The sequence below is a fragment of the Populus trichocarpa genome, chromosome 8 (assembly GCF_000002775.5).
Source record: "Populus trichocarpa isolate Nisqually-1 chromosome 8, P.trichocarpa_v4.1, whole genome shotgun sequence".
NCBI classification, from domain to species: Eukaryota; Viridiplantae; Streptophyta; class Magnoliopsida; order Malpighiales; family Salicaceae; genus Populus; species Populus trichocarpa.
The window spans coordinates 4069784-4126468 of NC_037292.2; the positions used below are offsets into that span (position 1 = coordinate 4069784).

The window sequence follows — 56685 nt, forward strand, 5'->3', positions numbered from 1 at the left end:
GACAGCTTTTTTAAAATCTTTTACCATGTCACTTTTGCTGTTTCAGCCTCTTTGTTTTTCTTATTTCAAGGTAAAGAGATTATCAAGATGATAAATTCAGGGAATCGATCGAGCTTATTCACAAACTGCGTCGGTCGATTAGTGAGATGATTGGTGGTGTGAAAAAAGTCTACAAATTAATGCCGAACCACTTTAAGCTAAGATATGAGGATTGAAAGACAGCAATAAAGTGGGGTTATGTGCATTTAATTATCAATTAGAGACAAAAGTAAACAAGCACCAAAATAACCAAGGGGGATTTGGCCGGCAATATCAATCAGGATTTATCACTTAACAGGACTGCTTTTGTTGGTATTTTACTCGAGAGTTTTAGGAAGATTTGGCTACATCTAAACACCAATGAGGAAGCCTCCAATCATATCGGCACCAATTTAATTAGCACCATGCATCTCACCATACAAGAAAAACATCTTTAGAACATATGGCCGGTGCAGCCGAGATTATATCAACATCAGGCAAAAAAGTTATCTGGTGGGGCTGCTAAATTGTCTCTTCCACTAGCCATATATTAATTCTTACAATAGGATCTTTTACCTTTTGTTTACTAATCCTTTGCACTTCTGATTCTGTTCCCTTGCAATTTTCACTTCTCTTTACACTGGCGTCCTTTCTTTCTTTTGTTTTTTTTTCCCAGTCATGTTATAGTTTCTCTCGTCCTCTTCTGAAATCAACTGCAGCTTTTGGAACACTCTCTAGTAACATTCAAGCAATATAAAAGAAAGTGATGAGTCATGAGATTTAAGTTATTTTACAAAATTCATCAGGCCGCACCTTATCTAGGTTGCTAATCCCATAAGAGAAATCGTAAGCATGCACCCAACCTCTCTCAATGGTCAAGTCCTTTCTACCACTAGGCCGCACCTTGGCCAAATTAAGTCCTCTCCATGTTTGGTTATGCGTTCCTCGTACTGGTCTACATCCCTCCTCAATGGATTGGTTGCGCTTCGATTTTTGGTAGACTGCATGTGCAACCCTCCTGACAGACCGATCATGCATCTTTTCTCAAGCTTTATACTCTTGATCGTGAATTGTGACTGTCCAAAAGAATTGTTATACATGGCTAGGCGAGAAGCACGCGACAATATTGTCATACTTGCCTAACCTGTTAATTAGGGAACAAATGATGTATATATGTTATTAATGCTACTGCGTATCATAACACATGACATTCTCTAAATTTATCATATGATTACCTAGAAAACAAAATTATATTTTAAAAAATAGCTTTACGATAGTCTCTTTAATCTTTATTTTGTCCAAATCTGTGTGTTATCTCCTCTGCACTTGTCCCACTACAACATACCTATATATTTATACGTGAAATAACAGAATCCCTTACTATTTCAAAATCTTCCCTTCGTACAAGAACTCCAACTTCTCTGTAATTTCACTTCAATCTAAAATGGAGTACATTATTTTTAATAGATCTTCTTTTCACATCCTTTCTCCAAACAGTCGCTGTCTTGACATCAATTGGAACCAGACGTGCAACCTCTGACAAAATTAACCCACAACCTCATTCATGTGGACTGAGCGGAAAATAAATCGGAAAGTGCTCACCCTAACACGTCTGAAGAAGAAAGTACATTCTGTCACAAATTTACATCTCAACAGCGCGCACGAGCGACTCAGACCTCGTGTCTCGTGGATGACCCCGGCCAGAAAATATATTTGGGTGTACATTTTTTTTTCTTCTTCGTACCATTAAAACTTTTCTCATCAAAATTGTCTGTTAAATTTTGTTGAATGCATATCATATGTGATTGTTAAGTTGATAGAAGCATGTTCGCCAAATCTGCATAAAGCTCTTGAATTTATTTATAATCGGGTGTTTATATACAAATGTCTCCTGTATCAAACAATTAATTACTCGATGGAGGGGCAGATTTGTCTCCTCATATTGATTGACCGTTGTATACAGGATACACGTGTTACTTATCGGATAAGATTGACCATACATATTATCTTTTGTTAGGTTGCTCGAAAACCTGCAAGAACTTTTTGCACAGTTCAGTATTTTTATTAACCACACCGGCATTGGTGATTAAAAGGGTAGCAGTATACTTTTTTCAAAAAGCATGTCCTGCTCAAGAAATTAATGCTCTTTAAAGGCATGGAGCCTGCTTGATGAAAGTCAATACTCCACGGTTGTCAATGGACGTGTTATGTACCGGATCCATGTATCGTGCAGCGGCAGGGGCAGTGATTGAACACGAAATTAGAAAAACAAAACCAAATTTTGTATTGTCAAATCGAAGTTCACTGAAGCTATCTATGTTGGTAGGTACTCTTTCAAGAAACGCAGCTTTTATTGAAAGGTGTCATCGATATTGGATAAGATGATAAAATCATAAACCTGTAATATATTTATTCACAGAGCATCATAAGAGGTGGTTCCAGTGTTTAACGAACAACAAAAGATAAAAACATTCTATAAATCTATAATGTTTGTTTTTATGTTTTAAAAAAAATTTAAATGTTTTTTTTTTTTTTTACTTCAAATTAATATTTTTTTATATTTTCAGATTATTTTGATATGAGAATGTCAAAAACAATTTTTAAAAAATAAAAAAATATTATTTTAATGCATTTCCGAGTAAAAAAAATACTTTGAAAAACAACTGCAACCATACTCTCTCAAATACACTTATATCTTAGTCTCGAAGAGCATATTCTCTTTGGAGATTAGGAAAAACAAGATTGTAAATTAGTCTGGATGGATCTTGCAAAATAAATTCACGTGATACTTGTTACTTTATACATGAAATAATCTATATTTCCATTATCCCTGTTATTTTGTTATCAGGGATCAATATTTTTATTGATTTTCTTATTTCACCAAAAAGAAAAGCAGATGCCTTCATTGAATAAATTATCACAGCGAACATGACACACTTGAAGAGAAAAACATTGATTTTGAATTGTGAGCTTGGAATCAACCGAAGTGAATCAATAGATTGGTCCCCTTCGCAGAAGAATTAAATAGGTTTCAAGATTTCTTAAGATCGCGTGGTCCTTTTTCTCATATCATATAGCTAGGTGCAGCAGTTTATTTATCGCCACGTGATTTTAACATATGATGCCGTGGACATTGTGGTCCAATGATTTTAATAGTTGGAGAAATGGGTTTGCATATTGTTAAACTATTGTATCCATGCAAGCTAGTACAGTACCTCGTGTTTAATGACTGTTGGATGGTTAGAAATGCATTTTTGTTGAGCGATGCATGAGATCCAATTAAGGGTGATTATTACGACAATCGAATATACCTATATATAATGCATTTTAATTTATGGAATAAGTTTTTCTTTCTCTCCTGACATGGATAGAATGCTAGAGCCACGACGAGTATTATTAGCTGGCAAAATAAAAGAGTGGTTTTGCTACTATGGATGTCGATCGAACCAGCACCATAAAGTTGATAAACTATGGTAATTGATAACCTTGTTGTGGTCTGGTGGGTATTTTATACTCCATTAATTCTCGATAGAAATAACTTGAATTCGTAGAGTCTTTGCATTTGGTATGAAGCTTACTGTTACTAGACTAAGGATTAATTGGTTAGCTCTATCGATCCTCGTCTGCATTAATTAATTAGTGCCTCACTGTTCGATTAAGAAAACACATGTTGTGTAGCATTAGGAAGAAGGCAGTGAAACTTTCCTCTTTTCGCACGTAGTCTTTCCTTTAAGTACTTTTCTTCCACGGAGAAACAAGTTCTGCTCGGGGAAGCTTCAACCCATCAAACCATGAATGGATATTGCAAAGCTCGGTATGTTTATTTAAAAAAAAAAAAAAAAACCTTTTGCTTTAAGACAGTGACACGGTACTGTGATATGAACTCGTATCGATCAAAAATCCGTTAAAAATACATATTATGTTATTATATGTGAACAAATTTGGAAGGATATTTTCATAATATCATCATAAAATCAGAGTTCAGGATATTAATTTTCATGAACGAGACTAATCGTATATATATAAACATGTTATAACAAATCAAAGTCAAGGCTAGAACTTAAAATCTCAGGTTGAATTATTCGAATCGATATGTGATGACATTGTAAACCATTATATAAACAAAATATGCATCTCAGAGCAAAAAAAAGTAGTGGACGTTCATTGATTGCTTAATCATATACGTGGTTTACATTAATTCATCCTTACGCTTGATCAAGTAATACATTGTTTTATCGTAAGCTTGATGGAATGCATTAATTAATGATTGATATATACATCATATGCAATCCAAATATTAATATACATGGTTAAGAAGATTTGTTGTTCTAATAATTTTAGTGTTCAAATTCTTAAATCAACACTGACAATTTATTTTTCTTAAAATACTAAATTTATATGATGGATACGGTATTAAAGAGATCGTATAAAAAACATTTAATTTTAATCAAGTTACAAATCGATTTGAAACTAACGATGATTATAAATAAAGAGCGTGCATCTTAACTTTTTTAACAAATAAAATGTCGGCAGGGGAGTGCATAGCACACGCGAAAGCTAATCGATGGTGCTCTGCATGGAGAGTAATTAATTGAGCAAATCCTGCACTCTTAGAGATCTAGAAATATTCGATCTCGCCCACGCCTTTTTCTTTGACAATAATGCCTTTCAATTATCATATAAAAGGATTTAATTGACGCATCGGAGAGCTGAGAGCATGCACGGATTGTACCAACTTGGACTCGCTACAGATACTGCAATAAGTTTTGATATAGACGGACCAGCTAGCTAGCAGATAGTTATAATTATTGGTGTTGCTCATGCATCTCCCCTTTGGTCACTGAAAAATCTGGTTGATACGGTGACGATCTCTGCCGAGAAACCAAGTTGTGTATGATTTGGGCCATTACGAAGGGCTAATAATTATCCCCACCCTTCTGTGGACACGTCTGCCTCTGGCGATCTGCTGTCTTTTCTTCTGGGAATTAGAACGTATCAACTATACTCTTAGCAGGAAAAAACGAGTGTACATCCCCACTTGTTCATCTTCTATGCACATAGACATGGTCACATCAAACGTGGGGCGACATTAATTATTGATTTATCATGCACTCCAATTCCTAACCCAGTCATCATCAAATTGGTGTCTTTTCAAATCGGTTACGAATTTGTATTGTATATTTTCTAATGATAAGCACATGTGTATGTGAAAGAATCTAATCAAACAATTAATTGAAAACTAATTTTAGTTGGAACATCTACTGGATAAACAAAGGAAAAATTGCCTCGTATCTTCTCTTGGAATTTCAAGCAAATAATCAATTTCATGGAACACCAATTGATAATTAGTAACAGGTATGTGATCTGAGGAGCAAACCAAGTAACACGCCAGTTGATAATTATTTTCGAGTTGCAACTCGAAGATGGTGCTGGATAACTCAACAATGCATGATACTGGATAAACATCTTAATCAAATTCCATGACCTTAACACAAATCCAAATTCTGTCCAGATCCCACAAATCAGGGTCCTCATATGTCTCCAAACAGCTAACCTACCTATGAACCTACTAGTAAATACCTGAGCCATCGAATCCCTTTTGCGTTAATGGGATGGTGACAAGGTTTGATCCATTTAGAGAGAATGTTTGATTTAATGTCAATTAATTGTGGGAATTAAGAGAATGCTTAACTGACACAAAGGCAACGAGAGGAGGCACAATCGATCACACGATAGGATTCTCTCCTCGGTAACTTCAAATTGAACTGAATAAAAACTTGATGTGGGTACTTGCTATATCGGCATTATTTTATGGGTTGTCTAGTGGGTGGAAAGCTTTGATGCCCCTTATGGGGACCATGTGGATGAACATGGTATCATAACCTCATATTTAAAAAATCAAACCCTATAATTGCATCATACTCGTCATTATTTTTAGCCACGTGTCTGATGGATAAGCTTGCATTGCATTATCTTCTTAGAAGCTTCATTTGTGGGAGCTCACACCCATCTTGGCTAAATGGATGATGCGGCATGATCTTAATTAGTTTCTTTCCTGATGATCATTTCACTTAATAATGGCATAAAAAAGGAAGGGCTTCGGTGGTTTTTGGGGTATCAAAGAACAATTAGAGGTAGCCAACGGACTGAATCGAGTGGAAGAAGTGGGCAGCGCCTTAATTACAGTGACATTTTATCGGCTCTGAACCTTATAAATTAAACACCATGTACCTTTATTGAAAATTTCACAAATCGAAATATGCATGGCTCCATGATATCGAATTTAAATAATATATAGTGGCAGATCCAAAACAAAGATGCATATTAAAAAAAAAATCAATCTGGACTGTTTTTGTTTTTGTCAATTTGAATCATACTATATTTGGGAATTTTTTTTAAGTGAATTTTCGTTCAAGACGAAAATCTCTCTTGTTGTTTGTTTAATTAAGGGTATATATATATGTGTGTGTGTGTGTGTATTGAAGCATATATATATATATATATATTATTAAAGAAAAATCTAAATGTTCTACTGATATATTTATATAAAAATATATATATTTCAAGTTAGATTCAGATAAATTTCAAGTTAAATATAATAATATTCATATCTTAGATAACATTAAAAAAAAAAACATTCTCTCCTTTAAATACAATATTTAATTATCATGTTTGAATTAAAATATATATATATATATATTCTATATTTAAGTGGGACTGAACCAATAGTCCACGTGCTTAGAGGAAAATGCTTGTTGCAGAACGGAAAAGGAACTTGGGAAGGTATGGATGTTGCTGTCCCTCTCTCCACTGAAACCTCTTTGAAAAAAAATTAAGGGAAAAATGAGGGATGTTAAGTACTTTATGCGAGCAAAGGAAAAACAAATATATAGAAGTGACGGTTGCAGGAGCAAACAACTACCGTAGGGATTGCATTGATAAGGTTAAGGTTAGATGTATACGATCTTTGCTGGTCTTAGTTTTGTGTTCAATTCATCCCATGTAAGGAAATCTATAAATAAAATAAATTAATCAGGACATTGATTGATTGGAAATCGGAACAACAAGAAATTAATAATAAATATTGCCATCCTAAGTAGTCATTCAACTTTTTTCTTCCTAGTTTTCTAGCAGATAAGTCTGCACTGTGAAATGCTTAATGATTGCTTGTTACTGTGGATGAGTTCTGATAATGAAAATTGAACTTTTAAATCTGGGATTTGAAGATGTCGGGTTGAAAAAAAATAAAGAAGAAATAAAACTAAGAGTGGAACAAGATGGAAAAATTAATAAAATCTGAATCTCACGGAAGATGCAGGGATGAAAATAAGAAGAACAAAAAAAAGAGATACTTTTTCAAAAAAAATATTTTATATTTAATTTTTATCACATAAATAAAAATGGTGAAAATCAAATTCGTGACCATTTAATTATTAAAATTTTGATATTATAATAAAAAAATTTATTTTAATTTAATGGCTTAAGTTAGATAAAATTTTCAAAATATAATTCATATAACTTTTGTGATATAACCATCATCTGATTATATGTTTTTCTATTATTATTTTTTAATGGTAAAATTTAAATTAGTGACTATTTAATTATTAAAGTTTTAATATTATAATAATAAAAATTATTTTAATTTAATGGTTTAAGTTGTAGATAAAATTTTTAAAATATAATTCATATTATTTTTGTGATATAACCATCATCTGATTAGACGTTTCTCTATTATTATTTTTACTTGGAAAATGATATGTGAATGAACTTGTGTTACCTCTAATGCCACCCTTATCTCTAATGACTAAAGAAGGAGAGGCCACATCCACCCGCTCGATGTTGGATGAGATGATCTTAGTCAAGGTCAAATTCACTCTCCACCAATAGCGTTGGATCCCCTGGTAAGCATCGTCAATTTCTTTCCTCGGCCCGACTCTGTATATTTTTTCTGCAACTAAATTAACATGTACACTAATTGTCTTGCAGGGTTTCCATCTCTAATCTATCTACTATGACCTAGATATTAGACGGTCCAAAACCTAACAGAAAACTTGTCTTGCAAAGTTAATAATACCTCAACCCTCGACAACCTTTAAAAGGTTGTGTTTAGAGAGAGGTGTTAATCATCCTCGTTAACCACAAACTTTGAGTGCTGGGTGGCTCGTCCTGCGACGGAGACCCCGTCAGTTCTTTTTAACGTGACAGAAGACAGACTCATTGATTTACGTGAAATTAATTTGGTTAATTTAATTATATAATTATAAAAACATTAATAACATTAAAAAAATAGTGTTTATTAATGTTATAAAAATATATTCTTTAAATACTACTAAAAAAATCTCAACCATCTTATTTGATATTAAAAAAAAATAATATATATATATATATATATATAAGAAAAAACAAAATAATCTCATAAAAAAAATATCTGAAACTTAATTACGAGCAAATCAAATATTAAAAAACAAATTTAAAAAAAATATATTTTTAAAACAGGAGGGAAAAACATAACTTTAGTTAGTATGTTAAATTTACGACCCGTTTGTGAGATTGGTACAACCCTATACAGAAAAATACAAGAAAAACAATGGAGATCATCTCAAGCAAAGTAAGGGACCGTTTAGGAACACAGTTCAACCCATGTTTCTAAAAAAATGATTTTTTTCCTTAAAATTAATATTGTTTTTGGATCGTTCTGATACATTGATATCAAAAATAATTTTTAAAAAATAAAAAAATAATTATTTGAATGCATTTCTGAGTAAACAAAACTTTGAAAAGCAACCGCAACCATACTCTTAAACACACTCTAAATGGTGAAAGGCTAAACTAAAAAAATTAATTGCAAAAAAATTGAAAAAAAATATCAATTAGAGTTAACTTTATTGACCATCGATCCAAGATATGAGATTGAAATTATCATGGAAAAAAAAGGGGCAAGAATCATGAAGTTAAAGGTCAAATAATCTAACGTTCAAGAATTATTTTTTTAAAAAAAAAACATAGAAAAAAAAAAGTAAAATCTTCGTAACTTAGATTATTAAAACAGGTTACCCCATAAAAAAACCCATAAAAATCAATAAAAAATTTTCTCAATCATTCAAAATAAAAAAAAAATACGTTTTTTCTCTGTCATTCAAGTCAATGGTAAGAACTACGGTTTTTTCTCACGATAGAGGATCCTGTTAGACGTCTTTAATTTTCTTAATAACGAGGTTCTTTTATTGGGTTAAAATTACAAGTACATCAACTTTCCACAATTTCCTTTCAAAAACTGGACAATTTGGTCAGTGTGGGCCCGAAATAATTCCATCTCCATTCCCGAGTACTCTTTCTTTTCCATTATTTTCAAGAACAAGAGAAAATACGATGCTGGAGAATTCTGAGGGAAAATTACTTTTCTTGAGGAGAATTCCAAATAAAAGTTGTCAAAGCAGATTTCTAAGATTGGTTTTATGATTAGGGACGCTGATCATGTAGTTGATGGTGGATATAATTTTTTTAATGAAAAAACCGTAAAGAGAGTTTGAGATATTTGATCATTGAATATTTGTAAAATTAATATTAAAATAATTTAAATTTGAGTTAGAAAAAATTGATTTTCTTAGTTATTGTTGTTTTTATTTAGTTTAGAAAAATATTCTCCTGTTTTTATTTAGTTTTGAGAAAATTAAATATTTGTGATTAATAATCTTATTTTTTTAGTTTAATTATTTTTTAAAATAACTCAATAATTATTGACGGAGGAAGATCAAAAACTAATATAAATAAAGTTGTTGAGTTTATATTTCATGTATTATACTTCTATGTAAAGCCATACTGGGCTCCTTCTTATATGTGTTTCTGTCTGTTTCAAAATATCTTGGAATCCCTCTCCATTTTCTTATCCCCTACCTTTCCCTCTTCCAAAAGACACAGCGCTCGTAGCAGAGCTCAACCTAATCTCAGCAGACGCAAAAGAAAGAAAGTTTTCATTTTTACTTAGGATTTGTTTTGGTGACAGACAGACAGATAGAAAAAGAAAAAATGATGCCTCTTCTCTAAATCCTACTTGAAAGGAAAGAGAGAATAAAAGCTGTCAGATACGGAAATATCCACCATTTATTTCATTTCCACAGGCCTCTTAATTCTTATCAGATGCCCTCCCCTCGGGTGCTCTCTTTTCCTTCCATTAATGCTCTAAACTATCTTCTCCTCTCTCTCTGAAATTAACCCTCGTCATATACATATACACATACGACCAGCTACTCGTGTGAGTAAACAATACCACTAGATGTTACAGCACTAAGATATCTATCACAAAGCTCAATATCTCATGGCGGTTTCTGTTTGTCTTGTTCTCTTTATTGTTCTCCCAGCGATAGTCTTTATCGTTCACAGGAGTTCCCGGTTCCGGAGGCTCCGGCTGCCGCCGGGGAGTTTGGGTCTGCCCTTTGTTGGAGAGACTCTACAGCTGATATCTGCATACAAGACTGAGAACCCTGAACCGTTTATAGATGAGCGGGTGAACCGGTTCGGTTCGTTGTTTAAAACCCATATTTTTGGTGAACCGACCGTTTTTTCTGTTGACCCGGAAACGAACAGGTTCATTTTGCAAAATGAAGGGAAGCTGTTTGAGTGTAGTTACCCCGGTTCGATAAGCAACCTGCTGGGAAAACATTCTTTGTTGCTAATGACGGGTAATCTTCACAAAAAAATGCATTCCTTAACCATGAGTTTCGCTAACTCTTCAATCATCAGAGACCATCTCTTGGTCGATATAGACCGGTTGATCCGTCTCAATTTAGATTCTTGGTCCGACCGGGTTCTTCTCATGGAGGAGGCCAAGAAGGTAGCTTCTGTTATTTTATCTTCCTTCTAATTAAGAAACTCAGGACGCCTGTTCCTGATGATGCCACTGAGTTGACTCGGTTTTGGGTCGTTCCAGTTTACTTGAATGATATTGTTATTATGGGTCTGTCTTGTGATTCACGTTACAGGGAATTAAACTGGTGGGTGACAAACATTCCAAGCATGTTAGCAGCTTAGCATACAAAATCAAACCAGACTAGTAGTAAAAGTCACACTCACATACGCACGAATTACTTTTATTCCCTTAATTAATCATGCTTCTTGCTATTATTAATTTATTTTTGCTGTTATATACTTGGTTTTTCTGCAGTTAGAAGGTTCCATCTAACTAATTGCACACCATTAATTAATTAGCAAGCACTATACTAATTTTATCTGGGCCACGCCGTCTAATATTTTCCTTCTTCTCTTTGATCCGTTTGTCTCTTTTTATTGTCTTGGGCATATGTTCTTTGCAGACTACATTTGAGTTGACAATGAAGCAGCTAATGAGCTTTGATCCATGTGAATGGACCGAGAGTCTGAGAAGAGAGTACGTGCTTGTTATTGAAGGCTTTTTCAGCGTGCCTCTACCCATCCTTTCCCCCACATACCGCAGAGCTATCAAAGTAAATATTCTCCTGCTTTTTTTTACCCCTCCACACTTTTTTCCATTTTAATCACATTTGTATAATCAATGGAAAATGTCAAATTCTTTTTTTTAAAAAAATGGCTTAGGACGAATGTAAAGTAACCAAGATCATTGTTCGTTTTTTTCCCCTAAATTTGTATTGATCTTTTTTTCTGCCCTTGGATTTTTGAAAGGAACGGATCAAGGTTCGCCTTTTCTTTTTATTCATGAAAAAAAAGGTTCTCACTGATGTTACATATTAATCCTGACGTACTTATCTGTTGAAACTTTGTAGGCTAGGACTAAGGTGGCAGAGGCTTTGAGTTTGGTAGTGAAGCAAAGGAGGATAGAGAGTGAGTCAGGAGAGAAAAAGAAAGACATGCTTGGAGCTCTTTTAGCTTCAGATGATCATGGAGGCTTCTCGGACGAGGAGATAGTAGATTTCTTGGTGGCTCTGCTTGTTGCAGGCTATGAAACTACATCTACAAGCATGACTCTTGCTGTTAAGTTCCTCACCGAGACACCTCTGGCTCTGGCTCAGATCAAGGTAAGTATTGTTGAATCACGTCTTCCATTATTTTTTCCCCCTTGTCATTAATCCTACCTAAGCTTAAACCTATTTTCCTCTCTTTGGGGGGGTTCTGGGAGGTTGGAAGGCAAAAAAGTGAAGTACCATTTTTCTAGTGGACCCAGATTCCTATAATCATCTTGTTGGCCTCCATAGAAACCTTCTTCTTTTCTTTTTTTCTCCTTACATCATGTCAATTCTCAACCGTTCACATTGAGTGGTAGGATAAAGAGAGAACAAAAAAGATGAAACGGGTTGTTTGTTTCCTTCTCTCGCACGTGATCTATGCGAAAACTGTATGTAATAGGACCAAAAACCTTTGCCACGCGAGTTCATACAAAAGGTCTCCTCTTCTAGGGGGTGGTAAATGTAATTCATCGTGCATGTTGTCTTTTTTAAGAGATCGGGGAAGTCAGAGAGTAATTCCATTGCTTCAATGCGATGAATAAGAGAACATCGATCATTTTTGAATAAAATGATACAGAGTATTGGCATTAAAATATAATATAATAGTATTATAGGAATTAATATATGAGCAATATTAGCATTGTAACAACCCTTCGAAATAATAATGATTATATGGGTAGTAAATAAGCAGTGGAAATGTTGTTCACACAGGAAAAAGAACGAGGATTTTGAGATATATCAAAACTCTAATTATAAAATTATCAATAAATTCAACGACTACATCATCAACAGTAATTATAATGTGCCGCCATACTTATCTTGAAAAACAAGTGAGCCACCACCTTCATCTTTAAATGACGAGTATAACACACTGTAGTTGTAGTCATTATTGGTAATTTTTTGTTGTTGGGTTCGTCTGATAGAATCAGTAATGATATAATTGAAATTTAAGTGCGCCTCCCAGATGTTTTTTTTTTCTATTTTTTCTTGTTGTAATAATTGAGTCTATTTTATAATTTCCATGAAATGCTCCATTTTTTAATGGCGATAAGTTTGAGTGTCTTCTGTCTCCATTCACTACTGTGTAATTTCTCTCATTTTTTCTGAAAAATGTTATTTTATTAAAAAAAATTACAAAAGTACTAATTTAAAATATATATATCAAATGTGTACCACCATTTTTTTCCACAGTAAAGTGACTGTATTAGGTTTCTATGATGTCGACCATTTTTTTCCACAGTAAAGTGACTGTATTAGGTTTCTATGATGTCGGTCAAAAGTAGATGCAAAAGTACATGAACGTCGTAAAGGTCAAAGTAGAACCCAAAATTCGTCGAAGCGGACAAAATGATACCTTCTAAAAACCTGACTGCTACCCTGAATTCCCTGTTCTTTTGACCAATTTGTCTTTCCCTAAATGACCTATAAGTCTAAAACACCCTTCATCAAATGATTCTCTTCTGGGTGGGTTTTTTTTTCCGGTAGCTAAATATGCCCCTGTACCCCGGCGAGTCGTATTGGGATCATCGGAAACACTCGTCTCTGATTTCGATGAAGAAGATCATCCAACGGCGGTGACCGATGTAATGAAGTTTTTTACCCCTAGTCTTGCAAGCGTGTGAATCTGACCCTTTTTGTATATTCCTAGGATTGCTTTGTTCCTTTGTGGCTGCGGTGTGATGGTTAAATCACAGCCGCTGGGATGCATTTGAATCAGTGTGGCGTGGGTCCGTGAGGGAACCGCATGGTCATTGTCACCAGTTATCAAATTGGGCTTAGAAAATACTTTTTGAGTAGTTTGGATAAGACTTGCCCGTAGCTTAAGATGCCCACAAAAGCCCGCGGGCCACGCTTAAATAATTCTTTATTTCATTATTATTATTGTATTTGAACTGGCAGGAGGAGCATGAACAGATTAGAGGAAAGAAGGGCGAGGAGGGAGCTCTTGAGTGGAGTGATTACAAGTCAATGACCTTCACTCAGTGTGTAAGATACATTTACATGACTAATTAGACTCATTAACAGGACTGTAGGAACTTGATCTTGATTTAGCCTTGCTTAACTCTATTTTTTTGCGTTTATGCTATATTTTTTTCAGGTTGTTAATGAGACTTTGAGAATAGCAAACATAATAGGTGGGATATTTAGACGAACAATGACAGATATAAATGTTAAAGGTGGGAAGATTGTTCGTGGCATATTTATCTTTATAGTATATTTTACCAGCTAACAATATATTTATCCTTAATCTATACAGGTTATACAATTCCTAAAGGATGGAAGGTTTTTGCATCCTTTCGTGGTGTACATTTAGACCATGAATACTTCAAAGATGCTCGAACTTTCAATCCGTGGAGATGGCAGGTAAATCTCTTTGCTGGCTCATGTATTTTCTCTTTTTGATTACTTCAACAAGTGACGAGCGAGTGTTTTCAAAAAATAAATATTCATGAGCAGGACGACTCGGGGGCAACATGCCCAGCAAATGTGTTCACTCCTTTTGGAGGAGGGCAACGGTTATGCCCAGGATATGAACTTGCTAGAGTAGAACTCTCTGTTTTCCTTCACCACCTGGTCACCCGTTTCAGGTATCTCCTGCAATCTTTTTCCATCTTCCCCGTGCATGTAAGCCTATAGATATAATCTGTAGTGCTAACTTTTGTCTGTGAACTTGTATTTTCCAACAGTTGGACCCCAGCTGAACAAGACAAGCTGGTTTTCTTTCCAACTACGCGGACACAAAAGCGATATCCCATCAATGTGCAGCGTCGAAATCGTGTCTAAGCCATGTAAAAGTATTAGAGCGAAAGAGAAGTGATGTAGAAGAGCTGGAGTCCTTTTAATGATGGATCCAATAAAAGCTCAAGTAACAAGATAGAAGCTTATTTTGAGTTCCGCTATAATGGATACCATCAGTAGAGGTCTTGGGCTAGAGACGATTACTCAACTCCTACAGTACCGCCTCTCCTCCCGTGCAAATTGACGACTATACCCTTGAATAAAAACATTCTACTCACGCCACCCACCCCAAGCCGTAACCCCCACTATATACTGTCAGTCTGTCAGTAATAAATAATTTTCTTCGTTGTATGCAGCAACCAGCTAGTGTTTAAATCTACTATATTAACTAAGGCGATCTTTCCCTGGAAATATTCAAAGTGGCGTCAGAGTGAGCTTGTTTTTCCAATTTAATAAAGAAGCATCATGCTCTAGAATCGGCCGTTTCTTTCTTCTGGACTGACGTTGTGATGAATCTAAAATCTTAAAAAGCTAAAAAGAGTTAAGACGTCTGGTGCGCGATTTTAAAGCTAGATGCCATGTGATCTACATTTCAATGCTACTGTTCACTGGTTAGCAATGCTTGCAAGTTGCAGCTCAAGATACCATCGGACTCGGGCCTTTTTTTAGGGTTTGGTGGTGGTGTGGGTTTTAGAGGGAAAAGAGAGTAGAGACTAGAGAGGGTATAGCTGTCAATCAAGAAAAAATGAGTGAGTGGAGGTGCAATTATAGCGTGAGAGTGCGACTAGCACCTCCTCCGGAGGGCATATCCCGTAAGTGCTAAGTGGAAGCCGGCAACCATCGTTCTCTCTTCTCATGAAAGATTGGGTTATCGGCTCTCTGGGCAGGTGGGACCTGAATCATCACATCACATGCAAACCTCTCCCTCCATGCTTCAGCCCCAAAAATGTAACTTACCTGCTGCAATTACTAATTTTGCAGCTGGTCTAGCCAAAAGTTGTAATCATTAGATAGTAGATACAACTTTGCCCACAAAAATATAGACTCCACCTTCACCTGGAGCCTAAGAGTAAAATAAATAAAAATAGGAACTGGATTATTCAACCATATAGACAGTATTTGAATTTGCTCGTCATGGATTCGGTCACAGTACAAAATAAACTAAAAGCCTACTAAATATTATGATCGAGCAATTTATGCGTTTTGTAGGTGCAGCATCTTCTCCTCGAGCCCCTCGAGTCCTGATTTCTCTTTATGTTGGACCCAGATCATGAACTCAATCATTTCTTCACCGGACGGCCGAAAAAATGCTATGGGCGTCTAATTTTATTCGAGGACAAGAAGCAAACAATACGATTGCTTTAGGCTGAATATGCGGCGCCCATCTTGAAAATCCCATGATTTTTAGCATAACAGATACGCAAAATTTAAATTCAAAGACACAGGTACAAAGTTCCCTCTGCATTGCCATCCACACGTCAGTTTGATCAGTCTCTAATCATAACCACCAGAATACAGAACTTTGATGGACATTTACTGATTGTTGTGTCTTATAAGCTTAACAACTACGGTAGAAAGAACTGGCCATGCAGACATCCTAAAGTGACGTGCAAATGGTATAATTGTCATGAAACATCACTAAAATCAAGATGTGATGATTCTTCTCAAAAACAGAAAACAAGTCAAGTTGAAATTACTTTTCCGACATGCATCATAGCTCCAATCGTATGGATATCCTAAACACTTATCACGATCAGCCATGTGAAGAAGTAAACATTGATAATACAAATGAGGCTCTGACCTGAATGTGCTTTACTGCAGAATGCAAAAGTTCTTGACCAAAGCATTGGCCACTAAGGGTGGGGGTGCTGAAAAAGATCACCAACTTTAGGTGGGCTTCATATTTGAGGCTGAGAAACCCATCATCTACTGCTTTCCTGATTTTTTAACACGGATTCAACAAGCTTAACTTTCTTTGTATTCTCACTATTGAGAAGCGAGAGTTTCGCAATTGAGGATTTCAGCTGCAATATTTGGGCATCTAGAGCATAATTCCTCCCCCCTATTTTCATTTGCTGATTTGCTACATCACCTTTCGAAGATTGGGTGAACCTTCTCAGCCTTGCTCTTAAGGTATCAATGGAAGTACGCAAAGCATCCAATCCAACTCCTGTAAAATGGTCTGCAAAATAATTAAACAATACAGAAAAGTTTGTAAGGTGATGGCCACACTCGTTACAACCACCAAAAGACAAAAGTGAATTGACTTCAAAATACTACAAGTACTGTTGTGTGATAAAGGTAAAAGAAAAGGATATGACCACAGAAAGGAAATCAAAGTTCTGCACATGAAACGGTAATGGATGGGCCAAAATAAGAAATGTCTCTCAGAAATTTGCATAGTTTTATTAAAATAGTTGCTGCGAGCATAAAATTGATTACCAAGCTCAGACTTAAATTCACGTTCTGCTTTAGACAAAGGCTTCTTATGAGCCCCAGGCAAGTTCTTCAAGCAATGCAAGCGCTGTTCCAGAAGATTGTGTTGGTGCATTGCATTATTAATCCTGTCCTCCAATCCTGACTGCTTCCTCCTCACTTTTGAAAGTTTCTCCTGTGCTTCACCTAATCGAGCATGCTGATCATCAATGATTCTCTTCAACCGGGGGCCATGATGCTCCAGTTCAAAGTAGACCTACAGTCATGAAGGATAGCATCTCCGTACAACTGATTAAAAACCCAGTGCTGATCTGACAGTAGTATCTTAATAAAACTTAAATGTCTAGCCAATCTACCTCTAAGTATTTCAAATATAAGCAAACTGAAAAGTCTATCTTAATAGCCAAATGCCTAAAAAATAATCATTATAATAACAATTGCACTCCTGAAACTTAAATGATAAACCTCCATAACATGCCAGCAGAGAGCATCGCCAGATCTCCAGTGCCCGTGGTCCTCATCGACAGCAATTCAGAACGCAAAATCATAAGGATATCCTAAAAGTAGTTTTCCTTCTGAAACAAAATTCTACCGTTCACCTATGGGTCAACTCCTAATACTTTTTGGTTGGCAAACAAGCCTTAACTATGCACTCATCTTATTCAACTATAACTTGCCTAGTGGTTCAGAATTGATGGTTATACGTGAAAATAAATTCCATTTTACAAACTAGAATGAGCAGGGAGTCTAGTGAGAAGAGGCAGCAACAAAAGTGACCAAAATGAGTGAAAGGCAGCAGCAGCCAGTATATTCCGTGGGGGATTCTCACCTTATGTGCATACTCGACATAGTTTTCATGGAAAAGGTTTAGGTACTGGTGAAGAGTTGACCGGCCTTCAATAGAATCAGCAGCAACAGATCGAAGATTTGGTGAACCCTGAGGAACAAGAACCACCTTAGGACCAATAAGTAGTTCTTTGCTTATGATGTCTGGAGGATTTCTATTTGTCCATTCTTCCACAGTTTCAGATTTCTTCTCCATGTCAACATGTACAGGTAACAATAAATTTAATGTTCTCATTTCTAGCACAACACATTCTTGATTGGAAGTAATCACTGCAATCCACGAGTACCCAAATGAATCTGACAATGCTATAAAGCCACAAAGAGGAGAAGGTGTGGAGTTCTCCACCTGGCATGTGCTAAGGACAGGATGCACAGAGGGGGTCCGGACCATCTCATCCTTGCCACCAGACTGACTAGTAAATGGAAGAAAATGCAGAACAATTGAGTCTATCCCTCCATCATGAACAGAATATATTCTTTCAGGCATAACGGGGTCAACAAACATTGAAATATATGACCCACTTTCTGTTTTCCTTGGTAAGGCCAAATCCACAATTGCAAGTCTCAACAAAGGTGGTGGATGACCTAACCAGACAGTATTATCATGTGGTTGATCAAGCTTCACAACAGGAAGCTCACCTGAGATAGACTCACAAAGCATTGCAAGACCGATAATATGGTCTTGGGAATTAACACGAAGACGAGGTGGGCTACCAACCATCCAGACTGGCTGGATTTCATCAGCTAGGGCGTCTATTTGCATCTGCCCACCACTCCAGGCAGTCACCAGAATTGAGTCTTTGCTGGCTAAATCATAGAGAAAACTGATTGCACGACCTTCGCATTCTGCAACACTGACTGCTGGGTCTTCATCTTCCCCACCATGATGTACTTTGCGTAGAGGGCCCTGGAACATCAAAACAAACTTGTTAGATTCTCAAAGATGTTAAGATAACACTGCAAGATCTGAGCAACATCTTCACAGAAAAATCATAACATGTCCAACCAGAACCAATCAAAATACTCCTCGAAGTAGCCATATACAGAGATGAATTCTCACATGAAAAGAAAAAAATAGTGTCTGGATGTTTAACATTAATTGAGAAAGCATTCTGGGGAAACACTAGCAACTCAGAAAACTTCCCGGTCATTTTTATAACTTTGCCTGTTAGTTGGCTGTCTGGAAGAAGCAAGTTCAACCCAAATAATCTTACCCTTACTCGTCTCAATAGTTTGCAAGAGTACTTCAGATGTTCTGAGCATGAGATGTGAAATGTAAGAAATAGAATGAATATTACCTGCAAACAAAGTGATGCATCAAATACAGCATAAGGATGAGCTTTTAGTGTTGATAACCCCCCCTCCTTTGATTCATGGGCTAACTCGGGAAATGTTGCTTCCAACCAAGAGATTGCCCGATTTGAGTTATTTACAGCAACTGGATTTGCTGATTTCAGTCCAAATGTTTCAGCATCACTATATATCTCCAACACAGATTCCCATTTGTGGACACTGCTCCAAAATAAAGCACTTAATTTTAGCAAACATCAAATTCAAAAATCATCTAGGACATAAGGGAGAAGTTTGGTATATGCACTTTGATGTATAATAGACAATTTATTGATGCCATGTCCATATAATAGCAAAAGTACAAATAAGAAAAGAAAGAAAAAAAAATTCAAAACCATTGATCAAGGAATGCAAGCATAAGAAAGCATCAAGATGGTAACATAAATACTTGTGGTCCAACTTTTCGAGTATCATGATTTTGTAAAATGTCGAGAATACAGTGCCCATCTATCATGAAATCCAAAGAAAGCTACAAGCTAGTTATAAGATATCGGACAAAATATACCTTCCAAATGGAACAATTGGGCAAAGAATGTAAACTGAACCATCACTAAATAATAGGAAAACCTGCAGGATGGGAAAAAAAACGAGGAATGAACAAAAGATGAAACTACTACATGGCATAAAATACAAGTCTTCAAACCTAGACATGAAAAACATGCAGCACCGTGAAAGATGACGATACCACACAAAAGTCGCTATTTACCAGTGCAATCAAAACATATCAAGTTGAAAGCATCATAGAAAAGCATTAAGACTGCAGCCGATATTATAATTAGGCACATGCATTAAACACCAAACCCGAAACTGAACTTACACTAAATCTGTCCCACAAGTGATCGCCCCCAAAAGAAAAATCAACAGGACAGATTGATGCAGCATTCCTGGATCTACCTGGTTCAACAGGCTGTAGATAATATTCCTGCTCTGGCTTCAGGACATCTGAAGACAAGTCAAACAATCTGGCCAAAAAAATGAAAGAAGTTAAAAACAACACAACAAAGTTCTAGTCAAACATAACAGCAAGCATGATTGGCAATAATTTCCATACTACTACATCAATCGAAAATAGTTTAACCTAACCATGAAATTCAGCACGTGTTTACACTTTCACAAATAATACTTTAATCCTAGAATGAAACAATCAACGTTATACAATTCCAAACAGAAATTCATGTACCGGAAAACTGAATCAGAAGAAAGAATTCCTAAATGCGCATCACTGTAAGGATGCCACGAAACTCTTCGCGTCCGTATTACATTGCTCTCATTAAAATAAATTTGTGAACCAATGGACACGGTCCTGCGCAGCAACAAAATTATAGTCATTAACAAAACAACCTGAAATTAATCTAATTAAAAATAAATAAATCAGAAAATCTACCTGCAAACAATGGCGTTATCTTTACCAAAAGAGCGTCCATAGAGATACATAACACATAAACCATTGGTGCCGGAGAGAACCATCGCAGAGCCATTTCTATTTATAGAAATTTTATTAACCTCAAAATTAATCTCCGCATCAGTTTGCAGTACCTAATTGTGCAAGGAAAAAGTAATCAGGGACTTTTGAGATTTGATAAGCTATCGCAGTTAAAATTAAGCTAACTATTGAAGTGTAATTACCTTAGAAAGAGAGGCAGCAAGGACAGAGGAAGGTTCGGGATCTCCGAGCCGAATAGAAATTCGATGGAGGCAACGGAGGTTTGAATCCCAATAGTAAAATCTAGAAGCGCAGTCCCAAGCTAGTAGATTAGATGGTGATCGAGGTGCGGTGTCTTCGTCGGAAGAAGCGAAGAGTGGGTGGTTTTGGAGTGGAACCCATTGGATATCTTCTTTGGGAGTTAGGGATTTTCGAGAAGAAGAGTTTGGGTTTGATTCTGTTAAGTCGAAGTTGAATCTCATTTTGGTTTGCTTGTTTTCACGTCCCCTTGCTTTGCTGGTGAGGACTGAGGAGGATGATATTCGGAGCGGGAGGAATCAACCCTGTCTCTATCTAGTTTGGGAAGATAAAACGTCAAACGATGCCGCTTCATGCAGGAAGAGACTTTTATTTTTATTTTTATTTTTTTTTAAGTTTAGTTTAAATTTCCCCGGCGAAGAGTCGGAGACTGTAGCATTCTAAACATAAGAGATGGGCCTAGCTCAGAAATGTGGTCCGGTACATATAGTAAGAAAGAGCCTGGTGTTTTTACATTTCAAGTTTTTAAAAGAAATTAATTTTTTTTATTTAAAATTATTTTTTATATATTTTCAAATTATTTTAATATATTAATGTTAAAAATAAATTTTAAAAAATAAAAAATATATATTATTTTAATATATTTCCAAACAAAAAACACTTTAAAACTATATTTTCAAACACCATTTAAAAAAACCAATGAAAACTCAGCTGAAATGAGCTCTTTATTATAGATGGCAGCTCTAACCGGAAAATCAAAATTAACTGTGATGTTCATTCAAGTGTGAACTGAAATACGATACATCATTTGTATTTCCAAATGATATCTCATCTCAGATAAATAAAAAAAAATGGGTCTTAAGAAGGAGGTATCTCCTTTGCATGATGATTTGTAGCATATTGTTTTTTATGTTTCCATGTGATTTGATTAAACAATGATGGCTTTGAGGTGTATTTTTTTTATATTTTCTGATCATTTTCATGTATTAATATTAAAAATAAATTTTTAAAAATTAAAAAATATATTTTTTTAATACATTTCCAAATAAAAAACACTTTAAAAAACAACTACTACAACACCTCCAACAAATCTCTTCTAGCTAAATCCCTTCACCTTTCCCTTGTTATACCAAAAACTGCACATTTGTTACATGAAAATAATAAGACGTGGTAGGTCTATTCTCTGGTCACGTAACCTCTATGGTGATTCAAAACCAGTAGTATATACGTTGAACCCATGACATATACAGTGATCTATAGCATATCTAAATGGTTGTTTACTAATCCTAGCCGCCATGTTAGTTTTGTTTCTTCAATGATCTCCAAGTTGCAGGTTTTCTCGAATAAACCTGTCCACAAAAGGCCAGAGACTGAGTTAGTTGCTCGAGTTCGACGAATTGATCAAGGAAAAGAAGTCAAAGTTTGGTGCTTATATTGGTGATGATGGAAATCGGTTAAAAAGCAGACAAAAGGAGAATTTAAATATTACCTGCAACCTGACGCTGAAGAGTTTGGTTAGCCAAAGAGAACAAAAGTATCTTGCTTTCAAATGTTAGTGTTCGTCACTTCACTCTTTCTTCCAGCAAAATCTTATGATACCTAGGAAACACCACGTTCTTGCAAGCTGAAACCTGCAGCACATGCATGGCACAAACCACATTTAGAACCATTTTAATCCAGCACCAGCTACTACTTTTTTGTCAAAGCATTTTTATTCATTCAACATAGAAAAAATTGTGCTAATTTTTGTGGTCTTTGGCTGTTTGGCTACGCGGGGAACTTGGATTAGGGCGTGTGGCTTGAGCGTATCTTGACGCCAAACATTGGATGCTGCTGGCTTTTATTTGCCTAAGCTGTGTTCTTGTCAATATTGTCAAGCCTTGCAGTTCAAATGACTGAAATTACAACAACTTGAAATAGTTTGAGACTCAAGTAATAATTAAAAAACGGGGCCTTAGATCTACTTTTTTATACTAGGGAAAAAAATATTGACCTGCCGAGAAGCAGCCTATGAAGGAACAGAACTTGCCACGTTATTATTTTTGAAAGATTATACTGAATATAAAGGGATGAATTTGTATGGGCTAAGAAGATTCGTACTGAATCGGAAATTGATAATTCGTATGAGATAATAAGATTCGTATGAGGGGGTGAATTTCGGTGATGAATACAATTTCTAAAGAGAAAGGGAACGAACACCTATCAATGGAGTAAAGTGGTTTCATATCCTGATTTAACAAATGTGGGCACCATTGTAGATTCGAGAAAAAAAATCATATATAGTCAAAAAAAAATTCTCCATCTCCAAGGGCGGCTGCATGACCAGTTTCTCTTGATACGAGGTGCAGTGTTTGTTTTTTGACCAGGAATATGGAGGGTGGATCCAACATCCAAGTGAAGAACATGGCTCGAGAACACATTAAAACATATAAAAAAGATATCAACATTATGATCACATGCTACCTGAAAATTCATTTAGATTTGCTCGTGCTTTTCCCCATGTCATTTTTAACTCACTTACACTAGTCGGCTCTAATGCACATGGGGGCCTCGGGAAAGGGTTTTCGAGAGGGATCCAATGAATCTATTGACCAAATCATGGCAGAATTAGTCAACGAAGAGACGGTTAGCTTATGCTAGAGAGCTTTTCAAATTAACGACCACTCGCTATCTCTCACAGCCGCCGCGTCAGGTGATTTTCTCAGAATGAACAAAATAAGTTCCTTTCCATATTGATAATAACCTTAATAGTTAAGCATGTTATTTCTCCTCTGTTTATGTCTAAAATTAGCCTACGACCTCCCCCCCCACCCCCCGCACCGGTAAGAAGGACCAATTCAAATAATTTTTTTGACCTTTCAGAAGATGAAATACTCGACCCTTCTACAGATGAATTAGGTGCTGGCAAATTGACCAAGTTTATTAAATCACAGAGAAAGTGCGATGCGACAACCCACGACTCTGATCGTTGATGCGACAACCCACGACTCTGATCGTCCTACGTTATGTACAGTTGTAAGCATAATTCGTTTTTGTAATCTTTTAATACTTCCATTTAATTAACAGCTGGAGTAGCCTGGCTATTACGCTTACATTTATAATTTTGCAATATGAGCATCATCAACATCGTCATGATCCAGTGAGAGAGACAAAGAAGGGAGGTGAAGACTTACAGCTTCAATGTCAATTTTGTACACCAAAAGCTTTCTTCTTTCTCTGCAACTTGTTCTATACGCCACAGCAATATGACCGATCGCTAAAAGCAGAGAGCAGATAAACAAGGCGATTTCCATGGCTATAACATGCTCTCCTCGATCCATACTTGAAACTCTGAACACACGTGGTGCCTTAAACGAAACGTAAATTAGTGATGACACAGAACACATCGTTGTAATTCCCAAGTATGGTCCTCTTGAAAGCCTTGGTCCATCACACAAACTATAAACACCTATAACAACAGTAAAAAAAATTACTAATTTTCCCATAAAAACAGGAAAGATTTATAGAACAAAGAATAAAATTGATTGGTTAATGATACTTACAAATGATGACAGCTGATCTTATAATGGATATGAGAGGTATGTCAACGAGGGAGTAACGAAAATCATAGTTATTGAAAAGGGAAGAGAGAGTTTCTGATGATAAAGAAGAAGGAGAAAGCGAGGCGGAGAGGAGAGAAAAGGGAAGGAGAGTATCAGCTATAACAAGAAGAATAGGAGCAGAGAAAAGGAGGAAAGATATCAACATGGTGATCAAGAAGAACAGAGTCTTTACTCCTCTCACAACTCTTCTTGATTTCTCTTCTTTTGCAAAACCCATCTCTTCTTTTCTGAGTTTTTGTTGCTTCTGCTTCCAACTTGTGAAGGGTCTACCAGGTTATGTATGTACACAGAAGAATTTAAAAGGGTTGTGGAGACTTGAGAAAGCCTTGAGAGGGAAGGGACTTAAAAGGAGATGATTGAGTTTACATGGATTTAAAAGAATATTAGAAGGAAGAAATTGAAATGAAAAGAAAAAAATTGCCATCGAAGGAAGGTGCTGCTGCGGGCCAAAAGGTTCAATATTTTTTACTTGACTTGTCCACTGGGGACAAGGATGACAAAGCCTTTGGAACTTTGCACGCGGTAGTTAGCAGTCAGGTAAAGAATTCTGGAGGGCAAAAAATAAAAATTAACAGAAATAACCATATTGTATTAGAAGACAATTAACGACGGTTTTTAATGTTTGTTTACTTATTGCATACAGTAAAAGTTTATGTTCTGTTTTTATCATGGTTGCCGTAAGTGTGTTTGTATATTTGATAATTATTATTTTTTAAAATATTTTTTATTTGAAAATATATTAAAATAAAAATATTTTACTTTATAAAAATTATTTTTGACATCAGCATATCAAAATAAACTGAAAATATCAAAAAAATATTAATTTGAACCAAATAAAAAAATATTATTTTTAAAAAAAGTGCTTTTAAAGCGTTAAAACAAACGAGAACCGAAAAATATTGAGTGCTCAATTCAAAATACTAAGTTATTAGATCAATTTACGAGTTATTAAAGTAATTCTGATTTATTCTGATTTATCATTATTGTTAAAATAATATTATTATTATTTTCAAGATACTAACTTAATTAAGTTAACTGTTACAAGTAAAGTTAATCGGGTTCAACTAAAAACTCAACCTGGATCATGCTTCAGCTCCAAGTTTTGCAGGTCAGTCCAACTGAACAGGTAAAATTTAATAATTATGATTTTTACTCGGTTTTGTTCGTAGTATATTGATTTAGTGATCCAGTCAAGAGCAAATAATAATGGGTTTGTTACAAGTCAAGAATGTAAAAAACCAAGAACAATATAATCATAGAGACTTCTAAAATATTCAATTTTTATTCATCAAATTTATATATATATATATATATATAAAAAAAAAAAAATTTAAATAGTGAAGCTAGAAAAACCTAATAATATTAAATGAAAAAAATAAAAATTCTAACTAGAACGGAAAAAATAAGAATAATTAAAGAAAACATATATAAAAAATTAATTTAAATAGTGAAGCTAGAAAAACCTAATAATATTAAATGAAAAAATAAAAATAAAAAAAATAAAAATTCTAACTAAAACGGGAAAAATAAGAATAATTAAAGAAGGTATTTAATTTTTTGAAAACGCTCCTCGATCATCTCCCAATGAAAATGCAGAATTCGTTTTCTAATTATCAAAACCTAATTTTCCTTAAAAAATTATTGTAGCTTTATATATGTTGATAATGTTTATTAAAATGTTATTTTTGCCACTTTACTCAAAAAAAAACCTTTGCAAGGCTTTTAAGGGCATTCAAACCTTTTTCACATGACTTATTTATTATTTTTAAATTGATCGAAAATAAATAGATATTTTTCTATCTTAATTGCATGGTAAAGTGATCATGATACTTTTGAAGCAAAAATAAATATGATATTAAAAGATATTTTTATATTTTCACAATTATTTTTTTGTTATTACAATTTGGAGGGCAATTTAGTATTTGACTATATATAAAAAATAATAAACAATTAAAACGCACAGTTTAACAACAAAAATTCTTTTAAAATAAAAAAAAATTAAGTATGAAATCAGGAGATATTTTTCACAATGTTTGTATATATATATATATAGAAAATGAGTTCAAAACTTTTTTGTATTTAACTAAAAAAAAAAAAACATGCAAGGTGCATGTAATGCCTCCTAGCATTCAAAAATATAATTATGTCCTGTTTTTAGAAGCTTTGTTTCCTCTTTTTGTTGATGCAATGCATGTCTCTAATGACGGTCTTATCTATTATCAGTGGGTTTTTTTTATTCTCTCTCTTATACCCTAAAAATTATAGCTTGACCCTTTTAATTGTTAGTGTTTAAACTTCATACCCTATTATTTTGATTTTTTATTTTTTGTCATGATCTTTATGTAAAAGTTTTATTTATTTTTAAACCCTAATTTATCAAATATTACATTCTCAAATTTGGTCATAATCCTTTTGATTTTTATTTATTTTTACCTTGGTTTTTTTGTAACAGTTTTATTAGATTTTAATTTTACTCTTCAATTCAAATTAATAATATTATATTTTATAATCTGGTTCTTATTGTTTTGATTTCTAATTTTTTTATATAGGACTTTTTGTAAAAGTTATTATTCTTTTAAATTTCACTCATTTATTACAATATTATTTTTATTTTTATGTCAATTTCGAGCCCCATTTTTTTAATTTTTTTTATTCATTTACTAAATTGGTTTTTTTTTCCGATTTCACCCTTAAATTAAATATAAAATTTATTTTATATTTTAATTTTAATCCTCATTCTTTTAATTTTATGTTTTAAATTTTTTTTTTATATATTTTTTTTCAATTTCATCATTCAATATATGATTGATTAAGAATTAGATTTTATGGTTTTTTTAGGTTGGGTGCTCCGGGTCATCAATTTGAAAAGTAAACACAATTTTTTTTAAAAAAAAAAACTTTACAATTCTCTTTAGTTTTTTTTTATTAAGTTATTTCAGTCATATGATTTGAGTATAGGTTTGATGGGATATTTCGAGTTGTACAATTCTAATTAACATAGTTACAGGTTTTTCATGATTAATTTTTTATATATTTTTTTACTTTATTTCAAAACCCTGATATTATTTTTTACATAAAAAATAATCCAGTATCGCGATGAAGCACGATAAGAGAGGCTAGTTTATTTATTGTACATGATCTGAATATGAATAGATGGGGAAAATTCTATCAATCCCAAAATGCCATCTCAATCGATTAAGAAACTATATATTACTAGTGCAGGGGTGCGTCTGAGTAATGGTCATGAGAGTAACAATCCATTATCTAGATCTGGTCTTTCCATGTTATTCCTTCTTCTTCGTTTTGGCTCCTGACAAATAATACCTGTTATTTTATGGTGATAATCAATTTGAGGAAATGAATCAAATAACATAAAAAAAAAAGTGATTTTTGAGTGGCAAGGCATACGTGATCCACTCTGGTTATTATTAATAATTTCTCGTTATATTCTCGGAATATTCATGTTATTAATTTTTTTTTGATAATATCAGATGTGCTGTCCTTAAACAACACCTCCAAGATTTCATTTATTTTTTTTAATTTTATTTTCTTTTCCTTTTATATCTTTTCTTTAAAATTTAGGCCAATCTATTTTTTTTAATTAACATGAGTATCCAGGTCAGCTTGCGCGTACCTCGACTAATCCAACAAATCTCAAATTTAATAGCCATGTAAGTCTCCGGTGACTATCATATTAGTGATCACATGACTCGCACTTGAGACCGCATGAGAGCAAACTCTTTAATCTCAAGTTTTGGGTACCTATTACTAGATGATTAATCTATTTTAAATTTTTATTTAAAATAGCGCACTTCTCAACTGTTACTTTTAAAAAAACCATAGTTGTCACTTGCAATTTTTACCGGACCTTACTATTTTTCACAGTTTTGTTAGCCGGTGCTTAGCTTGTAAAAAAAAATCGAACCATGTTAGAAAGGGAAAACACCCTATTTTTCTTAAGAGAAGTAAAAAACTTTCCTCGTCTTCTTTATTTATTTTTGGTAGTAAACAACTTCATTTTTTTTTATTCTGCACCAATATATAAAATGTTCAGCGAAAAGCTCGAATTGCAGTTAATTCATTGATTATTAATTGTCCAGTAGAAAAGTGGCATTAAAAATAGGGAATTACATAAAATCCAATCACGCTGATGCTTCTTTGCACGGTTTTATGATCATGCTGCAAAGCTTATGGTTTGGTTACCGACTCACTCGATCATCTCTGCTTCGGTTTATTCGTCCATGCCACGTGTTTTTCTAAAGGCCAGCTTCGTTTATGATTAGCTGGCTTGTCCATTTTTTTTTCCAATCCACCGGAGGGGAGATACGTAAACTGTTAAATCAAACTTACTCACGTGGCCTGCTTTTGCATTCTAATCCGAAGGGTAATATTGTACTCTTCTTTCCCGAAATAGATTTTTTTCACCTGCAAGTTTGTGATATCTTGAGTTGCCAACAAATACCGTAGCAGCTTTTGAGGTTTATCTTTAAGAGGATATTTCAATGGTGAATGTTTATAATTTTTTATTGTGGAGATCTTAGCTGTTCAATCCTGTGATGGATGGAAGAGAGATTTCAGAGATAGAGAGGATCACTCTCCATTATACTATAAAAAATATTTTATTTTTATTTTTGATATTAATATATTAAAATAATTTAAAAACATTTAAAAAATAATCCAATGTCTTTTTATGAAAAAAAAACCTTTAAAAATCACGTTAAAATAGATTGACTCTCGTGTGATGTGAATGACGTTAAAAGCATGCAAGGGCAAAACTTGAATTAGCAAGTTCGCTAAATTATTTTTTAATTTAATTTTTTAAAAATTAATATTTTTTTAAAAAAACCCCAGTTTAAAACACGAGCCAAACATCCCGTAACGATAAATATCATATAAAAAATAACTTCATAAAAAAACAACACAATCGAATCGGACTCATTGTCATCTCTGATGTCTGTGCCTTGCAATGCTTATCAATATCCAAATCTCAATTGAAAAGAAAAGAAAAGAAAAGATCACACTGAACTTTTCCATGCTATTTTCTATCTGTAACCTTAGCTTATGCAATTCTTTTAGGAAGGTAGTCCAAGCAGGAAAAGTTTATAACACTCCACAGTTTCAAAAGCCCAATAATAGCCGTCTGTCACGTCATTGCCCATTGCTTGCTGCACAAATCTAATTATTTGTTAATGGTATACCGGTTGTTTTTTTTAAATAAAAAGTTACATGCAAATTTATTAAAATAATATTTTTTTTATTTATAAAAAATTATATTTAATATTAATATATTAAAATGATCGAAAAATATCAATTTAAAATAAATAAAAAAACTTCAAAGTTTTTTTTAAAAGTTTTTAAAATAAAAAAACAAACAAGTATAGCCTATAAACACCGCACAGGATAGGTACTCCGTATCAAACAACATGCACACATAGATCATGGTACACGCGCTTCATCGTGTCACTTTTTTGGAGTTATCCTTTTATTACATCATTGCTTACAGACAAAAGCAATAGAACAGGATACTTGTAAAAAAAAACAGACAACAATGGGACGTAATAAACAGGATAGCTCACGAAATTTCAGATCATGGAATAAAATCATCTCTGTCTTGCGTGCTCGTGTAATTTTTGTTTTTTTTTAAAAAAAAAAGTCGTAATCGCACACTTAAAAAACTGCAAAATCACACCTTTCTTTCTATCTTCCGTTGCCAAGCATCTTTTATTGCACTCGATTTTATTTTTTTGTCAAAACCTAAAAAGGTTTGATTCACATTATTTTCAACTTCCTTACGAAGATGTTTTGCTTGTAAGCCAAGTGGTCAAGTAAACATCGGTCTTTTAAAAAAAAAAAATTGTGTTTACATTAGAGTTTCAACAAATCTTGAATTACTATTTTTTTTTAATTATTTTGATGAACTGATATTAAAATAAATTTAAAAAATAAAAAAATATTATTTTAATATGTTTTTAAATAAATAATATTTAAAAAAATAATAATTCAGCTATATGTATTCTAGAGCCGCTTATAGCTGAGTTACTGTCAAATCTTGCATACACCTCCTAATTCTAGATTTCTATAGCTGACATTTTATAAACATGGCTCACGAAGCTAACATGTGTAAGTCGCAATGTTTCCTGGCCATTATCGATGGGAAGTTCGGGTTGAGAAAATATCACAAAACTGCAAGGAACACTTCCAGCTCTTCAATGGGACAGTTGTTTTAGCAGTTAAAATTGTATTTCATAATTTATTTGAAATAATTTTTTATATATTTTTAAATCATTTTAATATATTAATATCAAAAATATTTTTAAAAAAATAAAAAATTATTTACATATATTTTCAATAAAAAAAATAACAATAACCACATTCTAGAATACTTTCAAAGCAGCTGGCTTTGCCGGCTCATGACCGCTAATACTTGTTAAATTCATCAATCGGAAAATAGTGATTTTTTGACCTACATGACGGGACCAAATTCCCAAGACACCAATTTTTTTTTCCTCTCTCACGAAAGCAACAATACATGTACTTCTTGCAAATAGCAACCAAGTTATTTTAAAAGTATTTGGAAATATAGTAATTATTTTTTAAAATATTTTTTATTTTATAACATATTAATTTAAAATAAATTTAAATAAATTCAATTTTTTTAAAAATATTTTACGACTACAATGTTAAACACTGTTTATATCCGACTCTGGTCCAAATCTTAGATTTTTATGGGAACATGTTGCAATGTTTTTTAAAAATAATTTTTTTGTTTGAAAAACTAGTAATCTTAAAAAAAAACACTCGCGCATCTGGATAGAATAGAACAATCTAATAAATGGTGCTGGCATAACAACACAACAACCAAGTATAAGAGCGTTGCTTTTCATTTCAAAACATATTAATCTAAAACAAAAAAAAAATAAATATTTTCAAAAGCATTTTACAACTACAATGTTAAATACTATTTATATCCTACTCTGGTCCAAATCTTAGATTTGCATGTGAACATATGTCAATGTTTTTGAAAATAATTTTTTTATTTAAAAAACTAGTAAACTTAAAAAAAAAATATCCCACATCTTGATAGAATAGGACAATCCAATAGATGGTGCTGGTATAACAACACAACTCTATTTTTTAAAAAAATATATGAAAGTTTTTTTTTTAAAAATACTAACCATGTTATTAAAAATTAAAATTAGCGGTGTACCAGAAAAACATAAACTTAAATGTCATCCTTGCATTTTCTAAATAAAACTATTTCATCATACATTAATGATGTACTAGATAAAGAAATTTTTTTTATTTTTTTAAAATTTTTAAAATTTATTTTTTAATCAATTTTTTTTATCTGAAATTATTTTTCAAAATTTTAGTTATCGAAACAACTGATTCACTAGTGTTATTTTTTTCTTGTTTTTTTTAAAAAAATTCTTAATCAACCTGCTAGTTTAAAAATCATATTAAAACTCAAATTAACTATAACTAATTTAGGAATGTTATTGAGTTTTAATTTGAATACAACTAATTATTTTTATTAATAATTATCATAATTATTAATTATTAATTTATTATAATAAGTAAATTAAGTAATCTTATTGAAATTTAAATGGATTATTTTTTAGAATAAAACGAATAAATCAGTTATTTTGATTTGTAGAGGATAAATATTGTTTGAAATTTAAGATTAAACTTAAAAAAAATCTATTAAATTGTGCTATTGAAAACATTATAAACCATGTGATTATAACATTGTAGAACACAACACAACCTATTAAATATATTATTCTCCAATTATTTTTCTCAGCACGTCCTGTTTTTCCAAATCTTTTTTCTTATGAAAAAATTAAACACACAGGGAAACCATGCTCGACGTTCACTTGTTACAATGCGAATTTGGCTTCAGTGGCAGCTTAGTGATTTACAAGTTTCTTTCCCTTCTTGAAGAATATTTGGAATAAACTATTCATCACAGCAAAAATAAGAAACCATGTACTGGAAGGAAATATATCACGCCAACGATCTCACATTTGTCACGGGATAAGAAATTGTATGGAATCTTCCTGGGAGGGAAAAGAATATGGAGTTTAGGACAATGCCCTAGCTTCAAGCCAGTGGCGGAGCCAGAAATTTTTAAATAAAAAGATAAATTACTAACAAATATTTAATATTATATGCTATACATATATATGTTATATATAGAAATTAATTTGAAATACATGTACCAACCCAAGTCAAGTAAAATTAATTTAAGAATACTTTTAAAATGAAAAAAACTTATGTTATAATTGTTTTCTTCGACATTTTATATTTTAAAACTGCTTCATAATAATTTTATTTTTAATTTTATTAAAAATATATTTCTCAATATATATTACAAACTTTCATTTATCTATTTCTAAATCTTCCAAGGACTAGGAAAGTTGTTGACAACAATTCTATGCTGACATATGGTACATAACATTTAAAATCATAGCTTAAAAGAATTGTCACAAATTAATGTTGTTCTTGCTGACTTGTTGTTTTGTACAAGTGATTAAATATAAATATTAAATGTTTTTTTTTAATTTATCTATTATATTTCTAATTTTTTTAGCTGTCTTGTACTTCATTTTTAATTATTAGTAAATTCATTATTATCATTTTTCATATGAAATTCATAACAAAACTTATCAATTCATCAAAACTCATTTCAATTCATATCCATTAGCATATAATATTACCCATACACGTATTAATTCAACAAACCCATAAATTATTATAAACCCTAACATTTTTAATAACTAATTTTTGGAGATGTAGACCCAGTATTTTTGGAGCTTCCATATTTGGTTGACCTATCAGGAAGAGATGAAGTGAAATTAAAAATTGTTTTTGTTAGAAATTAATTTTTTGGTATGTTTTTTGATCGTTTTAATACGCTGATCTTAAAAATAATTTTTAAAAAATAAAAATAAAATCATTTTAATGCATTTCGGCACAAAAAACATTTTGAAAAGCAATCGCAACCACACTCCTATACAAGTAAAGTCTCTAATAGCACAAGTATAAAAAATATAACTGCTCGGCAAGCCAACTATTTTTTCAAACCCATCAGCTGCCTCATTCTATATATATATATATATATATATATATATATATATATATATAGACACACACACACACCATGCATAGAATTCTCTATATTAAAAATGGATAAGAGAAAGGAATCGGGGGAGGGGGGGGCAATTGCCCCCTCTTGCCCCTACGTGGCTCCGCCACTGCTTCAAGCTATCTAGGTTAAAAAAGATAGAATTATTTTCAGAAACCAAAAAAATAAAAATATGAAGAAAAAACTAAAAATTGTGGTCCCTTCATCAAACAATAAAAAAGAGACCGTGACCCCTTCCTACGTCTCTGGGTACCCACGCGGAGAAATTGGGATACTTGAATACGATGGTTTTGCCACGGCTGACCGCTAACTAGCTCTTCTAGAAATTGCAAGGAAAAAAAAGAAGAAGCTAATAAGCTCTTATAGAAATTCCTACATTAACAACAGCCAAAGCACCTTTTTTTTTTTCTCCTGGTTAAACAAATATATTTTTTTGTTATTTTTTTTTATATTGTTTTTCTATGAGATTAGTGTTTTTCTATGAGATTAGTGTGGTTTGCAAGTTCGTCAAGATAATTCAGATTGCTTTAGTTGCTCCAGTTTATGAGTTTGATGAAGTTTTTTTTTAATTGAATTTAGATTTTTTATAGTCTATTTTTTCTCATATAGTTAAAAAAAAATAGTTTTATAGAAAAATTATGTTATTAAACTTTATAAAATAACAAAAATTAAAGAACGTGGGGAAACCACTGTTCACTCAACAACCATTGTATTATGGATTACAACAGTAATCCACTGTGTTTTGTTTTTTTTTTAATTTTTGTTGTGATTTTTTTTAAATCTATTTTTGTCGATTTTATCTTTTAAAATTGAGATTATTGAGAATTTAGTTTTGTAATTTGTCATTTTTTTGTCTTTATATAAGATTAGCGTGATTTACGGACTTGCCAAGCTAGTCCTATATTTACGAGTTTTATGTGTTGTCTTTTTTATTTTTAATTGAACTTAATTTTTTTTACAGTGTTTTTTTTATAGTTAAAAAAATAAATTTGACAAAAATTATATTATTAAATTTTATAAAACTATTAAAAATTAAAAGATATAAAAAAGCACTTCACTCGCATATATTACACTATAAATAACAATAGTAATACGCACTCCCCTTCATCAAACAACAGGAGAAAAAAGAAGACCGTGACCCCTTCGTACATCTTAGGGTACCCACGCGAATTGCACGCGGAGAAATTGGGATACTTGAATACGATGGTCTTGCCACAGCAGGCCGCTAACTAGCTCTTCTAGAAATTGCAAGGAAAAAAAACGAGAAGCTAATTAGCTCTTCTAGAAATTCCTACATCATCCGCTGTTCAGCGAGTCTTATATTACCATTAAATAAAATACACTGGCGATGGCATACCATGAAGAGAACCATACTTTTATGGTATGCCCTAAATAGGATACTATGTGGTTTTACCAACACAAAGCTTGTGTAGATGCGAGGAACTGATTATTTTCTATAGAACATTGGATATCTACGAGGAGCGCAGCACTAGAATTATCAAGTCATTAACATGCTCCCTCTCATGAAAACTAAAGGGAATTGCATTTCTGAAAGGAATAAAGCCAAATCCGAACAAATACACCGAATGAATTCATCTGCCAGACTGCGAGCCTCGATCACACGGATCCTGTAATCGGGTATTTTTTTTTCTTTTCTGGAAAGATAGAAGAAATGGAGGCCATGTTTGTTTCCCGGAAAGTAGTTTCCGGAAAACCACTTTCTAAATTTTCCTGTATTTGTTTGCCATTAGAAAAGTTGATCAACGGAAAACACTTTCCAGTAAAAGAAAAATTTGGTATGGTTTCCATAAAAGTATTTTCCCTTTTGGTTGTGTTTATTTTCCGGAAACCACTTTCCAAACTTTCCTGTGTTTGTTTGCCATTAGAAAAGTTGGTCAACGGAAAACACTTTCCAGTCAATGGAAAATTTGGCTTGGTTTTCAGGAAAGTGTTTTCCTGGAAAATTTGGGCGGATAACACTTTTCGGAAGTTGTGAAAAATTTAAAAATGTCATTATTTGCTGACTATATCAAATTTGATCCTCAAACTTTTTATTGCTATATATAATTTGTTTTGAATATTTATTTTTCAAATTCATCTCTTAAAATTTAATTTTTATATTAACTTTGGTCCTTATTTTTATAATTGCTATTTGCTTTTTACTTATCATTTTTTTATTGAAATTTTTTATCTATCAAATTTGGTCCTCATTCTTTTGATTGTTACTTATTTTATTTGAAATAATTTATGAAATGTTAATTATTATTATTTTAATTTTTTCATCTTTTTTTTTTAATTTTTTAGATTTGATCTCTATTATTTTGATTATTATTTATTTTATTTGAGATAATTTATGAAATTATATTTTTTTTCAATTTTATTCTCATTCAAATTTTTAATTTGTAAGATTTGTTTCTCATTATTTTAATAAACTTGAAAAAAATAAAATATTAATAAGTTATTTTTCAGTTCATTTTCCATGACATAACCAAACACTGAAAAATGTTTTCCAACTTATTTTCCATTACACTACCAAACATCGAAAAATACTTTTCCAGAATTCACTTTCTTCAGAATTCAGTTTATAAAAAAATTTACTTTCCAGCAAACAAACATGGCCGAAATCTAGTCCTTACCCAAAATTTTTTGTCTTAAAATCTGTCTTGGAACTGGCTCAAAAATATCTTCAAACCCGTACAACATGGGTTTCATAACCCATCGCGTAAGAGCCCACTCTACTAACAAGGCCTATGTTTCAATAATAATTTTAAGACGAGCCTAGCTTCAAAAAAGACTACTAGTATACAAGGAACTTGTCACGTCTAGAGAGGCAAGTCGAGGTGAAGCGTTGAACGCACACAATAAGAAGCTGCTGTTTGGTTGCTGAGAAAGACAGGGAAAGGAGTAAGAAAGAAACACTCCTTTTGTTTTATCACGTCTGTCTTCCGCTGTTTTTGAACACCTCTCCGCTTCACTTTTTTCTTTTTAAATATCTTTATATATATATATATATATAAAGAATCGTGATTGCTATTTATCTTTTCAAAATCCACTATGATTCTTTTTTGTGACTCATATGGAATTCTGTTAACTAATTAATGTTATATTGCAGGACTGGGGTATGCTTTCCTTCATTACATCTCTCAAAAGCATGCTACGGTCTGCAAATGCAGTTGCTGTTATTACATTTCCACCTTCCCTTCTTTCACCATCCTTCTGTAAAAGATGGCAGCACATGGCAGATGTGTTACTGTCTGTCAGGGCTATCCCAGGTTTATTGTTTCTTACAAGTGCTTTTGTGCTGTTTATTTTAGTTTTTAAACTTCTGAACAGGTGCTCTTTCCCAAACGAGGACAAGGAATTGGGAAAACTACTAACTGGTTACCAAGACATGGTTGGCTTCCTTAATGTGCACAAAATAGCATGTGTCAATACTCAGGTACAATATCATTATGCTTTGCTGTTATCATAGGCCATGGATATTCTCTAGCTTTGTGATGGGCTTTGATTATGCAAGTAGACATGCACAGAGGATTACATGCACAGATACACATCAAGAGGGGCCACCTATGGACATAACCCTACGACCTGTTTGGTTAAGGCATGTTTGACTCAATTGTTGGCCTTGAAATAGTTTAATTCCTTTTAAATCAACAGCACCAGCACCAGCACCAGCACCACCACCACCATATATACTCTTATTCATCTAAATACGCAAGTTCAATTGTTTCTTCTCTTGAAAGTTCCATATAGAATAGCAACTCAATTTGCAAATGTTTGTTTGATCAAGAACTTGGGTCATTCCAAAGACCCTGTACCATTTTGTTTATCATCATAGCGTCAGGGTTGCATGGTTCTGTTGTTTTTTCTTTTCCACAGGTTCCCGTGATTCTTGAGGCAACAGCATTCTCAATAAAATTGCAAATGCGAAGGTTTTTAGTTTTAGAGTGCTTAAATCAAGCCCCTGTTGATGGTTCAAGTGGGACTTCATAGGCACATCTGGTGGTTGTTCTGTGTCCTCCAAAAGTGGCGCCCCTTGATTTTTAGCATCATTGCATATAGATCACCAGGCAAGTGCTTGTCAAACCAACACTGAGAGTTCACCAGGAACGGAACAGAAACATTGTTGGTCCTTGCAGGCAGAACACTCGAGGGTTTTTATCATTAACTGGCCTAGCAGCGCAATCGTTGAATATGCTGTCGTGGACAATAATCCAGCCTTGGATGCAAGAAAGAGGGCCAGTCTCTGCTGATACATCCCTTCGGATTTTCAGTGATCTGTTTTGCTGATTGATTTATCCAAAATGTTGGCAAAGACAGAACAACATAAAATCAATCTGGTAGTTTTCTGAATGCCAGTTTTGCGTCCTTTAATTTTATTTCTGAACAGATGCCTTGTTTTTATTACCATGGAACTTCGATGAAAAACTATTAAAAAAATAGTGAATATATATATTCTAATTATACGGTTTTCTAGAACATGCATTAGTGATTTTGTTTATTGGGCTAAGAAGTGCCCCGTCTCTCTGATTAGTTTTCAATAAAAAATTTTGAGGTTGGCTTTCTTCAATTATATTTTAGCTTTTAAATCGATTTATCTAGTTATTTGTAGAATTCTATCTAGGATTTCGCACTTTTTTTGCGCGAGTGCGAGAAAAATATTTTATAATTAAAAAAAATTAAGATTAGATCAATTAAAAAAGAAAATAAAAGAAGCACTCGATGAGCATTAACATAAAATGTTTTATTAAAAAAGATAATCAATGGCTTTATTCCAAGGTCTTGCGACCTATTCATGTCCAATTTTGTTAATTTTAATGGGGAAATAAAATTGAAGGATGATATTTTCCGAAATTGCTAGTCCACGTTTAACGTCCTGTTTTGACCAAAAGGGTGGATTTGTTTCAAGCTCTTAACTTCCACAGGTCTTTTATTTTTTTGGTACATGGACCATCGAGAGTTGTTTGCGCTTGGTTGCCGGGACCGTGTGTTCTATTTGTATACATCCCGTTTTCTCCCAAACTTATAAAAACATAAGGGAGTATGGCAACGCGATCCTTGTGGCGCACCCGAGGGAAACTCGCGGTGGCAGCCACTGCGCTTCTAACTGGGGGTGCTACAGCCACCGTGGCCACTTCCGAGGATCCAGCGACTGCTCTAAAGCTCTGCACCGCCGTCCCTGTTCGCCTGTATCGCAACACTGTCACTGCCGCCTCTATTGCCTTCGGTACATATCTTCAGAGCTTCTAAATTCTCTCTTTTTTTTCATCACCAATTCACAGAGATACGATTCCATCGTTAAATTCAATTTTGGCTTAGATTTTGCACTTAGCGCTAGAATTATTATATTTATGATAGGTGATAACTTATAATTGTAAATATTCTATGCGGTGTATACAATAGCATTTTCTTAGATAACCTTGGATTTTTTTTAATTTGTGATCGATGAGTATCGAGAATTGTTGAGATGAATTTATAACGACGATGGTGTCTGTTTTCTGCTTTGTCGATAGATTATGAATACTCGCTGTGGGGGTTGTCGGAAGGAAGTGTTGAGAAGGCGAAAGTTAAACATGAAGTTCACTTAAGGTCTGCACGGAAACTTCAAGAACTTTGTTTTAAAAATGGAGGAATTTATATTAAGCTTGGGCAACACCTTGGTCAGCTGGTATGCTTTCAATCTGCTTCCTTTAGCATATGCATGAAATTATACAGAATATCTGCTCTGTCAAGTTAATGTGCTAGATGGGTTATTTGTTCGTTGAGTAATTAATCAGTTGCGAGTATTATTAGTTGATAATTTGTTGTGCAAACAGGAATATCTAGTTCCCGAGGAGTATGTTCAGACAATGAGGGAGTCAATGCTGAACAAATGTCCAGTTTCTTCGTATGATCAAGTGTGTGAGGTTTTCAAGAAAGAGCTTGGAGAGACACCGGATAAAGTATGTATCATAACGTTGATTTATTTTAGGATGGAGACTTGGAACAGTATGTCCTGAATAAAGGCCTCTTATATGCAGATTTTTGAAGAATTTGATCCTGTTCCAATAGCAAGTGCTTCCCTTGCACAAGTTCATGTAGCTCGAACACTTGATGGCCAAAAAGTGGCTGTGAAGGTCTCCATTGTTGCCCCTTTAATTGAAAATAAGTTTTGTATTTTTTTGGTGGAATTAAGTTTTCACGTTAACGTTTAGGAAATGATTTCTAGGGTTCGCCTTTAACCTCCATTTTGTTTTATGGATATTCAGGTTCAACACACTCACATGACAGATACTGCCACTGCAGATCGTGCCACTGTGGAAGTGCTTGTGAATACCCTACATGGTGTTTTTCCTTCTTTTGATTACAGGTAGCATCATGGATGGTTCCATCCTATAGGATGTTTACCTGTTCTTGTATTTCATGATAAGTTGTTCACTTTTTGGATATCCGGCATACTAATCATGCACGATATGCAACCACGTGCACTTGGATTTTGGTTTTATGTGAGATGCACATTTTTTTTCTTTTTTAAATGTGCAAATATTCCTTTCTCCTATCTGTTTATAAGTGGTTTTTCATGGTCTTGAAGAGCTATTTTTAATTGAGATTTCCTTGAATTACTTGTGCAGATGGTTGATTGATGAAATTCGTGAAAGTTTACCCAAGGCAAGTTTCTGAAAATTTTTGTATTCTCAAGTATTTTTTACATGCACAAAGTCATTCTGAAATTTGCAAAAGCAACGTAAAGTACTTGTCTAATCATTCTTTAAAATAAACCTGGTTGGCCTGATCATAGTGATTGCAACTTGCTGGTTTTTATTTGCTCAGTTGGCTTCTTATGTTCTTGCAGTCACAAGAGGAAAGATAAAACTTTCTGCTTCAAATTAAGTCAAAGGATTTGTAAATGTCCCTCTTTTCTGTTAAGCTACTGCCATTGTTGCTATTCAAGTCTGACGAATGTATCGGTTGCACACTTTAGCACAAAGTTCTATTTTGCTCTAACAATAATAAGTTACTGTCCTTTTCCTTTACTGGAAGTGAACTGCCCAGTCTGTTGTAGTTATCCAATCATAGTATATGCAAATCAGTAGTTATAAGTACCAAAGATCATGCAACTTTAGGACTAATAATTTAATGTTCAACTAAAAGTAAGTTTTGATTAAAGATTCTATGTAGATCAACCCTAATTATTATGACATGTTGATGCCAGCAGGTTAACCCTTTAATTAAACCTTGTTGAACCTTTAACCCTGACATTTGTTTTTTATTTTTTTTTGTTCAAAGACAGGGTTGGTTTTCAAAACACTGTTACCAAACATTAATTGATGCCTAATAAATATTTTTTCTTGTAGCCTTAATGCATGTCTTTAACATTAATTGATGCCTAATGCATAGTTTTTCTTGTAGCTTTAATACATGTCTTTAACATTATTTGATGCCTAATACATAGTTTTTGTTGTAGCCTTGAAACATGTCTGTGATTTGATATAGATGCACTCTTATTAAAATTGACCGTGATTTTTCTTTTCTTTATTTTTTTTTTTCACATGGCCTTCAGGAATTGGATTTTTTGGTTGAGGCCAAGAATAGCGAGAAATGTTTGGAGAATTTCCGGAAGCTATCTCCCCATATTGCAGAATATGTTTATGCTCCAAAGGTGCATTGGAATTTAAGTACTTCAAAGTTATTAACCATGGAATTTATGGATGGTGCACATGTGAACGATGTGAAGACCATACAGAAACTTGGGATTCAGCCCAATGAAGTTGCAACATTAGTAAGCTCATGCAGGCTTGTTTTATTGGTTTAGAAGTCAACATGATTGAGAAATTTCCATCTCCAACATTCTTAAAATTAAGCTATGGCTTGAAAGTAGGTCTCGGGAAGAGTGGCCTGGCCCTGGTTTTAACATTCATTGTTTTGCATGAACTGGCCACCCTTGAAACTTGAAATCTCTTTTTCTTGCTTGGCAGCCAATTGTTTTACCATTTTCGTCTACTAAGCTTTTTAAAAAAAAGATATGGTTCATCCATTTTGGCTGAAGGAGATGTGTTGTAATAAACTGACTTCATCTCGTGAGCTTGTTTGAAGGCAGTCTATTATCATTGAACCATTGGGTTCAATTTCCAATGACTAACACATGTTTACTGAGAAGGAAAACAGTTGATATTTGAGTTGCGAAGTTTGAAGATTTAGTTTCCTTGGGGTGACATTAAGACGGTATACACTTTTCTTTTGCAGGTTAGTCGAGTTTTTGCAGAGATGATGTTCAGACATGGATTTGTGCATTGTGACCCACATGCTGCTAACTTGATTGTTCGCCCTTTGCCATCTGGTAAAAGGACCATTCTAGGTCAGGCTTCTTTTTGCTGAGATTGTCTTTGACCATTTCTGTAAAATTTCATTGGCTGGTCAGCTGCTTAAGTAGTTTCATCAGCAATCAGCAATCAGGAAGCAGTTAGTGTTAGTTTATTTTCCATTTTGTTATTATCATTTGTTTTTCTTTAATGCTCATGATTATGCATATGCTCTCTGTGTTTCCAGGTCCAATTTCACTAGTCCTAGTAGGCATAGCACCTATTTTATTTTTACACAAGTAGAGCACTGTAACTGATGAACCATTATAATACTGCTGGAAATCAACCTCATTGGCCAATTTGCTATTCATTTATAATTGCTTACCTTTGAAATTTGTGCTAGTGATCCTGGATTTAATGTCTTCATTCACCTGGTTCAGTCAATTGTAACAACACTATAGAAGTTTTACAGGGTGATACTCAAAAACTTTTCTGCACACAATCACTTTGAAAATTCTGGTTTTATGTATATACTTGGAAAGGTCATCCTAATATCCTCAAGATGTTTGTGGGCATTATTTGACTCACAGAGAACCTAAATCAGGGGATTTTAGTGCACAGTACTTGTAAAACTCTAGGAAATGCCAGCAGGTACCATATTTCTGGCAATCTGTAAATATGTTAATGGTTTAATTTCCCTCAATCAATACTTCCTAGGTAGTGTTAAGGAATAGAAAGCTTGTAAAAATTCTGGCTACTTTTGGTAAGAAATGCTCTCGTGCATAAGCTGAAGAGAGATCCATTTAACTATCTCTGTCCCTCCATCCTCTTGGAAGGGGTGGGGGAGAAGGATCTTTGTCCTGGTGTTGGTTGGATTGTTATCTTTTGTATTAAAGAATGCCTTTGATATCTTGTGCATTACCTGCTCATGGTTCTTGAAAACTACTACTCTTCAAAGCTTTTCATATCCATGGACTAGTAATGGACGTCGAAGAACCTTCTCCATGCAATACTCTCTTTTATATAGCAGTTTGTATGTATAACTAGTTGGTTCTCAGAAACACTAATGTCTCAAGTTTCCCATATGTACAGGCAAGAGAAAACCACAGTTGGTACTCTTGGACCATGGTCTATACAAAGAACTTGATTTCACAACTAGGTTTAACTACGCTTCCCTTTGGAAGGTGCATTTTTACTTCCATCTTCCATCATTATTCACTTGCATCTTTCCACTGTTGATGGCTTAATGCTGGTATTCTGATGTTATGAAATCTGTCACAGGCATTGATTTTTTCTGATGCTAATGCAATAAAGGAAAACAGTGTTAAATTGGGTGCTGGAGAGGATCTATATGCACTGTTTGCTGCCATTCTTACCATGAAGCCCTGGAATAGGATCATTGACCCATCCGTTGATCATTTGGTTATAAAAGGCGATGACAGCGAGCGTTCAGAACGGCAGGTCTGTCAGTCTTCTTACAAATACAGATATGCTTTGGGACGTATCATTGTGCTTCTCATTGACAAATTATTGTTACATTGTCCACATGGATGCTTTCCATGTATTTATTACTTGCTTTACAATTTGTAGTTTTGTACCCTTTGCAGATGTACGCATCTCAGTTTTTTCCTCAAATCTCAGAGCTTCTAAGGAGGCTGCCACGAGTAATTCTGTTGATGCTGAAGACAAACGACTGTTTACGATCTGTAAATAGTTGTCTGGTATTGTGCATTATCCTCCCTCATTATTGTTGCCATTTATTATTGCGGTCTTCTGGTTGAAGTTAATTACAATTTATTGTTAAGTAAATCTTGGAATTGTTTGTAATCAAAATGAATTATGGTCAGTTGCAAGGATCTTCTGTCGAGACATTTTTCATCATCGGAAAAGTTTCCTCCGAGGCAGTTGTTGAGGCAAAGAAGTTGCAGCGAAAATCCTTACTAAGCAGGTTAGATGTATTGCTGGAGGAAATCTTGTTGGAAGTTAGACTTCTTGGAATGCAGATAGCCCTGTGGCTTCTACATCTAAGGAGAGCATTGACGGGATGAATACAAACATCGGACATAGAGCCTGTTTCTTTTCTTTTTTCAAATTTTTACCACACAGTGACTTCATATTCTTTCTCTCCGCTGTCCAGAAGGTGCTTTGGGCACGGATTGATACCGTGATTTTTTTTCTTAAACAGTTAAAAGGAAAAGATGTATCATTCATTCGATCCAATAAGAAACTCGGGATGATAATTTGTGTTGTAAAACCCCTCAATGGGGAAGGAGAAATTATAAGACACGGACGAATGGAATTTAATTTCCTTGTGATTTTTGGAAATGAATATCGTGTCCATTTGAATTGCTGTCTTGAACACATGTAAGTTGTCGATGTATTTTTTTACGTTTCTTCGTCACGGGGAATCTCGTGTCCGTTGTGAGGGACACAATAATAGTGAAACTAGTCTTTTTACCGAGCCAGATTTTTTTAAAACATTAAAAAAAATTATAAAAATACTAGGAAGTAAAAAATTTGTTGCATCTTGGTCAAAATACTTTTATTTTTTTTTAATTGGTGGCATGTTAGATGAAATATTTTTATAAAAAAAAATTGAGATGTATAATGATAAAATTATGAAACTCACACTAAAACAAATAAAATATTAGAAGGTAAGAGCAAATAAAATTATAGAATTAAACGAAGGTTGAAGCAAATTTTTATGGAAATAACTAATAATTATGAAATTAAAAAAATTAATTTATAAATTATTGCAAATAAAAATAAAAATAAAAATAATCAAATTTGAATGAAAAGTAAATTGAAGAGTTGTTTTTAAAAAAATTGGAGGGTAAACATGAATATAGATAGAATATTGATTAAAACAATTATAAAATATTAAAAATAAATCAATCTAATATTTTTTAAAATGAAATAAACCCAACATAGTTAAAACACTATAACAAACAGCACTAAATCTTAAAGTTTTTCAAATGCAATAGTCAATTGAGTCAACCACGCTCCTCAAAGCATATGATGATGGTGTGAGCTGTTGGGTGACTGTGTGGTGTCCTGTACCATTTGACTGTCATTTTCATCCAGAAACTATGGAAACCTCATATTGTAGTGGTTGGGTTTGTGGGAGCTGTAGCAAGTAGCAACCACTACTGTCAATCGAAGAAAGTGAAGGGCAACAAACATTACATACTATCAATCATGGCACATTGCAGGCGGTCTTTGTCAGGGTCCAATCTTGTCTCGTGACTGGGCGTGGGGCTCGGCGTGGCAGTGCGTGCACCTGGTTGGACCATGATCATGATAGTTGACTGTGTTTATGGAACTCTCTTCCATGCCAAACCCACCAATTTGGTGGCTCAATCAGTTTCACGAATTTGGCCGTCAAATTTGGGTTTATTACGTTAACCTTCAGGGAGGGAGTATAATTACACAATTCCTGTTGACAAGGAAGACGCCTCATCTTTCTTCAAAGAGAGCGATCCTTTTGAGAGTTTAGGATCATCTGGTGGCTATGGATGGTCCAGGTCGCAGCAGAAAGGTTGCATTAATGGGGAAGCCATCAATGGCTGGCGTGGTTCGGTGGTTGGGTAATGGCATGGCGTTTGCATTTACTTCTTCAAACGCGCATGAACATTACTCGCCTATTTTCGCGCGAGTAGGTGGAACCTATAAACTCGCCTTTTGCCGTATCATTTCAAGTTCTAAACTTGAAAGCCTGGAATAATAAAAACACAACCCTTCTTTTATTTATTAGGAGATATTTGTCATGTTTTAATGATTTTAATTATCTACGTTATATCTAAAATTCAACGCTTTAGATGATATCTGGCATTGCCATACAATGATATTTTTAATTTTTTTTTTAGTTTTTATTATTTTAATGTGATGATATAAAAAATAATTTTTATAATATAAAAAAAATAATTATTTTAATATATTTTCAATCAAACATAACTTAATTTTTTTTTTTTAAATGATGTTATTTTTTCATATTTGAGTTGGGTTATTTTGTATATTCCCATTGAGTAGGACTCCCAAAGTTGTGGAGGGAAGAAATGAAAGAAGAGAGGAAGACACTTATAGTCTGTTACAAACCAAGTAGTGGACGTCTATCTATCCATCTTTAATGAGGGTCATGGGATAGCTTAATAAAATCCGCCAGTCCTCGATTTTTACTCCTTTCTCTATCAACCTCCTCCGCTCATAAAAGGAGCGTAGAGCCACTGCCATTTTCAACCTTCACAGCCAGACACGAAGAACAAAGAATTTTGTGTTTAAAGAAAAACAGAACGACCTACGGATTTGTCAAAATGGTGGGACCTAGTAGACCGCAATTTGTTCTCTTTGGATCCTCCATTGTCCAACTCTGCTTCAGTCATGGCGGTTGGGGCTCCATTCTCTCCGATATCTACTCTCGCAAAGTATTCCTCTTTCTCCATTTGTTTATTTTATATTTCACGTGCTCTTTGAATGTTGCTTGATTTATTTCTTTTCGAATACATATAAATTGAAATGAAGATTTTCCCTAATGATATTTATTTCACTGTTTTGGCCAATTAACCCCAGCACTGATTAGTTGCCATTTTCATCGTCTGATTAGGCTAATCTTTTTCTGTTTGCAGGCAGACATATTGTTGCGAGGCTACTACGGATGGAACTCGCGGCGTGCTGTCCAGGTTCTCGATCAAGTTTTTCCCAAGGTATTTTCGTTGATATAATAATTTCTTTTAGGAGCAGATTAGACGTAAAAATTGATCTATTTGAGGAATCTCATCTCTAAGTTGGTGAAATTGATCGTGCTATTAGCTTGTTATATGGGTTTTATGTATTGTAGGATGCTCCTGTGCAACCAGCTCTGGTGATAGTTTATTTTGGTGGTAATGATTCAATGGGGCCTCACTCATCTGGCCTAGGCCCTCATGTACCCCTTGATGAATACATGGAGAACATGAGAAAGATTGCAGTTCACCTCAAGGTTTTCTCCTGGTTCTCACTATATATATAGATCATGGTTCACATGTATAATATGAATGATCAAAGCAATTCTTCTCCTTATTTGATGAATATTGCGGTAAACTTTCTTTTTAAGGGGAATGAAATCTGGGAGGTTTTTATGCTGCTCTCGAATACCTTTAAATGATTAAATGCTTGTTATTCATTTCCTGATTGCTGGACTATGTCCAGTTATTCTTTTGTTGTGTATATTTTGTAATTTGGCCCTGCAAGAACTCATCAGAGAATGATGTTTGATGCTTCATCTAACACTAGATATTTGAAAATCAGAGCCTCTCAGATACAACCCGCATCATTTTTATGAGCTGTCCACCTGTTGATGAGGCCAGAGTTAGTTCAAGCACAAGGTGCTCTGATTCGTTATTTTCTTTTCCTTCTTTTTTTGTTTCTGATCATAGAAATTCTGAACCGTCTGTTTTTCTAAATTCAGTGGAATTTTCAGTGAAGTGGTACGAACAAATGAGTTGTGCCAAATATATTCCAATTCTTGTATAAAGCTATGCCAGGAATTGGGAGTGAAGGTTGTTGATCTTTTCTCTGCCTTTCAAAAAAGAGATGGTTGGACCACTGCTTGCTTTACGTAAGTTTTCTTCATCTTCCTTCTGCTAACAAGATCAATGTTCAGAAGTGTATATAATCTTATGTATTGTTTGGTCTCCCTCATGTATCTTCTATGCGTTTTCTATATGATGCTTACATGTGGTGGTATTTTCCTTGCACACAATTATCGATGAGGCTTAGTTTCTGTTTCTCTCATATTTGGATTTTTTTTTAATTATCACATTAAATTTTTTATTGACAAACGAGCACCGGCCAAAAAAGATATTGGAATATAACATAATTTGGTAAAAGTTGTTGTTGGAAAACGTGACTTTAAAAAGTTATGGTTGGAAATAAAGATATTTAAAAATTATTAAAATGGACTGGCACAAATTCCAAGAAGAAGAAACATGAGAGAAGAGAAAACGAATGAAAAAAAAAAAAGATCTTAGAGGCACACTAAAGCTCCGATAATAACACTCTCGTACCATTAGAAGAACTCGATGACACCTAAGATCATCAATGGTGATCGAAGTGGACCACACGCGCCATTCAAAGGAAATTAAGCCATCCACCGTCTTTGGGTGGCACGCGTTGGCCCACTCTGGCCACTATTGATGACCTTTCTTGGTGTCATTATATTTATCTTGTTAAGATCTTTCTGATGATACCAGGGGTGTCATCATCGAAGCTTCAATGTGCCTCCGAGATTTTTTTCTTTTTTTTTTCTTCTCTCTCCTCTTTCTTCCTTGGAATTCATGTACTTCCATTTTAACCATTTAGAGATTGTTTATCTATGTGGTCCAACTGCGCTTTTCATAAATTTTGATTTATTTTTTTGTTTCAAATTAATTTTTTTATAGTATTTTTAAATCGTTTTAATGTGTTGATGTAAAAAATAAAAAAAACATTATTTTGATGCATTTTCAAGCGAAAAACACTTTGAAAAACAACTGCTATCACAATGCTAAACACCACCTTAATGTCACAATTCCCACACGTGAATTTTACCGAACTATGTTATTTCTCAAAATCATTTTTGACTAGTGCTAGTGCCAATTTTTCCCCCCCAACTATTTTAGAAAGAAAAAACACCCTCATATTTGTTTGTTCGTTTTTTTTTTGTTAATCTGGATAATAGACTCCTTGATTGTTTACTTTTGTCGTTATAAGGATAGTTGCTCGTAATCTTAGGATATGTGTAAAAACATCAGGTTGAAATCCAAATGCTTGCCTGCACAGTTTGCAGTATGTTGCGGTGTCATTTGTCTATGGGAACTCACGGGCTGCAGATATATATATATAATCTAGGGACTATCTGCAAAAATCAGATAAACGATCCCCATTTTCAGTTTTTGCATTGCCGTGAAAAGTTAGGCCATCAACGCGTTTGCTTTCCCATGATGAAAAGATATTATTAGCCAGCTTTGATGGATTAGATTATGTTGTTGTTTCGGATGGTCTTCTTAGGGCTAAAACTTATCGAGCCACCTTGAACTATCAACCGTTTTGATTGACACTTTTTTTTTAATATCTAGATCATGGTGTGTTTGAATTAAGACCCCCTTTGCTAGGTTCCAATCACTTTTGGCAGTGAGACCACTGTCAAATGAAAGTTTCAATCAACATGATTTCATGCATTCATGTCTTAAACCCAACCATCACTGCATTTCAGTGTTCTAAAGGTTGGAAATTTCAGATTGAAAAACTAATAATCAAATTTTTGAGTTTGATTTGAGATTCAAAATGGATTTTGAATTTAAATGTTGTTTTCAAGGTTGAAAGGGGTTACTTTAATGGTCTTTTTGGGTGGATTTGGTGGTCACAGTGATGGAAGTTTGGTGGTGAACAGTGATAGAAGTGATCCTAATCCAAACACTTCATAGTTCACATGTATTAAAATTAAAAGAGAGAAGGGTTTTTCTTATGTGGTTTAGTAGTCTTTTAAGCATTGGCCTTTCTTAGTGCACAACCTAGAATATGTTCTATGGACTCATCGAACTTGAATTTTATTCTGTGGAGACTTGAGAAGACTTCCTGGTTTTGGAATTTGGATGCTAGATGTGCACTGGTTTTGGATATTGGAGTCAGGTGTATACGAGCGAAACCTGTCGTCCAATACATGTTATCTCTAAACAGATGGTCTCTCCTTCATCCTATATGGAAAGGCAGGCCGTGCTGGTTAATTTAGCTCACAAATGACTAGATATTTCCTCCTTGTTACAATTTTTACTGGCTAATGTTAGCTTCCATTGGGAAGTACCGTCATGATTTAAGATTGTCAGGTTGTCTTCTCCTTTTACCACAACAATCATAAAAAATGTGAATCGAATGTCTTTGGTTGACTTAAACTGGTAGTAACGTGTTTCAACTTTCAATTTTAAAGTTTCCCCCTTCACTTTTTTCCAGAGATGGCATTCATTTATCAGCAGAGGGGAGCAAAATAGTTGTGGAGGAGATTCTGAAGGTGCTAAAGGAAGCTGAGTGGGTTCCATCTCTTCATTGGAAGTCCATGCCCACCGAATTTTCAGAGGATTCACCATATGATCTTGTTGCTGCTGATGGGAAACAAACTCTAAATCCCTCCGAGTGGACATTTCACAGGGAGGTTCATTGGGACTAGGTTGCAAAACTATCTTTATGCCTTTTTCAAATGCCGGAGCTGCAACTAGAAATTGAAGGAAACAAGCATCCCTTACCAGAGGCGGCATGAACCCACAAAAAAGACTCAGCCTAGAGTGGAATAATTATAATGCAACTCATTCTTGTCTACTGTTTCTGAACTCCCTTCGTTTTTAATTGAACTGTTCCTTGTATAGCCATAGGTTTTAGCAGTAACATTAGTCTCTAAAATGGCATGGATGGTGCTGTTTTGAATAATATTCAAATGCAGCAGCGCCATTTCTCGCATAGACTGTATGGTTTCAAGACGAACCCATCACAGGTGGTTCCGGTGCCAATTTGTTCCTTGATTATCATTACATGCATGGTTTCAGCATGATTTTTCCATCTTAAATCTCTCTTCATCGGGCCTTTTCTTTTCGTTTTTTCATTCACAAGAAAAGTAAGATGTTACTGTCACGTTCCATCTCACAAGTTCTTTGCTATGAGAAGTAGTGTTTTCCTGCACCCAGAGCACCAGTCAAGCGGAAAAGAGGCCTCTAGGGAATAAGGATTCCTGGTTCGAATCTTATTTCTTATATTTCTAAACGGGTTATTTTTTATGATTTGATTTTTGGAATTGACTGTTACCAGGTGGATGGTGTCCACTACTATGGTCACGGTATATATTTTTTTTTTTTTCAAAATCAGCTCTACCATAATTTACAAGAGTTCAATTGTAACTGTAGTTTAGCAAACCTAATTAATTAGTTCTTGTGGTTTCACGAATTACATATTTAATTTTTATGTTTTCAAATTCATTTTTAATCCCTTCTATCCATTTTCCGTCCCCTTCCAGTAGAAAGAAAGAAAGAAAGAAGGTGAATATGATGAAAATATTAACGAGAAAATAACTTTTTTTTTAAAAAAAAAAATACTACTAAATTAAACATACCCAACGCAGCTCCCATAATTATTTAATTTTTAATGTTGGAAGAAATTAACGAACTTGTTTTAATAAACTACGAGAACTAAATTATGATTAACTTGGGTTTTGAAGAACAGGACTGGCGCTGCTTCCACTGAAGGAAGTTCTCGGAAGCCACGAAGCATAAACGATGCAAAAATTGAATGTTTCGTTGTCCCTGAGATGCAATAGATATGTGTTTTCAGATATTATGATTAATTCTTAAGATTCTTAAAAGTAATTGATGCGCTGTAAAAACAGCTAAAACTTATGAAAATATACTGCACCAAATCCAACCTCCAGCCCTCTACATTAGCGGCATTAGCCAACAGGTACAACATTTACCCTAGCCTCTCTTATTCTCTCTCTCAGCCGTTCCACAATCAACCACCGCCAACAGCCCTCTCCTCTATTTTTTTCATCACCAACGGCGTCCTCTCGACCAGCCACCGTGAGATCCAGACAACAACAACGGCGTCCTCTCCACCAGCCATCGTAAGCTGTTCTGTTTGTTTTTATCCTGTGAGGTCATAGTGGGGAGTTGCATATAAGATTTCCAAGAGAGAAGATCAAGAAATTGCTCTAACGGTTTGGTTTTTCAACTCAATTTCTTGAATTGCTGTTTTGATTCTTTTGTTCGTAGGAAACCTTTTCTTCTTTTGTCCCTGTACACTTGTATTCTTGGGCATTTTAGCTATTGAACAGTCTTTTAATTTTTTTCCCTTCCCATTGTGCACTGGCTAGGGACCAACTAAACTAATACACTGTGATATCACAGTGGTGACACTGTTATGGGGAGTTTTTTTTTTTCTGACTGGGTTGGAGAGGGATCAGGGATGATGCATTTCATAAAAAAAATTGGGAATGGGATCATTCTGTTTAAGTATCATCAAGAATGACAGTAGTGTTGGCAGAACATGTAAAATTGATGACCAGAAGACTGGTTTCAGGAGGTAAAAAATCTCATTCTGTTTTGTTGAGTTTGCTTCCTCAGAATATTTTCTTGGAAATCTTTGGAAAATCTCTTACCTTTTTCAAAATGGGACCAAGACTAGAAAGAAAATTTTCCTGATTAGTTGGGACAGTTCTTAGTCATATATCCTAACAGTATTATTTGCTGGTTTTAAAAAAAATATTTTCTTTCTTTTTTTAAAACCAGCAAATAATCCTGCTTGTCAATAATACAAAACTAAACAGCTAGAAAAATAAAAATAAAAGACTGACTTGATAAGTAAAATCTTGTAGAGCATAGATTCCAAGCTCCATCAATCTAGCAGTTGCCCCGCTGCTTTGTTTCCGGTCAGATTCAGAACAATTGAAACAAGATCTAGGAATGTTGAAAATAAATCAATTTTTTTACAATTTTTTGAAAAAATCCAATCTATAAAAGAGATGGGTAAATAGGGCTGCAACCTATAAAATACAATATAATTATGTTTTATTTGCAGCCTGGAGGTAAACACGTGAAATTGCTTCTGCACTAGAGAAGCTAGAAGACCGATAAAATTGATAACATAAAACAATGGCAAATTACTATGACATTGATAGTATTCTCGTGGAGGAAGAGGTGAAATTTTTTATCCTCACCTTATATTTTAACTCCTAAATCTCGTAATCCTAACATAATCACTTTTCTATCGTGTGTTCACACTGTCTTGCAGTTTGTCCCGGTTGTGTTTCAAAAGGCTATAAATGGAGTGAAAATCGATGAAAGTACTGAAAAAGGATATGTAAGTTTTAAGTAAAATAGCGTTGGAGAAAGACTTCACAAGTCAAATTACTTCATATATTCACCTTGTTTTTGACGTGTTAATTAAAACTCAGGTTGAACAAGGTTCAAAGACACAGCTACCTTTCTGGCTTGCTCATGAATTGCACATGAGGCAAGCTGTATCGATAGGTGTTCCTGCCTGTTTTAATCAAAAGTAATTGCCTTACTTGCTCAAAGCGAATATTTTTATTTTACATTATGAAGTGAGTTAGTGGGAGATCCATCTTCATGTAGGGTTGCTTTATGTCTTAGTAGAAGGGTCCAATTGGTTTTCCCGTTTGTAGTTCTCAAGGATAGAAGATTTCTTGTTGAAATTATTTATGTCATTGCTGTTAAAACTTCAATGTAAAATGTAGCTCCTTAGAATTATAGAAACTTTGCTCAAGTCCTCTAGGAACTCCCCGATTTTAAAACTTCAATCTAAAATGTAGTTCCTTTGAGTTATAGAAACTTTGCTCGAGTCCTCTAGGAACTCCCTGGTTTTAGGTTTCACTTTCAGGGGTTTATTTAAATTAATTGCTCGTTATGATAGTCGAGTCCCCAAAAAATCATCACATGTGTACATGGAGAATGGTTTGTCTATGCTGTCATCCAACATCTATTTACTTGTACAGTTGTTTTTATAGCTTATAGATAGTATTTCTTTTTCCTCACCAGAACAAGGCTGGAAATTCAGGCAGACGCTGCTTGTGTGGACCTGAGATCCCGCTGTCCATACTTTTATGAATTTGGATGCAAGCTAGCTCCACTGTGAGTCTCCTTCCCCTGCCTATCCGTTCATGTGTGTATACAATTCCTGTTGTGATGTCTTCTTTTAGTGCCTTTTGTTGAACTACCATGCAAGAGTACCTGCATGAAATGGTGTCCTGCTTGTGAAGCATTTTTTGCTAAGTGTTGCTTTCTCGATTTGGAGGAGGAAACATGCAGCTCAATGTGTTTAATATTTTTTTATGACCTTCCCTAAGTGATGCCTTAACCTTTTGACTTTCTCAGTCTGTTTAATCAGATTGACAATTCCAAAACAATCCAGTTATGTGTTGGATACAAAGTTACAAACTAACACATCATGACATCCAAAAGCATATCATTGTTTTTAGATATAAAAATCAAATGTGGGCTTCTCCTATGTCAGAGCAATAAGGTTAGCAACCAACCAGAAGATTATGGAGTGCTTTCAATTTTAGGATATCTTCAGTACTGTAACTTGAAATAATCATTTCATTACCAATCTGTGCCATTCATGAATTTACTAATGTCTATCCTTGTCCACTTCATTAGACTGTTTTAAAGAAATTATTTGGATAAGAGTATGGCATTCTTTTTAGACCGAGACAAGTTTTCTGTTAGTGATTCCAGGTTGCTTAGTTTTATCTAGGTTTCATTTGTTGGTAGACTTCAGTGTACCTGAAGTCTAGAAGCAAAAACTATCTGTTTTCATTCTCAAGTCCAGGGATCAACTGAAGGCCCTTATCGAGATCCTTGCAATAGAAAGGAAACATATGGGAGAAGTAAACTGTCAAAATGAATTACTTCACCCCATGCATTCTGATTTTCTGTTTAGCTTTGAGAAGTTTATATGTTGTGAATGGGGTCAAATGCTTGACAATCAATATTGTTCATGGGCCTTTTTACTCTGTGGTCAAACCCCAAGGCTTTAGACATACACTGTACTGTGGTTGAGTTTACATGTTGTGAAGGCTGTGCTTGGCAACAATACATCCGAATTTACTTTGGCATATTTGCTATGATTTGTCTTATGCAATGAGAGATTGTGCGTTGTTGTCCTGGTGGAGGCAAAAGTGCACAATTGACAAGTGGTGGTCGAATGTCGGTCATACCTATTGACAGTAAATTTACATGACACCAGCAATCTTTCGTTTGGCTGACAAGCTGGTGTTCACCAAGCTTTTTACCTTTTCTTTCCGAGGACTTATTTGGTTATTCATAATGATGCTTAGGTGTGATAAATCCATTGGATTGTTGCTTGCATATGCATTTCGAATCCGGTATAAGGAAGTCCTACACAAGGCACACACCACAGCATTTGCAGCAGCTTCCAGATTCCTGATGCTCCTGACTAAAGAAGAAACTTACAGTGAGATTCTTTTACTTTTGAGCGTATATTTTCTGCTTTCATGCCGCACATTTATGTTGCAATGACAGTAATTTATTTCTCTGCATGTTTAGTGTATGAAGCAGCTCAATCATCCATGGCAGCCTTTAAGAAATGGCGGATGGGTGGCCCCAGATTGCAGAGAGCTTCAATTCTTGGGAGGAAGAGAAAACCAGCTGAATAGGTGCCCATTTCCACCCTGCCGACATTCTCAATTCAAGCACTCATGCTGCTGTTATGTCTTGGTCCTTGCCTTGAGATTGATGCATGATGGGTGCATTCTTGCATGAAAAGTAACAAAGCACGTCCTGGTACTATAATAGTTCACTCTCCAGTTTCGTTTTCCTCCTGATAATTTTAGCTTGATATTTAGCCCCAGAGGAAGTTGGGGGCAGGGGTGAGGCTGTTTGGGGTGTTGATGCAACTGCAGTCGCAATTAGACAAAGAAACTGACTATTTACTAGTTGCCATGGTAATTGAGTTGATGCGATACATTTCATCTTTAATTCCGTGATTTATAAAAATGATCCCTGCTCAACTGTACATCTATTTCTTTGTAAGCCCAAAACAATCAACCAAAAACTTAAATGTGATCAATGTAGGCAGAACTTCTGCATAAGATATTATACCATTTGAAATTGGCTACATGATATGCTATAAATCTTTCTTTTATTTTGATGGTTTTTGAGAGTGATAACAATTGTTTTTTAGTGCCTGTTTTCTGAAAAAATTTGAATTTTTTTTTATTTTAAATTAATATGTTTTTGATGTTTTTAAATTATTTTGATGTGCTGATCTCAAAAATAATTTTTAAAAAATAAAAAAACATTATTGATATACTTTTCTAAATGAAAAGCACTTTGAAAAGCAACCACAAAACACTTACATATTTTTTGTTTGGAAAAACATCAAAATTATTTTTTTTTTAAAAAATATTTTTTATATTAAAATATTAAATTATCTAAAAATATTTAAAAAATAATTTAAAATAAAAAAAGTTAAATTATAATAAAAAAAAACATGTTGAAATTCAATTCTAAACACCCTGTTAATACAAAATACAAGTCTTTGTTTCCCTGATTTACGAAGTTCAGAAGGTGATGATTACTCGTTGCAAGCCTAGCTTTCTATTCTTGATACTGCTGCATGCCATTATTTTTCGTGGCTAAATTGATGCATGCTGTGCGAAGACAGATGATGGTAATGCATCTCCTAGTGGGCACAAGATCATCAAAACCACTCCACTCCGATAAGCCCCAAAGCAAATGGCTTTGTCATTCCTTGAACTCTTCTCACTATATATTTATATATATCATAGTGGTCACCTAGATCTCTTGTTGTGGTGATAATCCCATCCCCACCATTAGCCGACTTTTCCACAAGTTATGAATGAATTGCACATTGTCATAAATCGTAACTCATTCAGATACATATCATCAACAAGTCTTTGATTTTCACTCTCCACTTCCTCTTCTATAGCTATCACATCAATTGCCTCTTTACCTGGAAGAAATCACACAACTTTTAAACTCACATTCAGAGACCCTGCCATCTTGCAAGCATTAGGCTTCATCATGCCCCCGAGTCAAGAGCATGGCAAAATTTAGCTGATCTCTGTGATTGCTAAACTGGTTACAAATGTTCA

The 56685-nt window shown here is 34.1% G+C and overlaps 6 protein-coding genes and 1 pseudogene across 12 annotated transcripts; 5 read left to right on the plus strand and 2 right to left on the minus strand.

The window, feature by feature from the left end:
* Positions 1–9816: 9816 nt before the first annotated feature.
* Positions 9817–15104, plus strand: LOC7494485 (cytochrome P450 90A1). Its single transcript, XM_002311178.4, has 8 exons — positions 9817–10849; positions 11328–11477; positions 11775–12026; positions 13854–13940; positions 14053–14131; positions 14212–14318; positions 14412–14542; positions 14642–15104. The coding sequence occupies exons 1-8, from the start codon at positions 10334–10336 to the stop codon at positions 14736–14738; spliced, it is 1419 nt and encodes a 472-aa protein (XP_002311214.1). The 5' UTR covers positions 9817–10333; the 3' UTR covers positions 14739–15104.
* A 664-nt stretch (positions 15105–15768) lies between these two features.
* Positions 15769–21446, minus strand: LOC7494488 (nuclear pore complex protein NUP88). 4 transcript variants are annotated; one of them, XR_002983195.2, is made up of 10 exons: positions 20952–21444; positions 20710–20861; positions 20506–20628; positions 20143–20287; positions 19831–19892; positions 19274–19487; positions 17959–18882; positions 17136–17385; positions 16495–16875; positions 15769–16152 (listed from the first exon to the last, which is right to left on the minus strand). XR_002983195.2 is itself a non-coding variant. In XM_024606455.2 (10 exons), exons 1-10 carry the CDS (start codon positions 21228–21230, stop codon positions 16616–16618), a joined length of 2154 nt encoding a protein of 717 aa, XP_024462223.1. In that variant the 5' UTR covers positions 21231–21446; the 3' UTR covers positions 15769–16615. The 4 variants fall into 4 exon arrangements, 3 of the variants coding, with proteins under 3 accessions (XP_024462223.1, XP_024462224.1, XP_024462222.1); XM_024606455.2 differs by having other exon boundaries at positions 15769–16875; positions 17959–18066; positions 18322–18882; positions 20952–21446; XM_024606456.2 differs by having other exon boundaries at positions 15769–16875; positions 17959–18245; positions 18615–18882; positions 20952–21443.
* A 563-nt stretch (positions 21447–22009) lies between these two features.
* Positions 22010–25038, minus strand: LOC7488019 (uncharacterized). The gene is made up of 4 exons (XM_002312121.4): positions 24549–25038; positions 24180–24454; positions 22496–22637; positions 22010–22355 (listed from the first exon to the last, which is right to left on the minus strand). The coding sequence occupies exons 1-3, from the start codon at positions 24823–24825 to the stop codon at positions 22569–22571; spliced, it is 621 nt and encodes a 206-aa protein (XP_002312157.3). The 5' UTR covers positions 24826–25038; the 3' UTR covers positions 22010–22355; positions 22496–22568.
* Positions 25039–35104: 10066 nt separating this feature from the next.
* Positions 35105–38139, plus strand: LOC7488020 (elongator complex protein 4-like; annotated as a pseudogene).
* A 459-nt stretch (positions 38140–38598) lies between these two features.
* LOC7494489 (putative ABC1 protein At2g40090) lies at positions 38599–44381 on the plus strand. 2 transcript variants are annotated; one of them, XM_024606040.2, is made up of 12 exons: positions 38599–38983; positions 39270–39424; positions 39573–39698; positions 39777–39872; positions 40005–40105; positions 40368–40404; positions 41297–41395; positions 41980–42091; positions 43128–43219; positions 43317–43496; positions 43643–43756; positions 43883–44381. In XM_024606040.2, the coding sequence occupies exons 1-12, from the start codon at positions 38800–38802 to the stop codon at positions 44081–44083; spliced, it is 1497 nt and encodes a 498-aa protein (XP_024461808.1). In that variant the 5' UTR covers positions 38599–38799; the 3' UTR covers positions 44084–44381. The 2 variants fall into 2 exon arrangements, with proteins under 2 accessions (XP_024461808.1, XP_024461805.1); XM_024606037.2 differs by having other exon boundaries at positions 38671–38983; positions 41297–41515.
* A 1675-nt stretch (positions 44382–46056) lies between these two features.
* On the plus strand, positions 46057–50597 carry LOC7494490 (GDSL esterase/lipase CPRD49). Its single transcript, XM_002311183.4, has 6 exons — positions 46057–46456; positions 46658–46735; positions 46870–47010; positions 47319–47395; positions 47479–47628; positions 49998–50597. The coding sequence occupies exons 1-6, from the start codon at positions 46346–46348 to the stop codon at positions 50209–50211; spliced, it is 771 nt and encodes a 256-aa protein (XP_002311219.1). The 5' UTR covers positions 46057–46345; the 3' UTR covers positions 50212–50597.
* A 653-nt stretch (positions 50598–51250) lies between these two features.
* On the plus strand, positions 51251–55712 carry LOC7494491 (DNA replication complex GINS protein PSF3). 3 transcript variants are annotated; one of them, XM_024607671.2, is made up of 7 exons: positions 51251–51651; positions 52605–52723; positions 52818–52886; positions 52981–53081; positions 53585–53677; positions 54886–55022; positions 55115–55712. In XM_024607671.2, the coding sequence occupies exons 2-7, from the start codon at positions 52679–52681 to the stop codon at positions 55222–55224; spliced, it is 555 nt and encodes a 184-aa protein (XP_024463439.1). In that variant the 5' UTR covers positions 51251–51651; positions 52605–52678; the 3' UTR covers positions 55225–55712. The 3 variants fall into 3 exon arrangements, with proteins under 3 accessions (XP_024463439.1, XP_002311220.1, XP_024463440.1); XM_002311184.4 differs by having other exon boundaries at positions 51253–51744; XM_024607672.2 differs by lacking the exon at positions 51251–51651 and adding an exon at positions 51755–52109.
* The last annotated feature ends 973 nt before the right edge of the window (positions 55713–56685 follow it).

Bases quoted from the DNA above. Each gene is read 5' to 3' on its own strand.
- LOC7494485 (XM_002311178.4), top strand. From the start codon at position 10,334: ATGGCGGTTTCTGTTTGTCTTGTTCTCTTTATTGTTCTCCCAGCGATA. The intron at 11,478-11,774 runs GTAAATATTCTC...GAAACTTTGTAG, and splicing joins CATACCGCAGAGCTATCAAA to GCTAGGACTAAGGTGGCAGA. The intron at 14,543-14,641 runs GTATCTCCTGCA...ATTTTCCAACAG, and splicing joins CACCTGGTCACCCGTTTCAG to TTGGACCCCAGCTGAACAAG.
- LOC7494488 (XM_024606454.2), bottom strand. From the start codon at position 21,230: ATGAGATTCAACTTCGACTTAACAGAATCAAACCCAAACTCTTCTTCT. The intron at 19,488-19,830 runs GTATATTTTGTC...ATTTTGGAGCAG, and splicing joins CCAATTGTTCCATTTGGAAG to TGTCCACAAATGGGAATCTG. The intron at 17,386-17,958 runs GTGAGAATCCCC...TCATGACTGTAG, and splicing joins ATGTCGAGTATGCACATAAG to GTCTACTTTGAACTGGAGCA.
- LOC7488019 (XM_002312121.4), bottom strand. From the start codon at position 24,825: ATGGGTTTTGCAAAAGAAGAGAAATCAAGAAGAGTTGTGAGAGGAGTA. The intron at 24,455-24,548 runs GTAAGTATCATT...CTGTTGTTATAG, and splicing joins AAGATCAGCTGTCATCATTT to GTGTTTATAGTTTGTGTGAT. The intron at 22,638-24,179 runs GTAAGTCTTCAC...CATGTGCTGCAG, and splicing joins ACAAAATTGACATTGAAGCT to GTTTCAGCTTGCAAGAACGT.
- LOC7494489 (XM_024606037.2), top strand. From the start codon at position 38,800: ATGGCAACGCGATCCTTGTGGCGCACCCGAGGGAAACTCGCGGTGGCA. The intron at 39,425-39,572 runs GTATGCTTTCAA...TTGTGCAAACAG, and splicing joins GGCAACACCTTGGTCAGCTG to GAATATCTAGTTCCCGAGGA. The intron at 39,873-40,004 runs GTCTCCATTGTT...ATGGATATTCAG, and splicing joins GCCAAAAAGTGGCTGTGAAG to GTTCAACACACTCACATGAC.
- LOC7494490 (XM_002311183.4), top strand. From the start codon at position 46,346: ATGGTGGGACCTAGTAGACCGCAATTTGTTCTCTTTGGATCCTCCATT. The intron at 46,457-46,657 runs GTATTCCTCTTT...TTCTGTTTGCAG, and splicing joins CCGATATCTACTCTCGCAAA to GCAGACATATTGTTGCGAGG. The intron at 47,396-47,478 runs GTGCTCTGATTC...TTCTAAATTCAG, and splicing joins AGAGTTAGTTCAAGCACAAG to TGGAATTTTCAGTGAAGTGG.
- LOC7494491 (XM_024607671.2), top strand. From the start codon at position 52,679: ATGGCAAATTACTATGACATTGATAGTATTCTCGTGGAGGAAGAG. The intron at 53,082-53,584 runs GTAATTGCCTTA...TTTCCTCACCAG, and splicing joins CCTGCCTGTTTTAATCAAAA to AACAAGGCTGGAAATTCAGG. The intron at 55,023-55,114 runs GTGAGATTCTTT...CTGCATGTTTAG, and splicing joins GACTAAAGAAGAAACTTACA to TGTATGAAGCAGCTCAATCA.